Raw genomic sequence first — 72,089 nt, 5'->3', positions numbered from 1 at the left:
CTGGCGTGTTAGGGTTTATTAACAGTGGTTTCAAAGACACTAAAGAAAATATCCAAGAGAAGAAAATCGTTAAAAATAATAGCAAGGAAAAGCCCGTAAAACCTGAGCATTCAATTCCTCGAGGCATGCCTAAATCTGGTCGTATTTGGAAAACACAGAAGGAAAAGTAAGGTGAACCAATTGAAACAAAGCAAAAATTTATGTTCTATTTTTTGTTAGATTTTCTTCTGTAAAGAAATCAGTTCGTGGAAGGAGTATGGCAAAACACTTAGCTTATCGAGAAGAAATAAAGCATATAAAGGAACTATCCCGTTCCATCAAAGAAGAACGCAAACAGCAAAATGAAGAAAAGAAGCAACGACGAGACGAGAACAAGCAACGTCGGTTAGAAAATGAGCGAAAATCTGAAATAGTTCAAATTATAAAAAATCCAGCAAAACTGAAACGAATGCGGAAAAAACAATTGAGACAGATTGAGAAAAGGGATTTAGATAAAATAAAGGTAGTTTAAACGGAAAGTGTAAACTCAACAGTGTACGTTTATTGATTTTCGCAATCATGTAAGGCATCTAACGTGTTAAAAACTGCACTCCATTCGAAGCCAAATAATCTGTTTTGAAGCGTGATTTTACCTGCAGGCGAAACACACTCAATAAGATTTTTAAATGGTGTGTACTTCTCAAGACTTTGATTGTCTCCGATGATGATGAGTTTTTTCTTGGCACGCGTTATTGCTACCGTAAGCCTTCGAGTATCTTGCAGTATTTCATATTCATTCGAAGTATCTCCTTCGTAAGAAGATGGAAGCTCCGGGTTGTTTGATTTCGTGCAGGAGTATAGTATAATCTGAAAAATCGCATCGTTTTGAATACTTTTCAGATTTTAAACATTTTGAAAATTACATCTTTATCCTTTCCTTGGTACTGATCTACAGTATTAACTTCAATATCAATATTTGCGCACGAAGCATCCTTATCATTGGCATACAGCTTCTCCATTAATTGAAGATAGAATCGTAGAAGTTCGACTTGAGCTCTGAATGGAGTAATGATACCTATAGAACTACTCTCAACTCCACACTGTAAAGAAAAAAAGTCTAGAGTATATCCAATCAAGTGTGGATTATCAGTTCAACCTCAAGCAGTGCCATAATTGTATAGAAAACAATTGCAGCTTCACAATAGTTTTCGTAGATAGTTTTAGGCTGTACTGTCACATCATCTTCAATGTTTCCCGCTGTGTAAGAATATTCTCTTTTTCTACCTGCGTCGTACGCTAAACTACTGTTATACGTATTGAGCGTATTTATAAACACAACTGATAGTTCCAACTGGGAAGCGGTCGTACGTAAAAGCCATTTCTCCAGCTTGTGTTTTTGATGCATTATATGAATTTGTGGTAGCTTTATGGTGGCATTTGCTACTGCTTCGTTCGCGCACATGAGTTTTCCCTTGTAAGAAAAATCGTTCGCTAGTTTAGTGATGGTTTTGTTCATGCGATATTGAGTTGGAAGCACACAGCACGATTGCTCAGAATCCAGTCGTAAGAAAAGACTCTCATCGGCACCAAGATCCCTGGGTAATTATTAGGTTGGAAGATATATTACTCTGAATGTTGCCTATCACGTGCAAAACTTACTTAGCTTTACGAGACCTTATCACTGGTGGCAACTGGTCGGGATCTCCAATGAGGACGAATTTATCGGATGATAGCAGAGGTCTGATGACTGCGCTTTGGAATACCTGCGTTGCTTCATCAACGATACAGAAATCGAACTTGCGTTGGACCAACAGCGTATGAGCTGATCCCAGACATGTTACCCCAACGATTTGCTAGCAGAAATGATTTTAAGAATTATAGTTTTTAAGACCTATTTCATGCAATACCTACAAATGAGTTATATACGGCTGCAAGTTCCTCTGGAGTAGAACAATCCTCTGTCAGTGTAGCCTCTGAATAGTTCTTTAGACTCGGGTCAATTCTCGAAGCCGCTCCAAGCCTCAGAAATTTAAGATCATGTAGCAGTAGTCGTTTTAGAACATTATCTACAGCGGAATGTGTGTTGCTAGTGATTAGTACGGTTTTATTTAGAGCTATAAGCAAACGAACAAGAGCGACAACAGTTTTAGTTTTTCCAGTGCCTGGGAGGCCTTTGAATAGGCAATAGCTTTTGGTGCCAATTGCGGTTAGAACTGCTATCTTCTGATGCTTATTGAGATCTCGTAAAATTTCCTTTGCTGCGACGGCAACAGTCGTTGGTACGGTTCGTGTGAAAGCTGGTTTCTCTCGGTCAATTATAATTTTTCTAAGATTAGATGATCTATCTGTATCATCCAGTAATACACCTATATTGGTCAAATTAAATGTGATGCTTGATTGCGATTCGTACTTATCCAAATGAAATAGTTCATCTGAGTAGTTCTGACTTAGATCTCTTTCTAAAGACATTGTGATTTCCCGTTTGCCAACACCAACGACTCGTCCTGCTGCGACGGCTATTCTTTTGGAAGTACTGCAGATAAGGTATTCGTTAATTTCGAAGTACTGAGATAATTGGTTAAAGACTAAAAATTTGATTGTAGGTCAATTTAATAAAATAGAAAATGACAAATGCAAAAACTTACGCTGTGGCTGAGAACCGCATACAACGTCGTTTGAAGTGGAATTTAACGTGAAGGTATGAAAACATTCATCGCCAGTTCTGAAAACTCGTCCAACCAGTTTTAAATTACTGACAGCACGTCCCATCTTCTGGCGCACTTCCGGGCTTTTCGTCCACAGATGCTTTACATGAAAACCTGCAAAAGAGAATAAAATAAACATGTCGCCATTTGTTCAAAATAAGTTTAATCCTCTACTGCACATAACTTAAATTCGATTTGGTAAGACCCATGAGCAGAGCCAATTATTGATTAGCAGATTTGAATCTAATAATATCTGAAAAACCAGAATTTCTTTGGACTCTATCAAAAAAATGGAAATTTCCGAATTATAATTATTCTAAGAGTACGTCATATTTTCATCTTGTATCACGTATTTTATCTTACTCTCAAGAAAAATATAGCAATCCTATCCACCACTCCCTATTACGATGGGACAAAGTTTACTTACCTCTTTTCGCTTCTTCGTTCTCCAAAAAAATTAGACCAGCCCATTGAATAAAATAATCAATGTGATTATTGCTTAGGTGCCTTAAGGCCTCATTAGCAATTAAACTGATGCTGTGGCCATCATGGAACACCCTGTTTTCGTATTTTAGATAGCTGGTGCATATCACATTATACGGGCAGCGCGAACAAACGTGCTGGTTATTGAGCGGTTCCGGTAATTGTAGAGTATCTTTGAAAAGGTCGAAACTATCACGGTCTACATTCGTTAAAGTGCGTGACATATAGTGAGCCACTTCATTTCGTAGCATGATAAGATCACGCCTAATGTTCCGATTACTAGCTACAGGTTCACATTTTCCTTCACGAAGGTACAAGAGAATACCTTTTTGTACTTTGTGCCCTACGAGGTTCATCATCATTTCGTACAAAGCAATCTGACCTTTATGTTCGGCAGAAAAACTAGCCCGACCTGTTTTTAACTCTAGCGGCATTATTTGGCGTTGTTCGTTTGGCCCGTAACTTGCCTCTACAGTCACATCAATTTTTCCTTTTAATCCCAATTGATGGCACCAGATGTTTTCTTCAATATCCCTTATAGCATAGATTTGTAAGTTCGATTTTGTACTGGATCTCTGCAAATGGAACAGTTTAATTTCTTTTGGAAAAATCCTCTGTTTCTAGTAATACCTGATGACTGATATGATTTTTGACAAACTCATAAATTTTAGGATAGAACTTTTCGATTTCATTCGATGCTTCAGTTCCAGTCATGTTACATGCGTAAAGTGTAGACACCATTTCTTTTGAATTGATATACTCTCGTCCCATTTTAATAACGTCATTTAACGTGGACAAATTATCCCGCAGTGCTTTTTGTAATAGAGCATGCACAATTGTTCCGACTGTCATCTGGAATCAGGCACATAATTTACCCACTTTGAAACCAAACATCAAATCATACTTACAATTGTACTATCTGCTTCTATACCACGAAAGCGTTCTTGAAGCACACCGCGTCGCTGACAATACAATGCTCCCACCACGGACGTTCCGGAAACTAGGTGGTCTGGGTCTGTAACAATCATTCCATCATGGTTGTCGATCCGATACGAATGGTTACCGGCATCGTAAGGTCCATATAATGAAACAGTATCGTCCTCCTGAATGTGCAGTGAGGTCCAAGGCGCTTCCAACATAGTCTTAGCTCGCAGACTGTTGACTTTATCTTCGACCACAAGTACTATTGATCGGTCGAGGTTCTGCTTCGATACTACTTTACATCGTTTCCAATTGCTAAGATCAAGTGTGTATTGCTGAAAAGTAATTTTGGAAAAAAAATATTGGGAAAAACCTCTTTTACATAGTCATAATTTGGTAGTTTAACAATGCATACTTTATAATCTAATGCGTAAGATAAAACTTAAAGGAATAAGTGGACAAAAGAGAGAATGAGCGGAGATTGAGAGAGATGGAGGGAAGGAGGCAGAGAGAGAGAGAGGTCCGTTTTTCAAAAAATTGACCGCTAAATCAGGCAAATATGGGTGCAAAATATTCTAACAAGAAATAATAAAGAGTCAATGTTTAAACAAACCACAACAAAAGCGTACACTTAAATCAAGCTGCTTTTTATTCGAAGGATACGTACCGCGTAAATCAAAACGATGTACAAGCGGATAAGAAGCCGGAATTTCCAAAACTACTGTATACCTAATGATTTAGTTGCTGCGCTTGAATAGGATTATATTTATTGAAACTAGCTTAAAATACTTTTAATATATTCCTAGAAATAAAAAAAGGGCTGGTTCCGCCAATGTGCAAAATCCTTTTAATAATCTGGTTCCCCTGGGTTTCCCCAACCATAATGAGTAAACTACAACTCAAGATGATCCCAAGGCTATTAACACGATAGTCTAATGTATCCAATAATCAACCTACACACTTAACAAAAAGCACCGAATCCGGTAAAATTTTACCGAAATCTAAACAGCTGAACGTTCGGTAAAAATTTCGATGGTGCCAATCGACGTTTACAGATCATTAATAATGTTTGGTGCAATAAAAAATTTTACCGAACGTTCTGCTGTTTAGATTTCGGTAAAATTTTACCGAACCGATTAAGTGTGTATATACTTTGAAAACCATTATTTTCGCGTTCAAGGTAAAAGGTATAAACCCAAAATAAAAATCGAAATCGTTTTAAGCGTAGACTGGCACTATTAACGCGGTGTCAGGCGGCCTATCCCTACATAAAATGTAATTTGCGCCACAATGCCAGCTTCCATGGTAACACCTTAGCTACGAAGTCAATCAAACAAATCCAATAGCATGAGAGTAATAATTTTGTTAGCAAAGGTTTCTCTGTTTATAAATTGAACCACTAGCTGTATCGTAAACTTCTACAGAATAATTAATTACTATGTAACTACGGAGCTGGTAAATCATCTAATTTGTAGTGCTGAAAATGGGTAACTGCTGCAAGGGATGTTTGGCACGGTCAAAATCAGAAGAGTAAAAGTTTTATATATTTGCATGAACTTGGTATAACTTTGGTTTGTTCACAGTAACGCCCTGCTATTGCTAATTGTGGGTTTACAAAATACTGGTAAAACTGAAATAGCTCATAAAATAAGCCATCTTGTTAGAAATGATTATCTTCAAACAAAAGGATGCAGAGTATTCAACACCAGCATAGGTAAGGATGATACGTTACTTGAAAGTGCAATGTTCTGATATGTAATTCATGAGATACGAAGTCCTAAAGCTATAATTCAGGAGCAAATAACGCTACTATCGTGAATTTTTTATGACTGAATTATTGTGAATTGGCAAACAATAAAAAAAATTGGCAAATTTTTCATCAGGTAGAACATTCGATATGGTGAGCAAGTAGATACAGACAATACAGGAACTGCCAATGCTTTCAGAAAAATGCACAGTAAGTTGCGGTTTATGGGCCGTCGGCATTGTTAATGCGTTAATGTTACCAATGAGCCCGCTGTCTGTTCATGATTACGGATTTTTACCCCAAAATGCAAGCGAGTCTGGCCAATATGTGATTTCAAGAGGGTGGTGCTACTTGCCACATAGAACGCGAAACAATGGATTTATCTCTCGTGTCGGCTTGTGTGTGTGGCCAATTTACAATGTAAATTGGTGGTCTATAGATCATGCGATTCGGCACCTGCAGATTAGTTTTGTGGCGTTACGTAAATTCTTTTGTCTATATCAATAAACTAACAAGGATTGTCAGTTTGACACCTTGGAAGAAATTATTACATATGAACATGGGTCGTCGGTTAGCGTAGTGGCGATCAACATTTGCATGAAATCTTTAAAAAGTAAATGGAAGGCTCCAATTTATTTTTTCGGTTTTTCTATTGTTCCAGAGGGGAGCAGCGTTCAGATAACGGAAATCGGAGGTGCACCCGAATTCGTAGACATTTGGAAATATTATTTTCTCGATGTTAGTATTATTATTTTTTGTAAGCAAAAAATACACGTTTCATTTCATATTGCAGATGCATGGAATTATTTTTGTAATTGATGCAACCAGCATCGATAACATTTGCCAGTCGTATAAGGTGTTTAAAACTTTGATGGCGCATGACTTTTTAATTGGAAAACCATTCCTCATTATTGCAAATAAACAGGATTTGCCTGGTTCCGTAGACTGCATAGATATTTGTGATTATTTGGACGTAGAATTTTTAGCCAATAAATATCGAAATCCTTGTATGATAGAAGCTTGTGGTAATTGGGATAGCTCGAGTAATGAGTATGATGGCCTTCTTTTCGGAATTACTTGGCTGATAAAAACTATTCAACTGAATAAGCAATTTTTGGAAAATAGAATAAATTTTCATCGTGTCATGCTAGAGGAAAGTCATAAGCTTTTTGAACGTCACCGTCCATACACTGGAGTTCGACGGAAGGTATTAAATATTTTAGTAATAATTTCATCAATCTACTATGATAACATTTCAGAGGTCTAGGTTTAGCATACGTAGTAAAAGGCCGAAGACAGCACCGTCTGCATATCCAACTTGGATTAATACAAACATCTCCGAACATCTATCGGAGCACAGTAGTCTCGTATACGTTAAGAACGAAAAAATGTCTGCCACAGATGTTAAACCCCCAGAACCCATTGGAAGTCTGAACCAAAATGCAATACCAGCAGAAATAAAAGTTGAAGAGCAATGTAACGAAACTAAGGATATCATATCAATTAAGGATGAAAAAAGTATAAAACCATGCAATGTTAGGTTTAATGAAAGCGAAGCATATTTATTTTATATTTACAGGCAATCGAAATGTAATGGTTTTGAATGGTCAAAATAACGAAGACTTGACAGTAGAGGATTTATCACTACATAGCGTTAGTACTAATAAAACTATCAATGGGGTGGGGTGAAAAAACTAAGGTGCCAAACTGTATGTTAAACCAAAATATATGTTTTCACTAATAGAGTCGCTTTTCACAAATAACAGTTGTGAAAAAACACATGTGACGTCTACTTAAATAAATGAAAGAAGATATTGGACTCTAATGTGACGAATCCATGGCTACGTCGCTGTCAGCTTTCGAAACAGTGGTTTTTTAAGTCTTTAAACTTAACCACTTTTGCAACTACAACTTCGCAATGCACTGTAAACAAAAGCTGCAAGTGGTTTTTTGATAAGAGATAATATGTTGAACGATGTTTCAGCCTAGGTCGTGCTGCGCTCAATTTACCTATCTTGTGACAGTGTATGCATAGATACCGAGGAGATGAAAGATGAAATTTGTCCTGATAAGTTAATAACCACTAATGGTCCGAGATTTGTCTTCCTATTGGTTCATTTGTGGTTGTTTGTGTTGGAAAATTGATGACGGATGCGCGGTTGAGGACCGGTGTTAGACAAGGCTGACGAGATCTCCACATCTTCACTATACCACATTTTACAACTCAAGTAGTAAAAAATGTCCAGAGCAAAGCACATTTATAAATTCGATCTATCATCTTTCCTTTCATAATCATCGTCATTTTTTTTTTTTTTTTCATGTGTGGACTCATTACTGCGACCAGTATAGTTGATCTATTGTAATATCGCCCGGGTGTTTGCTGTATGACCTGCACTGCATTTCTTTTTGCTATAATCGCTATTGAGTGAGCGATATGCTTATTAAATTTTATGCGTGCTTGCGTGTATTGGGGTTTACCCTTCCTTCAAAGCTTAATCTACTTTACCCACTTATTCCTCGCTGCCAGCACTATCCCATATTATAGCCGTCCCTGGCGAGGACTCATTCGTACCTCTGACCAGTACACTTAACTATAGGAGGGACATTTGCACTGTTAAGAGGCTTCAGAGGGTAAATATAGAATTCAGCACGAAGGAAGGGTAAATGGAGGGGCCTGAGAATAAACCCATGCTAAAGTCACTTGACATCGAGAATGGCTTGATTCTACTAAGATTCGAACCCACGACCACTCGCTTGTCAAAGCAGACTCGGTAACCTTGCGGCTACGGAGCCCCCCAATTCAGCTTTCCCTCCTTTTTTGGAGGGTAGCAGCAGCGGACTGTAGCAGCAAGAAGCGTGCAATAAAAAGGTTAACAATTAAATTATATCTGCTTTGGCATGTTCCATATTGTTCTTTTGCCTTTTGCCCGAAACTGCAAAACTGATGAACCACTTTTCTCCCACCATGTCACATTTGACATAAAGAGAATCGAGCGAAAAATGAAGACTGGTTCCCGCTTACGAAAAAGTCGGATGCCTGGCAGAAATCGAACAGAACCAGCATCAAAAAGTTAACCCCAGGGTAAGTCGCTTAGAGCACTCTATGAACCTTATTCGTGCCAATTTTGTTTATTGCGTATGGTTTATTGTGCGGGCAAAGCGAGGGCAACGTGCTGATCACGTTAAACTTGATGTGTTAATTTGTTCAGTTTGACAATGTCTAAAATTGACGGAGCTGTCAGATTACAAAATTTTAGTTTGGATACATCACTTGGGTCACAGTGTGCAACAAATTGTGCAATAAATGTACCGCAATTTTGATCAACGAGGTAAACTGTGTAAGACATAGTTCCCTACAGTCGGTGCTTTGCATACAATGTTCACAGCGGCTTTCCGGTGGTTAACCCTATTTTTTCAATTTATTGTGAATTATCATCGTCATCGTCATCATTATAATAAAAATATAACATTCCGGCCTTTGGAGAGAGATCTCAGAATCAGTTCGTGGAGTCTGCGCAGGGCCGGAACGCCTCTACCTGCGGGCATAGGCGTGTCGGCTATGTTTGGGTCTCTACTTGTGTTTTAGTGGGACATATTGTCTGTCTCGTCAGGAAAAACTGATGTTTGAGGTCTCCCTGACATTTTGTTTATGACATCACAAAAGGGCCTGGTGCAGAGTTTTATACGTTATTAGGCGACCAGCTGGATAACGCGAAAAAGAGGGAAAAAAAGAAGATAATCCTCAATATGTTGAACGATGTTCCAGTAAATAAGTTGCGCAGATAATGGTCTATTCGTTGTTCAGCCTAACGATTTATTTTCTTGTTTTCAAGGAAATCGTAGTTCAGAATTAAGTATCTATCACTAAAACCAAAGCTAAATGCTATGGTCTTGTACCGCTTCTCTATTATCAAGCTACTTCATCACTACGCCCGGGATGTTATGGACCATACTGTGTAAGTCATGTCGAGCATCGCTTCGCTCGGCTGCTGGTCTATTTTGCTTTTACAGTACTCGATTATGACAAATAATTTAACTGAGTTAACCGCTTAGCGAATAAAAATGATTTACTCGCCCTATATTCGTTTTTGTCAAAAATATTTGGTTCATTACAAGTGTTCATTATTAGTTCGAATTTGTTATTTCAATAGCCTTTGGATAGCAAGGGCAAAATATTTCTAAAGGCTTTGTTACACCTTTGTTATCTCCAAATCCATATAAGCCATATGCAAACGAGAATAACCATCAGTCAATAAACCATTAGTAAGCACATATCCCCGGGCATTATCACTTGTATAACGCGAAGAGTGGTAAATCGAATAAAATCAGTGATCGAAGTTTTCGAAAGACGAGTGCTAAGAGCGATCTACGGCGGCGTATGGAGGCGAAGCATGAACCTTGAACTCGCGTAGCTCTATGGCGTATTCAGTATTCAAAAGGTAGGTAAAGCTGGACGGATACGATGAGGAAGGCATTAAACAAAAATGCCGGACAACTATCCTGCAAAGATGGGGTTTGCTTCAAATTCAATAGAAACAAGATGACCGCGCAGGGAGCAAGATGGTTAGACAAGGTGGAGCGAGATCTGGCGCAGAGTACGCGGTGTCCAGGGAATTGGAGAGAGATAGCCCACAACCGAGTAAATTGGAGACACTTTGATAGTTTGATTATAAGGATTTGTCTTAGGACGGCAAGCTAACTAAATAAATGTAAATGAAAATTATTTTAAGATTATTATTATTGTTGCATAGAAGGCTGATAAGCTTACTACTATTACGAAAATAATAATTATTGCTGCCCACGGAAAACCAGAGCAACTGAAGAGCCATAAACGTATTATTTTTCGGATATCTAAGAATTCAGACATTCACTCATAGAGTACATCAATTACATTATTATGAGTGATGTACTTACTGTAAAATTTAAATAGAACCAGTTGTAAACAATAGACTAAGCAGCCGATAAATGTTTGACTGCTCTGGAATACGTAAATGAAATCTATACCTCAGCATCTTTTATAGCCTCCAGGTCAAATCCAAACGCATCACTGTCGTCTTCATCGAAAAAACTATCCAGGTTTTCCATTAGAACCTCATTAGTCTGTTGAGCAATTTTCTCCGAGCTTTGACAATTATTGGTCGAATTTAGTTCCATTGCAAGTTTCACTTTTTTCAGTGCCGGTTGTACATTTATCACCTCATCACACTCGTTTTCCACATCAGAAGAAGATGAAATTGCATTATTGCGTTTAGAATTATCGGCTTTATTCATTATTCAACAGTAATACTTAGGAGTTAGGACACTTCATTAAAATTATCCGCAGGTTTCAAATAATGTTCTCGCAGGATCTATTTTGGTGCTTTTTTGGCGCCATTCCCATTAAAAATATTTCCTATCAGAAGGATCACAAGATAAACAAAAGTAGTGATGCCAGATATCCCGCATTTTGCACCTTACTGGACACCGCAGTCTAAAAGTGCGACTGGCACAAAAAGTGCGATACTGCGAATGCTGTGAGTGAGAAAGAGAAAGAGTGACAACTGCAATGTTGCTGTTTTCTTTTGTCATATACATTGGCATTATAGAAAATAATCTGGATTAATCCAGGTACAGCTGCAAAGCACAATATTTAAAAAATTATTAACTGTTCGAAAACTCAAAATAGATTGCTCGAGATTCAAATTAGAGAACAGACGTGCAAGGTAGAAATACTCAGAGGTGAGAGATACGCGGAAGCAGTCATCTTGGGAGCCAATCGAGCAGCGAGAATTGTCAAAAGGGAGCCAATCGAACACGCATACTGTTCGCTTAAATGTTTGATTAACAAGTATTAACACCTTGAATATTATACTCCAACACAGTGTGTATAAAGCTTTGCAATGCATTTTACACTGATTATTGCTGATTGCAAGGAAAATTGTACCATCCAAAGTGCGATATCGCTCATAAAACTGCTATTTTGCATTAAATCGTTTCGGTATCTTCGGCGCACTTTTTCGTTATACTCCAAGCAATAAGTGCGCCGAAGAGACCGAAACGATTTAATGCAAAATAGCACTTTTAGGAGCGATATCGCACTTTGGATGGTACAATTTTCCTTGCAATTGACAATATATTGAAAGATATATCGCTCTATTATGCAAAATTGAATGTAAACAAAATAGAAGCGGATCATATTGAAAACAATCAAGTCACTGCTACAGCGTTTTGCTCCGCAGAAAGTGCTGGCAGTTTTTGTTCACTGATGCCAAATCGTTGGCTTTAGTTTCCGCGTATCTCTTACTGTGAGTATTTCTAGTGCAAGCTATATCCCGCTGAGGCGCGTCTGGCAGAAATCGAACAAAAATCTGGCAGCAAAAAACTTTCTGCCAGACGTTTTGCCGGATTTCTGGCCGCCGTCACACATGAAAACTAGCAGAAACGACACATTCGAATCGGGCAGAAATTTTGCCTTACGGTTTTCTGCTGGATTTCTGTTCGATTTCTGCCAGAGGTTTCGAATAAAAACTTTTGTACCGATTCAGCTTTCCCTCCTTTTTTGGAGGGTAGCAGCAGCGGACTGTAGCAGCAAGAAGCGTGCAATAAAAAGGTTAACAATTAAATTATATCTGCTTTGGCATGTTCCATATTGTTCTTTTGCCTTTTGCCTGAAACTGCAAAACTGATGAACCACTTTTCTCCCACCATGTCACATTTGACATAAAGAGAATCGAGCGAAAAATGAAGACTGGTTCCCGCTTACGAAAAAGTCGGATGCCTGGCAGAAATCGAACAGAACCAGCATCAAAAAGTTAACCCCAGGGTAAGTCGCTTACAACACTCTATGAACCTTATTCGTGCCAATTTTGTTTATTGCGTATGGTTTATTGTGCGGGCAAAGCGAGGGCAACGTGCTGATCACGTTAAACTTGATGTGTTTATTTGTTCAGTTTGACAATGTCTAAAATTGACAGAGCTGTCAGATTACAAAATTTTAGTTTGGATACGTCACTTGGGTCACAGTGTGCAACAAATTGTGCAATAAATGTACCGCAATTTTGATCAACGAGGTAAACTGTGTAAGACATAGTTCCCTACAGTCGGTGCTTTGCATACAATGTTCACAGCGGCTTTCCGGTGATTAACCCTATTTTTTCAATTTATTGTGAATTTTTCAACTGGCCGAAAAAATCATCGCGATACTATACGTTTCGAACATTGCGTATAATACCGCTTTTGATTTGTCGCTAGACGCCATATTTGTGTTGATTGTTGTGCATAAAAGTTGTTTACATTTAAAAAATCGTGAAAGTTGTGTAAAACACTTTATTTTATTTATTACAATATATTGGTTCGCATTGGGAAAATATTAACGAATACATAAAGTTTTTCGGTAATAAGATATACTGGTTTTGAACTAACAAATATACGGTGTGCAGAAGTTCGAAAAGGAAACTGGATTTTTACAATGGAGCTGAATTTGATGAAAAACCTTGAGTTAGATAAAATTTGTCGAATATGTTTAGCAGTAAAGAAAGAGATGCGGCCGCTGTTTGGGGAAATGGTAGCGGAAATGCTGATGGAAATAGCTAAGATACAGGTACGACTGTTTCGGATTCGGATCCCGGCTGTTTCTGACTATTCTTTTTTTCCATAGATTGAGCAAATGGATGGGTGGCCAGACAAAATTTGTATTCAGTGCATCCATCAAGTCAGTCGGTGCCATGCTTTTAAAACACGAGTGGAGAAGTCGGACAGTACCTTGCGGCAGTACATTAAGGGAATAACCGTGGTCGTTGAGGAGCACATGCCGAAAGAGCTACCAATTGATATTTCCAGGTCTCAACTTGCAACGCAAAAGATGCCACAAATCCAACCCGTAAGCTATTTTGTTACATCTAAGTATGTATTTGCCAAACTATATTTCTACTTACTGACAAATTAGATTCAGGAGATTCACATTCAACGAACGGATATTCCATCGATTGCTGAAGCTGCTGCTCCTACAATGATATTGACAAATGCACAACTACTTAACGCCGGGGCTCAGATTATAAATGCAGGTCATTTGTTAACTACTGCCGCCGGTCAACAAATTATACAGGCACCTCAGTATCATGCAGCACAGATTGGACAGTTCATCCAAGGGCCAAACAATACCATTCAGATGATAACACATGGAGCAGCGCATCCAGCTCCATTGTTGCAAATTCAGCGATCGGATGATCGGTGTGAAATAATTGTGCAACCAGAAATGCCAGACCAGCAGTTTTACGACGACAGCAATGGTTAGTACAGATTAGTTATCAGAGCTTTAAACATTGTAACAATTATATCAATTGCAGTTATCTCTGTAAATCCGATGCAATCCGTCCCTATGATGGTAGCGGCTCCTCCACCAGCAGCGATTCATCATCATCATTTGGCCCATACTTTTCAGCAACAGCAGCAGCAGCAGCATCTGCAACAACAGATGCAACAACATCAACTTGAAGAAGAGCTGCCGGAAGATGAAGTCGAAGAATTGCACATTAAAGATGGACAGGAATCCGAATATGGCGAACAAGGGGATAGTCAGATCGATAACGATGAAATGATAGAGGAAGATATACAAGAGGAAGAAGACGTTGAAGCAGAACAGGAGGAATTCTTTATTACCGACTGTGAAACGGATGATGAAGAGAAGCAATTAGGTGGTAGTTCCCAGAGATACATTCATTACCAAATCTATAATTTTATTGTTTTATAGCTGAGTTTATGACCCATCAGACCTCTTGTCCTAGTCCTGGGCGATATATATGCAATTTGTGCCGGAAAGAATTCAATCAGCCAAAGTGTCTGCGAACGCATATGTCTTCCCATTCCAACTGGTTAAAGGTATGCCGAGTCCAGCTTAAATAATTTTGTTTTATCTCTTATAATACTGTGTTGTAGGCAAACTGTAAAAAACAGCCTGAATGCGAGATTTGTCACAAGAGTTTTCGAGGACCAGGAATGCTACGGATGCACATGAAAACGCATGAAGTAAGTAATGCGTTTGTCTCGTATTATACGTTTTTCATTTCGTTTCTTCATATTTACAGAAAGCCGACAAACTACCCACATGCTCAATTTGTCAAAAAGAATTTAAATCTAAATCTATTTTATATCGACACAGGCAAACGCATTTTGAGGTAAAATTAATTGTGTTCAGGGATGGCACAATCACTTTGACTCAATTCACATTCATTTCACAGTACCGTCTCAGTCATGCAGAATTTGAAAAGTTATATATGGAACGTTTGAAGCATTAGTTATTATCTACAACTTTTCTGAATAAAGTATTGCTGTATCTTTTGTATTTACGGTGCTCCAATGCTAGTACCTCTTTAGTGACTAAGTGAACGTTCATTTAGTCATTGACGAGTTACTAGCACTGTAGCGCCGTAACTACAAAAGATAGCATAACTTTATTCAGCAAAATTGTAGATAATAACTAATTCTACAAATGTCCCATACACACCTTTGTCAAGTTTTGCTTGGCTAAGTCGGTACTGTCAAATGAATGTGCATTGAGTCAAAGTGATCGTGCCATCCCTGATTGTGTTTAATGCTCTCTATAACTATTACGGGATTATATCTTTCAGAAAAATTTTGCATGTTCAATGTGTGAGAAACGATTCAGTTCAAATTATCAGTTGAACATCCACATGCAGCGACATAAAAAACAAAAACCGCATAAATGCCCTCACTGCGACAAGTCCTTTTATAATACGTCCGATTTGAAGGTTAGCTCATCTATTATAGAAAATAAATATTTTACATGTTTTACCTCTTTTTCTTCTTTAGGTTCACGTCAATCAGCATCTTGGTATTAAGGTGATCCAGATTAAAAAGGTTGCTACAACTAGCTAATCAAAGTATTTGTAACAACTCTGTACCTAAACAAACCAACCAATCAGTAGTTTTCACCAAAATAATGGTAAAAGAATCTTCTTTTCTTTCTGGCAAAGCAGCTTTCCCTGCGTATAACGGTATTCCCTGGAGTCGTAGAAGGTTGCAAGGGAAACTTTAGTAAATGATGAAAATTTATGTACGTTCAGGGTTAAGCTGACGTACAAATAGTTTGTATATAGTTTACTTTCGCTTAACAAACCTACGCTTCCCAAAAGCAACAGATTTTATTTAGATTAACAACAATCGCTTGTGCAATGCTTTAGTTAGGTTAGTAGTTCGGTACTCGCTGGATTCAAGTGCACAATGTATTTTCGATTCCAGACTATACTTTTTCTCCCTTGCAATATACGTGAACATAACGAGTTTAGCGAACGAAGTTTTGTACTTCTAGTATTTATTTTTTATTTATAAACTTGTTTTCTATCTAAGTGCTTGAATAAAACTAATAGAAATATAGAAACAACGTTTATTTTGCCAAGAGATTCCGGTGAGTTTCGTGAATGTATCTTTTACCGGATTTTTTTTAAATAAGCTTCTGAAGTCTAAAGGAAATTGGTCATCTTATCAGATTTCTTGGATTCCAAAAGCAATTTATTATTTAAAATGATTATCCATGAGACGGTGAGCGTGAAACGGTGTTGCCACCAATCTAAGTCCACCTATGTTCTATTTGTGAAGCAGAATATGGATTTTTAAAAAGTTCAAAAGACAGGCAATACGTTGCACACATTTTCACAATCACTTCATGTAGGCAGCTCTATGAATTTACAAGACAATGAATTTACAAGAGGAAGGCAACTAGGAAGAAGCGCCCAACATCGCCTATCTCTAGCGTCTCTACGGGATCATATCTGAAAAGACTCCAATATTTATAATTGACTAGCCAAGCTATGGTGTGCGGGCTGCGAGGTCGTGTGGTTTTCAATTTCAGATCTTACAACTGTAGTTTTAGGCAACCATTAAAGCACCTGACTTTGTTATCAACTGTTGTTGTCTGCATAATATGCATAACTTATATTTTTGGTAGTTGGTGTCTTTAATCTATTTTTAGAGAGCGAAATAAAGCACTATATCCTGGCCCTATTGCAGTCTGGCTTCTGGTCTAGTTCACCCGCGAGAGTTCGGAGTATCGACTGAAACTATATTAGGCTAGAAGCGTTTGATACAAAAGGTCCACGCTTTCTTCCTTCCCCTTAATTCTAAGGAGTTGAATGGAATTAGGTATTATAATTGATTCCACTGGATTTCAAGGTATTCTCGGTGGTACACGCTGCGCCGCTGGCCATCCAACATCCACTCACCGCAACACATCCCTCCTCTGTTGGGTGCTCTTACCACTGCGTCCAGTATTTTGAACTATTGTGGTGTGGTATGCCCCGTTTTATTATTTTACTATACGCTTCAAACTTACCTATCACTTATTGAGCAAGTGACAGGCTGGTAGCTGGAGCGAGACATGTGCCAATCAGGGATGACTAGGTTTATGAACCTAGTACCCTGATCGGCGACGCCAACCAGATCTCCCATTTTTATGAGATACTGCAGTCTGCGTACTATTTGTGCTCCACGATTGCAGAGCAAGTGTTCCGAGGTTAAATATCATCGTGTATGAAACCGAGATTCCGAAGATGCTATTTACTCAGACAATGTCCTGTCGCAAGACCGGTAAGCTTGCTGAGATCTCTCTTATTGAGACTCAGCGACTTTTGAGTAACTCTCATCCACGACGTTTATACATTTTTAGATTGTTTAAGCGATTGTACAGCCATCCTACTGGCCGTAACTGTTCGGCTCTCCTTTTGTTTCAGCCCACCCTCCAGCACACAGCCAGAGATCAAGCAGAGTGAATCTCGACCCGTGAGTAGAGAGTTGGAGCCACATCTTCGTTTGTCGACTCACAACGAGTCGGCGTGTTGAGGATAGACGAGGATCAGGACTGAACCTCTGCTAGCGCATCGTTCAAGTCCTACTCCTCTCCTATTCTCCTCTCCATCTCATTCGTTTCTTTGTTTTTCGGCAGAGAGAGCATGCATAGCAAGGGCAAATTACTGTGGAGGGCACCCTGGTACTCCACAGGCTCCGTTGCGGCGAGAGAATTTATAGAACCCCTTCCACCATTCATCCCTCGGCACGGGTCGCACCTTGGATTTACATAATAGCCATGGATAACAGCTATTAAAACCATCCTCCTTCAGGGGCTTTGAACCCTCTGCTTTAGTTCTTAGTAGTCTTACCTCCTACAAGAACCGTCTTGCAGGCGGAGAGTTTACACTCAGCCTTCGCATGAGCAACACCTACACGTACACCAACCCTCCCTTCACTCGCTGATTCCATCGCCCAGTTACTCCACCACTCACTAAGCCACCACTTCCTCGTATTCATCTCTGAAATTTCCAAAACGAAACATGAAGAAACAGTCCTTTTTCCTTATTTGGGATTTCCTACCTTGTCGCTAGCCTCAATGGTAATTCCCTTATGTGAATGAACACGTTCGCTAAATTTAGAAGGAAACGGTCCAGCCGTTCCGGAGTTATGGCATACAAACATACTTAAACTTCTGACTACCAGAGTGCTCGATCACCTTGGAAGTACCGATGAATACAAAGGCGAATCTTACTCGCACTTTGAGCGAATACGAGCGCTGATCAGTATTTCACTTGAAACATGAAACAAACACTGATCATAAAGCCTCAGCGCTGGTCAAGACATGATGTCAAAATCATCAATGGGGACTATCGACCTTTTCGCGTGCATAATGGCGGCTAGTGGGCACAACTTTCGGAAAACGTTAGCATGCCTTTGGCAGCTTTATTCACGTCAAGTTGATATTTCCAGCCTTAATTGTTGTGGTAGAACTTTGGTTCAAGCGTACGTGAGCGGAGTTCCCAAAAGCAAATAAACATTGTCGAAAAGTGTACCTACTAGTCGCCATTAGGCGCGCGAAAAGGTGGGTAATGCTCAGGTTGGTTAGGCGGAGAAATTTAAACCGGTGCACAATGGGGATTTTTTTTCGAAAAAAATGCTTTATCCTTTATCTCTATATCTAAAAATGCCGCTGGGCTAGGATCAATCTGTTAATGTCAAAAGAAAGATATTTTTATAAGAATTACCATTGAAATCCTGATACTTGTTTACGATACGGATCTGTTTCTAGCAGCTTTTGCCAAATGAAGAGCCTTTTACGTTCACTTTCGTATCTTCGTGCAACGTAAGAACTATTGAACTACTAACTACCCTACTTGGGGGCTCTGTTGCCGTAAGGTTATCGAGCCTGGTTTGACAAGCGAATGGTCGTAGGTTCGAATATCAGTAGAATCAGGTCATTCGTTGTCAAAGTGACTTTATATGGGTTTATTCTCCGGTCTCTCATCATCCTTCCTTCTTGCTGAATTCTATATTATCCCGATATGGCCTAATGACAGTGCAAAAATGACTCATAGTTAAGTGCATTAGTTTAGCTGCGTCAGGGATGGCTATTGGGGACAGCTCTGTCATGTGGAACGAGGTGGGTAAAGTAGAGAGAGCGTTGAAGGAATGGTACCCAATTACACACAAGCACGCATAAAATTCAATACACATATCGCTCACTCAATAGCGATCATACCAAAAATAAATGCAGTGCGGGTTATACAGCAAACACTCGGGCGATATCACAATAGATCAACGATACTGGATCGCAGTGATGAGGCCATACAGGAAACAAAACTACCCTATTTTTACCCTACTTTTCTCGACATGAAAAGTTGTAATAGTCCATATATCCGGATTCTGTCGGGATAAAATTGTTGCTTTTTTCACCATAAATCTTCAAGAGGAATCCGACGCCGTGGTACTTGTTTACGACACAGGGTTGTTTCCTGCTATTTTGGTCAATTAAGCGGCACGTTACCCTAGTTTTATCAATGATGATCAATAAAAGTCAATATCTCTGGATTCCGCTGGGATAAATTTTTGGAATTTTAGTTGTCACCCGTTAGGCAAATGTAAATAATGAGAAAATTAAAATGACTAATTTTGTCACAATCAAAAAACCTGCCATCGGAATCTATATAAAGTTAGTTTTCTTGTGGCGAAAATAGATCGGTTTTATCCCAGCGAGTTATTGATCAATATATCTATGTACTCCTAGAAAAGTAGGGTAAAATACCCTTCGTTTGGCAAAAATTGCTAGGAACGAACGTGTGCCATAGACAAAGACCGCAGCATTGGAATCCACATCAAAATACACATTGACGTAGCTAGGAAATTTCCCTGGGAGGGCCACAGGGGATGCCTAAGCTTAAATCAATCTTACGCCGAAAAACGTTAAGTCTCCCCGTTCCTGGAACCCGTGGTGTTGTTGAAGAGAACTATTTTCGTCGCATTGTCGTCCGGCATCCTTGCGATGTGTCCGGCCCCTGTAGCCTACCGACTTTCGTTGGATGTACGATTGTAATCTCTCCAAGGATTGCATGTAGCTCGTGATTCATACGCCTTTGACATTCTCCGCCTTCAGTTTGTACTCTGCCAAATATCATCAGCAGTACTTTCCCCTCAAATATGACAAGGGCGCGTATGATCACGGCTTCAAGTCCAAAAACTGGTCTAATAAGGACCTTGTACATCTAGTTCGTAGCGTTTTGCGAAGGGCAAAGTAGGCTCGAATTCCCACGTGAATGCGCCGCTGGATCTCCTTACTAGTGTTATTGTCCGCGGTCACCGGTGATCCCAAACACATGTACTCATGGTACTGTGTAAGGTACGCGTTTGTTTCCTTGGAGCCTCTTCCTTTCATGTATTTGGTCTTCGATGCATGCATTTATGTTTGACCTAATCCTTCTAGACTCCGTTTTCAGTCAGGCGTAGATTGCTTCTGCCGTCACAAAGGTCATGGCTAGTTTATCAAAGTTATCTGCAAAGCCTCAAGAGCGATGTTGGATAGCATGGAGGATAAAACGCCTGTCTCAACCCTCATCGCTTCTCCAAGGGACTTGATCACTCGATCCAATGTAGCTCTGATAAGTCTATCCACTTTATCCAGTATGTGCATGATCTGCCATAGCTAGACTCCATCGACAGTACCGTATGCAGCTTTGAACTCAATAAAGATGTGAAGATGGACACGTTGTACTCCAGACATTTTCGCAAGATCTGACGGATGGTAAAAATTTGGTCCGGAGTTGTGCAAGCCCCCATAAAGTCCACCTGGTAATTCCCTGCGAAACATTATGCTACCCGTGACAGACAGCGTAACAGCCTCTGGAAGAGTATATTGTGAGCGGCGTTTACCAGTGTTATGCTGCAATAGTTGCAGCAGTCGAGCCTATCACCCGATGGGACAAACCACTCTTACCATTCATTCCTCCGGTAGACTACCGGTAGCTTCTGCTCCTCTCAAATCGTGGAAATTTTCCAGTGTAGCTGTAGAGTCAGTTCCAGCGTTCAGTCATGTTCATAAAGTTCTATCGGTAGACTGTCCTTAACAGCGGTTTTGTTGGTTTCGTTTCATTTCTTGGAAATCAAATACAGGAACATTACTATCTTCCATGGGCATTCCTAGGTTGACTTCCGTTTCGTCTCCTATTGCAACTTCGCCATTGATGTGTTTATCGAAGAACTGCTTCCGCATATCGTTTCCCGGTCAACATTGTTACATAACATTAACCAGATTGTTACGTAACTGTGTTATGACGTGACGTTGAAGTTAAGTAACCTGAGAGTAACAGGATGGTTGAAATTTCCCACTTTTTTACATAACATTGTTACATTACAATGTAACATTGCGATAATGTTTATGATGTGACTTTGAAGTTACGTAACCTGAGAGTAACAGGATGGTTGAAATTTCCCACTTTTTTACATAACATTGTTACATTACCATGTAACATTGCGATAATGTTTATGTAACATTGCAATAACATTAAAGCAATGTAACGTTACGTTACATTATTGCCATTGTTATGTAACAATCCTATTATTTCTGTTATGTAACAATATAAATGTTTTTGTAACGTCACAAAAAATACTTAACTGTGACACCTCAATAATACTTGCCACCAGAATGTATGTACAGCCTCGAAAATACTATGCGAATTGACTAACTGCTAGCAAGTGCACTTAAAAGCTGATCATAAACTCACGCAGTTTACGATTAGCTTGCAAGCGCTTTTGCTAGCAGCTACATAGTCAATTCGGCTAGTATTTTCGAGACTTTACATATATTCAGGTCTCCGTCCCCAATCTTTGTTCTTTAAATAATCGACAAATAAAAAGACCATTAGATTCCAAATCATTTATTATTCGATTCCTTTTAACTCATGTAGGGTAGATGCTCGAGTAGTTGTGGTAGTACCTATAATGGTGGAAACTTTAAATATTCCGTTATTTTTGCAGATTTTAGTACAGTTTGACAAGTATCGATATTGACCAAACTCATGTTTTAGTCTTTGACCTTGAAATGCGATCAGGCATTAATATTAATATTTTTTGAAACGATGGTTTTTACAATTGATGGAAGGACGGTAGGGGAAAGTAATGAAAATTTTTTGGGAAAGGAGCGGAAAGAGTGGAAAGGAAGGGGGGGGGGGGGGGGGTAATAGGTAGCTACGCTTAACAAGTTGTCGTTGTCGCTTAACAAGCATTGGACAAAAGATAGGAGTCACAACGACAACTTGATAAGCGTAGCTACCTATTACCCCCCCTTCCTTTCAACTCTTTCCCCTCCTTAACCCAAAAAAAATTTCAAAAAAAAAAAATCACTCCCAGTTTCATTTGGCAAGTATCAAACGTCACACGCAGTGCCTTGTAAGTCGCAAGGGCCTGCATAGTGTCGTCGTCCCGCCAGTAAAAACAAAGTTAGATTAAACTTCTCGGTCGGTGGTTCTACAGTAGACGAAGGAAGAGGCACAATTTGTGTCTAAAAATGACCCAACTCATGTCGCTAGCTTAATAAGGGGGGTTTGCAGTCTCCTTTTGTCCAGCACATCTGTTATGAACACACGGTGTTTAATGCTGAAAGTAACACAATGTTACTGTTAAGTAACACAGAAGTAACATTGTAATGTTACAAAGTTATCAAAATTTGAGGTAACATTTAAATAAAAAAATGGTAGCATTGTTACGTTAAAATGTCACCTGTAGGTTATGTAACAATAACATTAAGTTTGTTACATAAAAAACTTAAAGTTCTTGTTACATAACCTACAGGTAACATTTTAACGTGACAACGCTACCATTTTTTAAATTTAAATGTTACGTCAAATTTTGATAAAAGTTGTAATGTTACACATTTAATGTTATTGTTACATAACCTACAGGTAAAATTTTAACGTAACAATGCTACCATTTTTTTATTTAAATGTTACGTCAAATTTTGATAACTTTGTTACATTACAATGTTGCTTCTGTGTTACATAACAGCAACATTGTGTTACATTCAGTGTTGACCGGGTTGTGATTAGATTTTTTTCCTCGTGTGTAACTACAAAACTGTTCATATTTCATCGGTCTTTGGGCGAGAAAAATAGGGAGAGAACTATTTTTGGGAAAATATACACTAAATTTTATTCTGGTTTTTAAATTTCAATGTTACAAATTTCTGGAGGGGGCCTGCAGAATTTTAAAGGGGGCCTGGTCCTCCGTCCTGCTAGCTACGCCAATGAAAATACCTCAATTTTAATATCAAAATATTGAATGTATCCCAGCGGCATTTGAAGATATTGAGATAAAGGACTTTTTGCAAAAAATCCCCTCTGTGCGGTGATTGAGCAGACCAGTAAACGAACAAAAGGGGCCTAAGACTTCGCCTAAGACCTAAGACTTCACCACCTCCAAGAACATAACCATACGTAGTACCTTTTCCTGCATAACCTCCAGCATCGGTATATCTGGAGATCACCCAACCGGACGGAATCATAAATCGACCACGTTCTGATAGATGGTCAGCACTTTTCAGACATTATTGACGTCATAACCTATCGGGGCGCTAACATTGATTCAGGCCACTACCTACACCTACCACTACACGCTAAAAAAACTGTGGTAAACAAAATACGATACAGGCGACCACTATGGTATATTCTGCTGAAGACAGAACCTTCTATCTCTTCAGCGAAAATAGAAAAATATTATTTCTATATATAAATCGTTAAAATCAGTTTTTCTATTTTAGTTATTTTAGTTGTAGAAATAGTTAAAATACACAACTTTGCTGGATATAGTATAGGGATATAGATTACATCTATGCTATGGTTAGGTGATGCAAGATTATGCTCTTATAAAAGATTCTGAAATTATGAACAAAATACTGCATTTTAAGCTTGTTTATTTTCTGCTCATATGCATGTCGCTTGCTCAATTGAAATGGCACTAACAGACAATTGTCATTCCAATTTCAATTTTGACAGTTTTCCCACTCTTGTATATTTCACTCTATATCTGTCCTACCTTCTACCCACCTCTATCACAACCTTCGACCCCCATACACTCATTACCCTTTTACTCATCCACCAACTTACCACTTAGACCAACCTCGTGTTTTTAGTCTTGACCTTGAAATGCGGTCAAAAAGCCTGGGTGCTAATTCCGTTATCGAAATTTGACCTTCTGTTTTTTTATACGACAGACTTCGCAACCAGCTGTTAGAATATAGGACAGTGCGGGGCCAGTGCTACGATCCTATTGACTCTAACAGCCTCTCCCAGCCGAGATTTGAACATACGACGAGTACAAGTAAGATTAAAACTTCTCGGTCGGTGGTTTCTACAGTAGACGGAGGAAAAGGCACAATTTGTGTCTATAAATAACCCAACCAGGTACGTCGCTACCTTAACACGGGGGTTGCGCAGTCTCCTTTTGTCCAGCGCCTTTGTGGTTCAAAAGTAAATGGGTACCAGCGAGCCACATGCCCTGGCGGGTGTTGTGGGTTCGAATCCAGTTATAATCTCAGATTATAGCTTGTTTCGACCCATGCACCTTCCAGCATTGGAGAAAAGGTAGGAGTCACAACGACAACTTGTTAAGCGTAGTTACTAATAACCACCCCCTCACCTTCCCACTATTTTCCCTCTATTCAAAAAAAAAATCATTGCTTTTCCCTACCGTCCCTCCATCAATTGTAGAATCACCGTTTCAAAAAAAAAATTAACCTACCACTTACCCATCAGCCAACTTCACAACCCACTACCTAATCATCTATTGACTCCACCATCCACTCAACCCATTACTTTCTCTTCTGGTCATTTGGGCAACTTACTTTCGCCTTATCTTTTGCCAAACCTCGTATGTCGTTTCTCTTATGTCAAGAAACACGTATGCCAAGATTTTTTCCTCCGCTCTACGTGAACCCCGCTACGCTAATTCCCTTGCCCTTGCTTATTGTCCTTTGGCCACCCATGATTCCGGATGTCACAGTGGTAGGTTTTTATTCTCTGTGTTTTTTTGTTACTGCCGTCCTCTAGAAGTATCGATTGTACACAAATTGAAATTTTTTTTTCAACATAGACAAAAAAGATTTTTCGAAAATCAAAATATACATAAAAAATGGTAGGTACCCGGTCAACATTGTTACATAACATTAACCAGATTGTTACGTAACTGTGTTATGACGTGACTTTGAAGTTACGTAACCTGAGAGTAACAGGATGGTTGAAATTTCCCACTTTTTTACATAACATTGTTACATTACCATGTAACATTGCGATAATGTTTATGTAACATTGCAATAACATTAAAGCAATGTAACGTTACGTTACATTATTGCCATTGTTATGTAACAAAACAATCCTATTATTTCTGTTATGTAACAATATAAATGTTTTTGTAACGTCACAAAAAATACTTAACTGTGACACCTCAATAATACTTGCCACCAGAATGTATGTACAGCCTCGAAAATACTATGCGAATTGACTAACTGCTAGCAAGTGCACTTAAAAGCTGATCATAAACTCATGCAGTTTACGATTAGCTTGCAAGCGCTTTTGCTAGCAGCTACATAGTCAATTCGCCTAGTATTTTCGAGACTTTACATATATTCAGGTCTCCGTCCCCAATCTTTGTTCTTTAAATAATCGACAAATAAAAAGTACCGCCATCCGGGGTGACATTGGGCCACGGGGGTGAGATTGGGCCAAAAACCAAAAATGTTTATTTGTGAAAATTTATTATATCTGTAGAAACTGGTGACTTAAATTCAAAATGATGATGAACATAACATATTTATTCATAACTTAGAATGGAACACAGATAATATTAGCAAACTATTTAGCCTAAGCAGGGTTTCAAAGTTCGCGATCAAAAATACGCGGAAATAACGCTTGTAAAAAATGTCCCGCATAAACCAACCCAAACAAGAAATCGCATCAACTTGCTATCTTGAAGGTATATAAACTAATCATTTACAATGTTTCGAAAGGTTATTATGTGTTGGATAAGTTTTGATTACGAAAATAATATTTTTCGAAACTTTGTACTTTTCGAGCTTCACGGGGGTGAGATTGTGCCAAGCCATAATGATCGATCCAATTTGTGGATTTCACATACACAATAAAAATACGTCAGTATACACCAGCACACTCACATTCTTTACTATTGAGCACAATATTTTGACATATTAGATTGCATCATCCATTTTGGAGCAAACTGCATCATAGGTCTGCTAAATAATTTAAATTAATTTTTACTTTTTCTCTGGAAATTTCAGATACTTTGAATAAACACTCTAATATAAGACGAATATATTATACCGTGTATAAACTGCCAGTTTTAAGGAGGGGGGAGGGGGGTAGGATAGGCCACATGTTCTGCGGCCGCGGGTTCTTGAACGAAGTAATGGTTACTTTTGTTAAATAATCAAATAGGTATGCTTCCTTAGGATACACCCTTTCATATATCTCCCCCTTGTTAACCCTAGAAATGCTACTGGCTATATAAAGGCTCTCCATTGACTACGAACTCATTTTTAGTTATTTCAGACCACTCCGGGTTATTTTCGTTCATATTTTTTGTATGATGCGTTGTTTTTGGCAGGCCCCCTGCCCCTAATAGTCCACTTAGTTCATGGACAGCCACATATGAACTACTTTATACTGATCTTTATGTGTATTGTTTATAAACATACTAATGTTCACTGTTTAGGTTTTTAGCCTAACTTTATGTTTTGGCACAATGTGGGTATGAAATGGGGAAGGCAAATGAGCGTCCAATATAGCTCTAGCCATCCCAAGCCCCTACCTAGCGCCTCCACGTGGCCATACCTGGCAATGCTCTATTGAGTAGCCAAGCTAGGAGGTGCGTTGCTGGGTGGTTCCCGGCTGCCTGGTCTCAAAACCGCGGTTTTGGGCAGACGGCGGAGCCACACGGCCTAGCTAATAGGTAAGCCTAATAAGTTATTTTAATTATTTTTTTCGTTTTAGCTTATGAAGCATCTCCTGCTATATAGTAAAAACTGGCCAAAACGAGTTTTAATACTGCACATGGATACTAGAATGAAAAATTAAATTAACTTTTAAAAATTAAAATTAAATAAGAAGCATTTATGGAACCCAAAGGACGCTACTCTATTCCATACGAAGGACTGCTGGTGAGATTGTTCTATTTTTATCATTTATACCACATTTCATCTTAATATCATATCATATATTAACAGTATTATTATTGATATCATAAATGTGGAAGGCTGGATGACGGAGTGGATTGCCAACCTGAATCCTTAAGGTCTGAAGCAAATATGGCACTTCTCAATTCAAAACAAACAAATCATCACGTGGGTTAAAGTTGGTATAGCGAAATTGATTATTACATGGAAGGATCCTAATGCTGGAAGGCGACTCTTATAACCCCGGAATGCGCACAAGTGCCTCTGCTTGTGGGTCCGCCCAATCCCTTTTGGCCCTTCTGTAACAGCATTAGTGTGAAATTCATTTGATAATCAAATTTGGATCTACTGTAATTCTACCCACATACATTGGCAAGTCCTTGAAATGATGGTGGCTTTCCCCTACTACTACTACTACTACTAACTTTATGTTTTGGCACAATGTCACCCCCTAGAAGGGGTGAGATTGTGCCAAAGTTGATGCACTTCCAGTAAAATTAGGTTTCATTGTAACTAGACCATCTCTACGGTAGTTGTTAATTGAACAATTTAGTATATATTGACAGCTTCGAAATCAACTTAGTTCCTAAATTGTGTGTATACTGAGCTAAAGAACAAAAATATATACTTTTTTGGCACAATCTCGCCCCGGATGACGGTACATTTAGATTCCAAATCATTTATTATTCGATTCCTTTTAACTCATGTAGGGTAGATGCTCGAGTAGTTGTGGTAGTACCTATAATGGTGGAAACTTTAAATATTCCGTTATTTTTGCAGATTTTAGTACAGTTTGACAAGTATCGATATTGACCAAACTCATGTTTTAGTCTTTGACCTTGAAATGCGATCAGGCATTAATATTAATATTTTTTGAAACGATGGTTTTTACAATTGATGGAAGGACGGTAGGGGAAAGTAATGAAAATTTTTTGGGAAAGGAGCGGAAAGAGTGGAAAGGAAGGGGGGGGGGGGGGTAATAGGTAGCTACGCTTAACAAGTTGTCGTTGTCGCTTAACAAGCATTGGACAAAAGATAGGAGTCACAACGACAACTTGATAAGCGTAGCTACCTATTACCCCCCCCTTCCTTTCAACTCTTTCCCCTCCTTAACCCAAAAAAAATTTCAAAAAAAAAAAATCACTCCCAGTTTCATTTGGCAAGTATCAAACGTCACACGCAGTGCCTTGTAAGTCGCAAGGGCCTGCATAGTGTCGTCGTCCCGCCAGTAAAAACAAAGTTAGATTAAACTTCTCGGTCGGTGGTTCTACAGTAGACGAAGGAAGAGGCACAATTTGTGTCTAAAAATGACCCAACTCATGTCGCTAGCTTAATAAGGGGGGTTTGCAGTCTCCTTTTGTCCAGCACATCTGTTATGAACACACGGTGTTTAATGCTGAAAGTAACACAATGTTACTGTTAAGTAACACAGAAGTAACATTGTAATGTTACAAAGTTATCAAAATTTGAGGTAACATTTAAATAAAAAAATGGTAGCATTGTTACGTTAAAATGTCACCTGTAGGTTATGTAACAATAACATTAAGTTTGTTACATAAAAAACTTAAAGTTCTTGTTACATAACCTACAGGTAACATTTTAACGTGACAACGCTACCATTTTTTAAATTTAAATGTTACGTCAAATTTTGATAAAAGTTGTAATGTTACACATTTAATGTTATTGTTACATAACCTACAGGTAAAATTTTAACGTAACAATGCTACCATTTTTTTATTTAAATGTTACGTCAAATTTTGATAACTTTGTTACATTACAATGTTGCTTCTGTGTTACATAACAGCAACATTGTGTTACATTCAGTGTTGACCGGGTTGTGATTAGATTTTTTTCCTCGTGTGTAACTACAAAACTGTTCATATTTCATCGGTCTTTGGGCGAGAAAAATAGGGAGAGAACTATTTTTGGGAAAATATACACTAAATTTTATTCTGGTTTTTAAATTTCAATGTTACAAATTTCTGGAGGGGGCCTGCAGAATTTTAAAGGGGGCCTGGTCCTCCGTCCTGCTAGCTACGCCAATGAAAATACCTCGATTTTAATATCAAAATATTGAATGTATCCCAGCGGCATTTGAAGATATTGAGATAAAGGACTTTTTGCAAAAAATCCCCTCTGTGCGGTGATTGAGCAGACCAGTAAACGAACAAAAGGGGCCTAAGACTTCGCCTAAGACCTAAGACTTCACCACCTCCAAGAACATAACCATACGTAGTACCTTTTCCTGCATAACCTCCAGCATCGGTATATCTGGAGATCACCCAACCGGACGGAATCATAAATCGACCACGTTCTGATAGATGGTCAGCACTTTTCAGACATTATTGACGTCATAACCTATCGGGGCGCTAACATTGATTCAGGCCACTACCTACACCTACCACTACACGCTAAAAAAACTGTGGTAAACAAAATACGATACAGGCGACCACTATGGTATATTCTGCTGAAGACAGAACCTTCTATCTCTTCAGCGAAAATAGAAAAATATTATTTCTATATATAAATCGTTAAAATCAGTTTTTCTATTTTAGTTATTTTAGTTGTAGAAATAGTTAAAATACACAACTTTGCTGGATATAGTATAGGGATATAGATTACATCTATGCTATGGTTAGGTGATGCAAGATTATGCTCTTATAAAAGATTCTGAAATTATGAACAAAATACTGCATTTTAAGCTTGTTTATTTTCTGCTCATATGCATGTCGCTTGCTCAATTGAAATGGCACTAACAGACAATTGTCATTCCAATTTCAATTTTGACAGTTTTCCCACTCTTGTATATTTCACTCTATATCTGTCCTACCTTCTACCCACCTCTATCACAACCTTCGACCCCCATACACTCATTACCCTTTTACTCATCCACCAACTTACCACTTAGACCAACCTCGTGTTTTTAGTCTTGACCTTGAAATGCGGTCAAAAAGCCTGGGTGCTAATTCCTTTATCGAAATTTGACCTTCTGTTTTTTTATACGACAGACTTCGCAACCAGCTGTTAGAATATAGGACAGTGCGGGGCCAGTGCTACGATCCTATTGACTCTAACAGCCTCTCCCAGCCGAGATTTGAACATACGACGAGTACAAGTAAGATTAAAACTTCTCGGTCGGTGGTTTCTACAGTAGACGGAGGAAAAGGCACAATTTGTGTCTATAAATAACCCAACCAGGTACGTCGCTACCTTAACACGGGGGTTGCGCAGTCTCCTTTTGTCCAGCGCCTTTGTGGTTCAAAAGTAAATGGGTACCAGCGAGCCACATGCCCTGGCGGGTGTTGTGGGTTCGAATCCAGTTATAATCTCAGATTATAGCTTGTTTCGACCCATGCACCTTCCAGCATTGGAGAAAAGGTAGGAGTCACAACGACAACTTGTTAAGCGTAGTTACTAATAACCACCCCCTCACCTTCCCACTATTTTCCCTCTATTCAAAAAAAAAATCATTGCTTTTCCCTACCGTCCCTCCATCAATTGTAGAATCACCGTTTCAAAAAAAAAAATTAACCTACCACTTACCCATCAGCCAACTTCACAACCCACTACCTAATCATCTATTGACTCCACCATCCACTCAACCCATTACTTTCTCTTCTGGTCATTTGGGCAACTTACTTTCGCCTTATCTTTTGCCAAACCTCGTATGTCGTTTCTCTTATGTCAAGAAACACGTATGCCAAGATTTTTTCCTCCGCTCTACGTGAACCCCGCTACGCTAATTCCCTTGCCCTTGCTTATTGTCCTTTGGCCACCCATGATTCCGGATGTCACAGTGGTAGGTTTTTATTCTCTGTGTTTTTTTGTTACTGCCGTCCTCTAGAAGTATCGATTGTACACAAATTGAAATTTTTTTTTCAACATAGACAAAAAAGATTTTTCGAAAATCAAAATATACATAAAAAATGGTAGGTACCCGGTCAACATTGTTACATAACATTAACCAGATTGTTACGTAACTGTGTTATGACGTGACTTTGAAGTTACGTAACCTGAGAGTAACAGGATGGTTGAAATTTCCCACTTTTTTACATAACATTGTTACATTACCATGTAACATTGCGATAATGTTTATGTAACATTGCAATAACATTAAAGCAATGTAACGTTACGTTACATTATTGCCATTGTTATGTAACAAAACAATCCTATTATTTCTGTTATGTAACAATATAAATGTTTTTGTAACGTCACAAAAAATACTTAACTGTGACACCTCAATAATACTTGCCACCAGAATGTATGTACAGCCTCGAAAATACTATGCGAATTGACTAACTGCTAGCAAGTGCACTTAAAAGCTGATCATAAACTCATGCAGTTTACGATTAGCTTGCAAGCGCTTTTGCTAGCAGCTACATAGTCAATTCGCCTAGTATTTTCGAGACTTTACATATATTCAGGTCTCCGTCCCCAATCTTTGTTCTTTAAATAATCGACAAATAAAAAGTACCGCCATCCGGGGTGACATTGGGCCACGGGGGTGAGATTGGGCCAAAAACCAAAAATGTTTATTTGTGAAAATTTATTATATCTGTAGAAACTGGTGACTTAAATTCAAAATGATGATGAACATAACATATTTATTCATAACTTAGAATGGAACACAGATAATATTAGCAAACTATTTAGCCTAAGCAGGGTTTCAAAGTTCGCGATCAAAAATACGCGGAAATAACGCTTGTAAAAAATGTCCCGCATAAACCAACCCAAACAAGAAATCGCATCAACTTGCTATCTTGAAGGTATATAAACTAATCATTTACAATGTTTCGAAAGGTTATTATGTGTTGGATAAGTTTTGATTACGAAAATAATATTTTTCGAAACTTTGTACTTTTCGAGCTTCACGGGGGTGAGATTGTGCCAAGCCATAATGATCGATCCAATTTGTGGATTTCACATACACAATAAAAATACGTCAGTATACACCAGCACACTCACATTCTTTACTATTGAGCACAATATTTTGACATATTAGATTGCATCATCCATTTTGGAGCAAACTGCATCATAGGTCTGCTAAATAATTTAAATTAATTTTTACTTTTTCTCTGGAAATTTCAGATACTTTGAATAAACACTCTAATATAAGACGAATATATTATACCGTGTATAAACTGCCAGTTTTAAGGAGGGGGGAGGGGGGTAGGATAGGCCACATGTTCTGCGGCCGCGGGTTCTTGAACGAAGTAATGGTTACTTTTGTTAAATAATCAAATAGGTATGCTTCCTTAGGATACACCCTTTCATATATCTCCCCCTTGTTAACCCTAGAAATGCTACTGGCTATATAAAGGCTCTCCATTGACTACGAACTCATTTTTAGTTATTTCAGACCACTCCGGGTTATTTTCGTTCATATTTTTTGTATGATGCGTTGTTTTTGGCAGGCCCCCTGCCCCTAATAGTCCACTTAGTTCATGGACAGCCACATATGAACTACTTTATACTGATCTTTATGTGTATTGTTTATAAACATACTAATGTTCACTGTTTAGGTTTTTAGCCTAACTTTATGTTTTGGCACAATGTGGGTATGAAATGGGGAAGGCAAATGAGCGTCCAATATAGCTCTAGCCATCCCAAGCCCCTACCTAGCGCCTCCACGTGGCCATACCTGGTAATGCTCTATTGAGTAGCCAAGCTAGGAGGTGCGTTGCTGGGTGGTTCCCGGCTGCCTGGTCTCAAAACCGCGGTTTTGGGCAGACGGCGGAGCCACACGGCCTAGCTAATAGGTAAGCCTAATAAGTTATTTTAATTATTTTTTTCGTTTTAGCTTATGAAGCATCTCCTGCTATATAGTAAAAACTGGCCAAAACGAGTTTTAATACTGCACATGGATACTAGAATGAAAAATTAAATTAACTTTTAAAAATTAAAATTAAATAAGAAGCATTTATGGAACCCAAAGGACGCTACTCTATTCCATACGAAGGACTGCTGGTGAGATTGTTCTATTTTTATCATTTATACCACATTTCATCTTAATATCATATCATATATTAACAGTATTATTATTGATATCATAAATGTGGAAGGCTGGATGACGGAGTGGATTGCCAACCTGAATCCTTAAGGTCTGAAGCAAATATGGCACTTCTCAATTCAAAACAAACAAATCATCACGTGGGTTAAAGTTGGTATAGCGAAATTGATTATTACATGGAAGGATCCTAATGCTGGAAGGCGACTCTTATAACCCCGGAATGCGCACAAGTGCCTCTGCTTGTGGGTCCGCCCAATCCCTTTTGGCCCTTCTGTAACAGCATTAGTGTGAAATTCATTTGATAATCAAATTTGGATCTACTGTAATTCTACCCACATACATTGGCAAGTCCTTGAAATGATGGTGGCTTTCCCCTACTACTACTACTACTACTAACTTTATGTTTTGGCACAATGTCACCCCCTAGAAGGGGTGAGATTGTGCCAAAGTTGATGCACTTCCAGTAAAATTAGGTTTCATTGTAACTAGACCATCTCTACGGTAGTTGTTAATTGAACAATTTAGTATATATTGACAGCTTCGAAATCAACTTAGTTCCTAAATTGTGTGTATACTGAGCTAAAGAACAAAAATATATACTTTTTTGGCACAATCTCGCCCCGGATGACGGTACATTTAGATTCCAAATCATTTATTATTCGATTCCTTTTAACTCATGTAGGGTAGATGCTCGAGTAGTTGTGGTAGTACCTATAATGGTGGAAACTTTAAATATTCCGTTATTTTTGCAGATTTTAGTACAGTTTGACAAGTATCGATATTGACCAAACTCGTGTTTTAGTCTTTGACCTTGAAATGCGATCAGGCATTAATATTAATATTTTTTGAAACGATGGTTTTTACAATTGATGGAAGGACGGTAGGGGAAAGTAATGAAAATTTTTTGGGAAAGGAGGGGAAAGAGTGGAAAGGGAGGGGGGGGGTAATAGGTAGCTACGCTTAACAAGTTGTCGTTGTCGCTTAACAAGCATTGGACAAAAGATAGGAGTCACAATGACAACTTGATAAGCGTAGCTACCTATTACCCCCCCCCTTCCTTTCAACTCTTTCCCCTCCTTAACCCAAAAAATTTTCAAAAAAAATATTAAGTATCGATATACCACTCCCAGTTTCATTTGGCAAGTATCAAACGTCACACGCAGTGCCTTGTAAGTCGCAAGGGCCTGCATAGTGTCGTCGTCCCGCCAGTAAAAACAAAGTTAGATTAAACTTCTCGGTCGGTGGTTCTACAGTAGACGAAGGAAGAGGCACAATTTGTGTCTAAAAATGACCCAACTCATGTCGCTAGCTTAATAAGGGGGGTTTGCAGTCTCCTTTTGTCCAGCACATCTGTGGTGAACACACGGTGTTTAATACTGAAAGTAACACAATGTTACTGTTAAGTAACACAGAAGTAACATTGTAATGTTACAAAGTTATCAAAATTTGAGGTAACATTTAAATAAAAAAATGGTAGCATTGTTACGTTAAAATGTCACCTGTAGGTTATGTAACAATAACATTAAGTTTGTTACATAAAAAACTTAAAGTTCTTGTTACATAACCTACAGGTAACATTTTAACGTGACAACGCTACCATTTTTTAAATTTAAATGTTACGTCAAATTTTGATAAAAGTTGTAATGTTACACATTTAATGTTATTGTTACATAACCTACAGGTAACATTTTAACGTAACAATGCTACCATTTTTTCATTTAAATGTTACGTCAAATTTTGATAACTTTGTTACATTACAATGTTGCTTCTGTGTTACATAACAGCAACATTGTGTTACATTCAGTGTTGACCGGGGATATATCTTTCAACTTAATCAATGTGAAATGCATCGCAAAGTTTTATACAGTGTCCGAGTATAATATTCAAGGCGCGTGACAATAGCTTAAGTAGATTTCACAACTATTTCAATACTTGTTAATCAAACATTTAAGCAAACAGTATGCGTGTTCGATTGGTTCCCTTTTGACAATTCTCGCTGTTCGATTGGCTCCCAAGATGGCTGCTTCCGCGTATCTCTCACCTCTGAGTATTTCTAGCATACAATCGTTCCAGATACAAAGAAAATCACGTTGCGATTAGAAAATGTTCAGCACATCGCAACGCATCAACCCCACTGCTGTAATCCGACTGATTGAAAGCGTTACAATTTTGAGTAGACCGTATATTGAAGATCTCTGCATCCGGTTTATAGAAGTAATAAAACGAAGCCTTGGCTATACACGTTTTTAAGACTTTAATCTTCTTTATCGAGGCCGGTTATTAAAGTACAGGACAATTACGGAGCTAGTGCAACGATCCAACTGACTGATACTGACTCTAATAACATCGCTAAGCCGGGATTCGAACATACGACTCACTAGTTAGACCAGCATCGTACTTCGAAGGAAACTGGCCTTTTTATAGAAGTAAACGCGTTTCTTATTGCCTAGAATTTATGCTATGAATTGTAATTTGTTTGCACTTCCGTATGTAACTAGTACATAGTTCTAAACGTGTTTGAAACGTGATGTGTTCCTGACACATGTGTTCGAGTAAATTCGACTGTTGCTATTGTAATGTACAGTTTGTTGGTGGTCATGAGCTACCGTAGTAACCGAATAAATAACAGCGCATGACTTTGCGCTGGTGCAGGTGACTGTACCTATGACCACTATTAAAATACTGCCCAGCAGTTTAAAAGTTCGTTTTGTTGCAAGTGGTCAGCATAAATTCAGTCAGCATAGTTTTGTTCCAAAATCTCCAAGGTTAAATGAGTCATCTTATGTGGGAAAGTGTGATATGCAAAGTTCCAAAATAATCAGTGATCCTTTGTTATCTTCCTACTCCGTCGACAATAACAGCAATGGAAAAAAGAAATTAGTTCGTAAAACAAGTGCGGAAATTGTAAGCGAGGCCAAAAGTATGCTTGCGGGAGGTGATTGATTGGTGTTCTGCTGCGATTGCTGTAAATGAGGAATTTATAACTTCGCATTTTTAGGGGGTACGCGGCTGGTTCCTGCGAGAAGGCCAATCACACCGAGAGAACCAAAAAGGCAACTTTACGGTCGTGCAGCACCTGCAGGAAGACCACCCAGTGCTTTTAGCTTAAAATATTTACAGTTTGAATCGCGCGCTCTACCGTCTTTAGAGCCTATACAAAGTGCAACTAATCGGAACACTTTTACGCGCTCGGAATCAGCCGATTCTATTTCATTGGAGGGAAATGATATCGCGAATAATTACAACAACAACAACAACAACAATAATGCATCTAGAAGCAAACTGCCCGCCTTGCTCAAAGTACCCAGTAAACAAGCTGGATCATTGGATAATCGTAAGTATTTTAATATTCATCGATAGATTTAATTGAATGTGTTGGTGACGATTCATAATTTGATTAAACCTGAAAACAAAATATTAAACAAATTTCTACATGCAAAATTATATTAAATACTACAACCCTGAAATAATTATACTTACCTTACTTACCGTTGAATTATACTTACCTATTTGATACTTACTTAATAACGCCTATCTTGAAAATGTTAAATTATATGCAAACGAAAATGTTGTAACGCTAAAGGTACTAAGAAAGCTCAGAATCAAGAGCTAAAACTAGTTAACAATAAATTCTCGAACAGTGAACACACATTTTTTATTTTGTCGAGCGAAATCGTCCACATTCAGTATAATACCGTACGGTCTTCGTCACGAGTACTGTCCGCTCAAGGATTTTCGTTGTCCACCAGATAACTGGCTATTCACCCGGAATCGCACTTGGGCGATCCAACAAATTGGTGCCGAAACCCGGGATTCATCCCGTTGCAGACCACGCAAGGAGCCAGGATTTGTGGAAGCAAGGAGCGGCCATCATCGTCAACCACGTGCTTTGAAAGCGGCCATTCTGATCGGACAGAAGCTGAGGTTCTGGAGCAGAATTTTCTACGTGCTCGTATTCCGAACTAAGGTTAAGTAGCCGCATCAAAGGTAATACATTCGACCAGAGCCAGGTGGGTGAATCTCTTTCAACGTATACACAATGAGTATGATCAAAATGACGCCGCCTAAGAAAAGAGGCGTTCGATCAAGTGCAGCTAAATTGAAAACCCTCCTGCGACAGCGGGCAAATATTCTCGGCTCGGCTATTGTGATTAAAAGGTTCAATGATCAATATCAAGAGAGCCAAATACATCAAGTACAGGTTAGAATCGATTCGCTTAACCAGCTGTGGACAGATTTTGCGTGTGTTCAAAATGAGATCGAGGAAATCGAAAACCGAGGTGATGGTGACGATGACCTTGAATTTACTATGTCGGACGAACGAGTGAAGTTTCAAGATTTATACTACGAACTCAAAGCTTCTCTCACTAGCAAATTACCGGATCGCTTGCCCGCTGCAGCGCCTACCGGTTCTCGTGGATCCGGACAGCCATTTCACTCGGTGAGGCTACCGGAGATTAACATTCCTTTATTTGGCGGAAATCCATCCGAATGGATAGCCTTTCGAGATATTTTCAAATCAATGATTCACTGTAGTGATCATTTGTCGTCAGTGCAGAAAATGCACTATTTAAAGGCAGCTCTTACAGACGAGGCTGCTCGTATTGTCGCAAATTTGGAAGTTAATACAGATAATTACTCGATCGCATGGAAATCGGTTTGTGAGCGATATGATAATCCGAATCTACTCCTCAAACACCATTTCGCAGCTCTCTTTGCCATTCCCAGTGTGAAAAAGCCGTCGGCCTCGACTTTGTATGACCTTGTGGATGAGTTCGATCACCATGTGTGTATGCTAGAAAAACTAGATACAGCAGCTAACCTTTGGAACTCTGTGTTAGTTGAAACCCTCAGTAAGCGGTTAGATTCCTCGACCTTGAAAGAGTGGGAAAATAACTGCGAAGGAACAATCCGTCCTACGTACCAAAGTTTAGTAGATTTTGTGCGAAAAACGTCGAGAGTGCTGCAATCTGTTAAACTTTTGCAGACTCAATCCTTACCATATGAGCAAAAATCTATTAAACCCAAACCGATTTCCACGCATATTGCAGCTGAGGCTGTGAATAAATGTCGACAATGCAAACAAGCACATCCGTTATTTAAGTGTGATCAATTTCTCGCTATGGAAGCAAAGCAGCGTTTTGAGTTGGTGAAGAAGCATGGATTGTGCATAAACTGTCTGAAGGGATCACATCTGGCCAAAAACTGTAGCAATAGTGGTTGTCGATATTGTTCCAAAAAGCACCATACATTGTTACATTTACCTCCGCTCAACGTGGCTGCCAGAACTGCAACACAGTCAGCTTTAGCATGTTCTACAGTATCCAGTGAGGTGATGCCTTCAGTACAATGCCAGTTGTCGTATATGAGTACGCAAAATTCGCAATCGCAAACGTGCCCTTCACCACCTCCGCCGCCTATTGCGTTTCGGTCTACGGTTTCGAAAAGCGCAAATTCGTCGGTCGTCGGTGCCCTCTCCCCGCCGCCGGTTGTTCCGTCCGTGTCGCGTTCGATCGGCAGTAATCTCGAATTGGACTCTTCTCCTGTGGCTTCACTCGTAGCGCCGCAGAGAGATCTCGTTACCAGCGGAGGAGAAGTCTTTCTGTCAACTGTGGTCATAAAAGTGAATAATAATAGAGGCAGCTATCATTTTGTTCGAGGTGTTTTGGATAGTTGCTCGCAGGCCAATTTCATATCAGAATCTATGGCCAGAAGGCTGGAACTTAAGCGCAGCAAAATCGATCTGCAAGTCAGCGGTATTGGACAAGGGATCGTCCATATACGCTCCAAGGTGGTAATCAAATTCTCGTCTCGTTTTGGAAAATTTGAGTATCTACTCGAATGTCTCGTTATACCACAAATCACAGTTACACTCCCAAGCAAGCACATCGATATTTCTCGCTGGAATCTTCCAAAAAATATTCCTTTGGCCGACCCGAAGTTTAATATTAGTTCTGGCGTGGACCTGCTAATTGGAGCGGAGTTATTTTATTCGCTGCTGGAAAGTGATAAAGTGCAATTGTGTGATGGTTTCCCCACCCTTCAGCGGACGGCTTTAGGGTATGTTGTAGCTGGTAAATTGTTGGAGCCCGCTACTACGCCTTCGATATGCATCGTGAGTTCCACAAAAGGTCTAGAAACGATATTGCAACGCTTTTGGGAAACCGAGAGTATTGACGATGGAAAAAAGATGACACCAACCGAACAGGCTTGTGAAGATCATTTTAAAGACACTGTCTCCAGAGCCGAAGATGGACGCTACATAGTACGCCTTCCAGTACGGGAAGAATTGCTTGCATTGTTGGGAGATAGTTTAGCGGTAGCACAGCGTAGATTCTTTGCGATTGAAAGGAAATTCAGAACGAATAGTGATTACAAAAGGGAATACATCACATTCATGGAAGAATATCATGATTTAGGCCACATGGAGTTGAGTCCTCGCGTCGAAAATCCCCAGTTTGTCCTGCCACATCATGCCATACATCGCCCGGAAAGCTCCACCACAAAGACACGCGTGGTGTTTGATGCTACATGCAAGGGCAGTTCTCAATTGTCGTTGAATGATATACTTCTCGTCGGTCCAATAGTCCAGCCACCACTGCTAGCTACCGTGTTAAACTTTCGGGCACCACGGTTCGTTTTTATAGCGGACATTGAAAAAATGTTTCGCCAAGTTTGGGTGCATCCGGCGGACCGAAAGCTGCAACAAATACTTTGGAGATCGGATACTTCGCAACCTATACTACGATACCAATTGAAAACAATAACTTATGGAACTTCTAGCGCTCCATATCTCGCCACTCGGGTGCTCAACCAACTGGCTGAGGATGAAGGTAACCGTTTTCCTCTCGGTGCAGCGGTAGTTCGTGAAGGGTTCTACGTAGATGACGTTCTTACGGGAGGTGACGATCTGCAGGAGGTGATAGAAACAAGTAAGCAGTTGTCGGAGCTTTTAGAAACTGGCGGGTTCCGACTAAGAAAATGGTGTACCAATGAACCAGATGTACTAGCACACATTCCTGATAGCTTGAAGGAATCATTACCGCTAACTGAAATCGATCGTTCCGCCTCGGTGAAAACATTGGGACTTCTATGGCTACACGGTTCTGATCAGTTTGCTTTCAAAATTCCCAACCTTCCGCAGTTGGATAGGCTAACCAAGAGGATCGTAGTCTCAGAAATGGCGCAGTTGTTCGACCCACTTGGATTGGTTGGGTCAGTCGTTGTGAGCGCGAAGATGTTTGTCCAACAATTATGGTTACTGAGTCTTTCCTGGGATGAAGAGTTGCCAGCTAGACAACAAGATTGGTGGCTACAATATCGCGGTGAGATACCTGAGCTGTCAAAACTAAAAATTCCACGGCACGTTTTGGCAAATACAAGCAAGAATTTTTCGTTGCATTGCTTTTGTGACGCTTCGCAAAGAGGATATGGTGCGTGCATATACGTTGTCTCACCTGACGTCGATGGTACGGTTCATAGTCATTTACTTATATCTAAAAGTCGTGTCGCTCCAGTACGGGGACAAACTATACCAAAACTGGAATTGTGTGCCGCCCGCCTTGGTAGCCAATTGGTGGATGAAGTAATAAGAACCACGAAATTCTCTGCAGCGGTGACGTACTGGACCGATTCAAGCATAGTCCTCCACTGGTTAAAATCTCCTCCGACCATGTGGAAGGTATTTGTCTCGAATAAAATTGCTGATATCCAGAATCTAACGAGAACATCAAAGCAGACCCGTACAATCGGTTCTCTTCAGCCAGCGGAAGTGGATACCGCCTTGAAATCGCTTATTCGATCAGTGCAATCCTCGGAATTTAGTGCTGAAATACAATATTTGTCGGAAAACCCTCGTCGTGCACTCACTAGTCGAGATGGAAGAATTAAATCATTGTTAAAAACTTGCAATCCCATATTAGATGCCACCGGACTGTTGAGAATCTCAGGACGGTTAGTGAAAATGCCAGCTGCCTTAGACAGCAGAACTCCAATACTGCTCCCAGCCAATCATCGATTAACCCACATGATAGCTCGATCTGTGCATCTTAGAACCATGCACGGAGGGCCAACGCTACTACTTGCAACTATGAGGCAAAGGTTTTGGCCGGTTCGCGGTCGTGAATTGGCACGTAAAATTGTACGACAGTGTGTAACCTGTTTCAGATGCTCTCCCAAACCAACTGAGCAGTATATGGCACCTCTTCCGTCAGTACGAGTAACTCCGGCACGAGTTTTCTCAAATAGTGGCTTAGACTACTGCGGGCCGTTCAGTATTCGTCCGTTATACGGGAGAGGAGCAAACGTTAAGATGTACGTCGCCGTGTTCGTATGTATGGTGGTGAAGGCGATCCATTTGGAAATCGTGAGCGATCTTTCGTCCGTCGCGTGCATTAATGCGGTAAAACGATTCGTCGCGCGGCGCGGTCGGTTAATCAATCTCTATTGCGACAACTCTACGGCATTTGTCGGTGCAGATCGAGAACTGAAGCAACTTCGTCGCCAATACATCGATCAGTTCGGCACCGAGAAATGGAATAACTATTGTCTGGAGGAAGGAATATCTTTCCATTTCATACCTCCGAGGTCTCCCCACCACGGTGGATTATGGGAGGCTGGGGTCAAATCCTTCAAATACCACCTTCGACGAATACTGGGAAGTAGAGCCTTTACTCTTGAAGAAATGTCTACAGCGGTTGCTCAAATTGAACGCATATTGAACTCCCGCCCACTGTGTCCTCTGTCCAACCATCCTCAAGATCTTTTGAGTTTAACTCCAGGGCACTTTTTGGTTGGGGAACCGCTGTATTCCATCCCTGAACCCGATTACACCGAACAGCAGACTAACAGGCTCAAACGTTTCCAGGAAATGACGCGTGGCATCCAAGACTTCTGGAAGCGTTGGTCGCGCGAATATACTAGTGAACTTCATCAACGCTCTAAGTGGCAAGTCGTCCGTGATGAGGTGAAATTGGGATCCCTGGTCCTACTAAAGCAAGAAAACTTGCCACCACTAGCTTGGAACCTCGGTCGCGTAGTGGCAGTATTTCCCGGTGCAGATCAACATGTACGTGTCGTCGAGGTACGCACAGCGAAGGGGCTGTACAAGCGAGCAATAACGGAAGTCTACTTGCTCCCAATCGAAAACGACTTGGAGAAACCGGATTTACCAATCGAATCTGGATCGAAAACTATGGCTGAGGAAGATGGTTGAAACGCAATGGTTCAACGGGTGGCGGCGTGTTGGTGACGATTCATAATTTGATTAAACCTGAAAACAAAATATTAAACAAATTTCTACATGCAAAATTATATTAAATACTACAACCCTGAAATAATTATACTTACCTTACTTACCGTTGAATTATACTTACCTATTTGATACTTACTTAATAACGCCTATCTTGAAAATGTTAAATTATATGCAAACGAAAATGTTGTAACGCTAAAGGTACTAAGAAAGCTCAGAATCAAGAGCTAAAACTAGTTAACAATAAATTCTCGAACAGTGAACACACATTTTTTATTTTGTCGAGCGAAATCGTCCACATTCAGTATAATACCGTACGGTCTTCGTCACGAGTACTGTCCGCTCAAGGATTTTCGTTGTCCACCAGATAACTGGCTATTCACCCGGAATCGCACTTGGGCGATCCAACAGAATGTTTTGACATGATCTGCTCCATATTCATACGAAAATATCGATCTGCTCTAATTTCATACGTCCGGTTTGCTAGTAGTTTCAGTTCAGTTACCTCTCAGGTAATTGTGCTGTGGCAGACGATGTCCACTTGTTATCGATCCAAATTAATTATTCGTCTTTTGTCTTGTTGATGGTGAAGAAACATGCAAGAAAATAATAGAATCTTCAGAAGTAGCTAAAATTGCGTGACTTTCCAGAATAGTATTTTTGCTTATACACGCAATGACGTCGTAATTTATTTAGGCTGTTTGAATGCGGTTCACCTTTGCAATTACCGGTTTTAAGCAGGCTTTCAGAAACTTCGTACGAGAGGGTAGTTGATTTTTTTTAAAATAATTTTATTATCAGTTTGTTTGTTTATTACCTTAAATTTTCCAAAAAACAAAAAAAAATCGGGTTGTTTTTATTACTTATTATTAAAAGCATAAAGATAAAATTAGGAAATGCCAAATTCGAAATCTCACTCCCGCTCTGTTTGTTCCGTTCCATTGCATAAACGAGCTATACCAAAAATACTCTAGAAAATTCAAGTCTTGAAAATAAATAAAACAACCCGACCGTGTGCAGATGCATCTTTTGCGGGTGAGTTGAGAATGATCGTGGACAAAATGATACCAAAGAAAATTCAAACTAACTTTACAAAAGCGAAAAAAACCAATCTGAATAATGCGGAGATATCCCATTGTGCTTTGGGAAAAAAAGTTGAATATTGCTGATCCTGAGGCAAGCTGGAAAGTGTTGAAAAGGCTAAAGGATCGATCGACATTGGATCACAAACCAGGATCTGGAAGAAAACCCGGAACAGCTTGCAAGAAGAGGGATGGAAAGTTTAAGGATAATTTCACCCGAAATTATACTTTAACTAATACTTTAACACGCGATGTTGCCAAGAAGGTTGGTGTTTCACAAAACTAAGCCCAAGAAGTCAAGGCAAAGCTGGATTACATGCATGCATGGTTCTAAACTTCCTAACTCTAAGCCACGATGAACGCTAGCAAACTGTTGCCAAAAGCCGTGCTAGAAAACTCAACAAGGAGATGTTGACCAAATACAGCAGCAGACAACCTACGACAAAGCTGACTCCCAAGAAATCCTAAGACAGGAGTTTTACACCGTTAGTTCAAAGTGGATTACATTTATTTGGCAAGCTATTTGCATCTGTGAAAAGCGAAATCACACTTTCGTCGTATGCTTTCGTGGGGCTGAATGCCTATGGCGATTTCTGAGTTGCTCATTAACGAATAAAGTTGATTTTTGGTTATTGCTAATATCTGCTATAATCTAGTCAACTACTAAAAACCAACTTTAAAGTTGATTGGTTAAAAAGCAGCTGAGTTATCGCGTTGGGCGTAGAGCACCACCTAACAGCTTTTTCGGGGGATTCCTGTGTCCTAACTAGAAGGGTGCTAGAATGGCGGAGGCTAATTCGATGCATTTTGCTCCCGGGGACATGAACCTACTGCACTGCTCTGAACTATGTCCGATTGAAGACTATTGCGCCATGATGAAACGATAACTCAGAAAGACTAAAGAGAAAATGAACAATGCGAACGACATGCTAAGGAAGTGGAAAAAATGAGGAAAAGGTACCGGATACTACTGATACTCTGATGAATAATGTTAAGCGAAAGTGTAGAGTATTTTACCAAACAACTTCTAATAATTGATCCAATTTTTACGTGAACTTAATACATGCCTAAAACTGCCCTAAAAATTTGGTTTTGATCCAATAAATACAAAAGAATTGATAGTAAATTTACTGTGTTGAAATAATTCCAAGTTCGCCCTTTACTACACAAGGAAGAACAGTAGGTACCGTAAATAAAAATAAGTCGCAGAAGTTCTTTCATTAGAATGTATAGAGTATATACGTACGTACGTTACGTTCATACGTCATACGCTAATTAATTGCTTTTAAATAGAGTGAATCGAATTTGTTTGATTAATGTCTCCCTATTTATTTCGTGTTTGCTCTATCTGTTGCGTGCAAATATTTATCGTTAATTTTCCATGACGAAATGGCCTGAATAAAAAGCGTTCAAATGTCACCCAAATTATTCGCCATTTTCTCTACTGAATGCATGAACTTCATCATCAGTTTCTGCCATAACACATATTTATAGTTTCAGAGTGCATGCCACCGCGGGTGGACTTGAGGCCACCGTTAACGCCGCAATTTTCACTGAATGTTGAACCAAAGCCATTGAGTGAAAAGCGTTCCTCAGAGGCGGGTGCTTCCGGTACAACGACTTCGGCTGAACCGACACCGCCGGGCAGTATCGTCCGCAATCATCCGCTCAAGCGTCGTCCGATTCAATCATTAGACGAGCGCCAGAGTGTTACCGAGGCGGTTAAACCTTCTTCCCCACCGGCAGACCTCATGGGAAGTGTGAAAATGGTAAGGATCTAAAAAAGAATTATGGAAACGTGCTGGTAAAAGCGATGATTTTTCGTTTGTACACCCGCAGGATTATCGAAAGGAAAAAGCTAAACTCAGCAAAAGTAACGACTTGCTCGCTAAATCCTCGACAGAGTCGTTACTGGACATGTTGAAGGCTCATGCTGGGATTAAGGACTGTAACGACGAAACCGTGAGTCACATTAATGGGGTGAGTTATACTTCAAGTTTTTGGATCGAGGGAAAATGTTCGAGGAAAATTGAAATTTGCTGCTTTTCCCTTCTGGTTTAGATTCTAGCAGAGCTTTACTCCAGGGTGAAGGGCGCAAAGGGCAGTTGGCGTGGTGCGGTCCTGGGAGCCTTGTACGGGCTGGTCGAATCAAATTCACCTAGAATTCTACTCTCGGTAGCGCGTGTTGTGCTGGCGGTAAGTTCATTAAGTTTTAAATAAACAGCAAACCACATCGTGATTTGATAGTGATAAATCCGTTTAAAATTGTTGGTCTTACAGATTACCAATTGTTGCTCGTAATTTATTTCAGACAGAGTAAAACTTATTCGATCAAATTGTAGTTATATAATTCCCACTTGATAATGCAATGTTTACGCGGAAAAGTTTATATTCTTAAGATCTAATTGTTCGTAGGCATGCATACAAAAAATCATTGTTAATTGGTAGCATCACGATGCGTACGGCAAAAACTATTTATATTTATCATTTTTATAGCTAGGAAATTTAAAATTGTCTTTAAGGTGAAACGGTACTGAATCCCAACATGACCGGAAAAATAGCGTCCATATGGGTCCCATCGATCCGGCCATGTTGGGATTCAGTACCGTTTCACCTTAAAGACAATTTTAAATTTCCTAGCTATAAAAATGATAAATATAAATAGTTTTTGCCGTACGCATCGTGATGCTACCAATTAACAATGATTTGTTGTATGCATGCCTACGAACAATTAGATCTTAAAAATATAAACTTTTCCGCGTAAACATTGTATCGAATTATGTATTTGCAGTTTTGTTCTTATACTGTTTATATTCTTGGTAGAAACATGAGTTCATCTGCATAACATTTTTGATTTTTGTTGACAAAAACTAATGCACATTATCTTTGGCTGCTCCATTTCAAGGCTAGTTTTTCTTTACTTTTCTTAAGGAGAGCTTAAACGTATTTTTGTGAAGAACGAAAATTAAATGAACTAGGAAAATGATAAGCAAACTATGAAAAATAATTGACTGAACTCACAACTCTCAATCTCGCATCGAGTGCGTTATCCAATTAGCCTATAGGTCAGTGCCCATACGGCCGATGGCACGAAGGAATGTAATAACGACGAATGCAATAGTGTATGTTTGACATAATGTACGATTGTCATAATATAGGCACATTTGCCATAATTTTATATTCGAATTTAAACATTTAAACTAAACATTGGACTGGCATGCTCTTGCATCTCCTTTTTCTCCATGAAAATAAATTCCATTATTACATATACGAATAGCAGTTACATGTGTGTTAGAGGCAAATAAATCATACGCAAACCTCGACTCAGTTTAAGCGAAGCAGAAAATACCACTTTCTATTGTACATAAAGTGAGAATCGAGCGTGAACTAGGGAAAACTATTTGGAGTCAGTAGACCTAGGAAAAAGATAAATCTAGACAGATGCGATTTCTGCGGGACGGCTGCCCCTTGTAGTGGCCGGTGCTTGTGACAGCGGGTCAGCGGCAAAACTCGCGGCCCGTGGCCGTCTCGCACTGAATCATCTAAAAGCGTTTACAACATTTTTCTTGTAAAAGCCCAGTCGCAATGTATACGGTTTCGAATACGTTGCAGAAATTTGACACGGGTTTTGTGTCAAATACAACGTGGCCTTATGTAGTAAATAATCCGTTGAGATTTTTATTTGAATACTAGCTGACCCGACAAACTTCGTATTGCCACAAATTAAACTGTGTTGTATATAAATCGTGAATCTCGGATGACCTTTGTCACAATCTCAAGTTTGCAAGTGTCTCATTTTGGCAAGTTTTGCAAGTGCCTCATTTTGGCAGTTACGTAAATATGAAAGCATAGGTAGTTTAATTTACGAATTTTCAATTTTTCCTCACAGTAAAGTAGAAAACATTGCTTAGTCAAATAAAATAAAGCGGATAGCATTTAAATGTTCGCCGTGATTGTATGACATTTCGCCGAATACCATTTGACGGAACAATAATTCTTGATTGACCATAGCGCGGAATATAGAGTACCATTTCGCGAAAAACCTTACGCGGGATGTACCATTCACGGAAAACCTTTTCGTGGAAAGTACCATTTTGCAGGCGTGATCCTCTCCTTACTCGCTGTCGCTCGTTCGGACCCAACAGAAGGAAAGTAATAGAGGTCAGTAAACTTAGAAAAACAAATAAACCTAGACAGAGGGTAGTCTCCCCGCAGTGGCTGGCGCATCCGACGGGGGGTCGTCGGCAACACTCGCGGCATGCGGCAGTCTCGCCCTGAATAATCTGGTTACTAGAGGTAGTTTTTGATAACATCAATTTGATCAAAAACAAGACCATTGACTAATATTTTATGGAAGAGTCTGAAGATTTTCGAGTTCGATTAGTTTTTGAGTTACAAAAAAAATCCTGCCTCCTAAAACCCCTACATGCCAAATTTAGTTCCATTTACTTGATTAGTTCTCGAGTTATGCAGAAATTAGTGTTTCATTTGTATGGAAGCCCCCCTCTTAGGAAGAGAGGGGTCTCTAACTATCATAAGAACCTTCCCCGTCCCCAAAAACCCCTGCATGCAAATTTTCACGCCGATCGGTTCAGTAGTTCCCGATTCTATCCGGAGAGACAGAATCCATTTTTATACAAAAGATGATTTTCAACATATAAATACCTCGACTGGTACGTAGGAAACACAATTTACGAGCAATTTTTGAGCAATCAAGGCCGTATATTATTGATCAACAATATGACAGAGTGTATAATCTGAAGCAATGAAGCAATAACGTGACGAATGTTGTCTTCCATGGCTTCAATCGTATTCGGATTAGTTACGTAAACCAGAGACCTTAAATTGCATGATCGTGAACTTGGAAGCTAAACTTGCGGGTCCATTACGCGAAATTTTTCGATCGCCAAACATTTCAATAAATTAATTGTTGCATGCGCGGTGTGGCATGTAGCGCCGTCCTGCTGAAACACATTAATAGCCCTCAATTGTTGAACAAAAAAGTCGGTGATCATGGAACTGTAGCGGTCATCATTAATTGTTACGTTATGGCTTTCAAGAACATTTTTGTTGTGTAACAGCTTATCAAACGATTATTCCACCGGCTCATGCAGTTCACCAAACAGGGACATTTTCAGACTGTAACGGTGCTTCGACAATGGCAGAAGGATTCTCTTCACTCCGATACGAAACGACTAGCAAAACTGTTATTTATATGCACATTTGTATAAAATATTTGTAAGTACAGTTTTAGTTTAATGTAACTACCACATATAAACTATAAAAATGTGCATATAAATACTGTCAGTCAAAATACCCTCTGAAGGGGGGTGGCTGACCTCTACTGGCTATGTGCCTACCATTGTGTTTGCTTCTTAAAACGATGAGCCACTTTGCTTGTGTTTGTTACAAGCGTGAAGTATCGACAAACATTTCTATAAATGAATATGGCAAATGGAGATTATGGTTGTCGTACATTATGGCACACAAATTATGGTATCCGTCGTGGCATCGTATGGCACGTATGGCAAACGTATTTATGGTTATCGTCCGATTACCGTTTGAGTTACCACTGTTTGTATGAATATTCAATGTGTTTAGTTATTACCATTGGCTTAGTTTGTTCGTCTGATTTATTTCGTGAGCATATTAAAGTTAAAAACCAACTAATGCATGAAATCTTATCAAAATGATGCAAATATAAATTGTATTAGAGTTTTTATTAGGTATATTTGCTACTTGCAGTTTTTTCAACTTAGATTAACAATCATATTTTCTTTAAAAGCTTAATGTGACTGGCAGCAACCTGACGGGAGCTTGTAAATTGGTATTCAAAATCGCTCGCAATGAAAATAACGATTCACTCTTCGCGGAGAGTGATGTACCAGGTAAGATCCGATGAACAGAAATAGAAACATATTATTCACGACTTACAATTTAAACTACAATGATATGTTGAATCTCGGCAGAGCTACTTGTCGATGGCTTGGGACGTGCTTCTCCGGTCGACGAACCAGAGGCGTGCATTTACGGATATGGGGCCATACGATTTCTAGCAGGCTCAGCTGCTTCAAGCATGCAGAAAAGCAAAGCGGATAACCTCTCCCGGGAAACTAAGCAAAAGTCCTTGGCCTTTCGCCTTGCTCGTCACGGCTTAGTGCAGTTGATTATACTTCACCTCAAAATGTTGAACGAACTGGGTTCAGCAAAGAAACTATCGGGAACTCCTTTGCATGCCTTGTTTCAACTTTCTGGTGCCCTGAGAACTCTTGCAGGAGTTCCTACATTTGGTAATGGTTTAACGGCAACGCGTTCGTTATTGAATAGTACTAATCCACAAATTAAAGAAACTCAAGAAACTGAAATGATTCAGTTAGAATTGGCAGGACCGCTACTAGTACGTGCAGCCGAGATGTGCTTGGATGAACCTGAAGTACAGGCCAATGTAATTCGGACACTGAGTATTCTTTCGGAAAGACCCGACTGCTGCGAACAACTGACGGATGCTGCACCACGACTAGGAATTTTACTGGGGTCGATCAGTGAAACTAGCCCTACTGTCGAAAAGGGATTGGCAGCCGTAAACCGACTTGGATACATTTTGGGTAACATAATGACCCGATGGGATACGGCCCGTTTATTGTTTTATTCTAACGATGTGTCTATGGAAGCGATCATGAAGACACTAGAATACTACTCCAACAAACGTTTCTCAATAAAGAATCATATGGGTGATTCGGTAGTTGACGTTCTTACCAAGCTTGTTCGAGTGGTGGCTAATATATGCGTTAATGCGGACGTTGGCTACGGGTTGAGTAATAGACCATCGCTCGGCGAGATCCTTCTGAGCATTCTTCTAAAAGTTAAAGATGCCAAGGTAAGTCGTTTAGTGACATTGATTGATATTGATTTTGGGGTTTAATTAAACTAGTACTAGCGCAATTTAATTTGGTGGCAATACATAGTTACAACTTGTTGCTTTAATTATTTATTGAAATTCCACTTTTAAAATAATAAGAATAAGACAATAAATAATATTTTTGCCAATTATAGGATACCGAAACAGAGGAACTGCTCTTCGCTACCTTGGGTGCATTGCACAACCTGTCCTACTATTATGAACAACCGGATAACTCACTTCAGTATCATCATTCGGGTAGTTTAGCCGACCGTCTTAAGGACATCTGTGGAGTTCTTTGCAGAATCCTTAACACGGAGTCCAGTTCTGCTCGCTCGGAGGTTGCACGTGTTCTTGGTAATATGACTAGAAATGAGGAAGCACGTGAAGCATTCTGTTCAGAAAATGGATTACACATTTTGATACGCTGTTTGGAATCGGATAATGTTGAGCTGTTGGTTACTTCGTGTGGCGTTTTGGTTAACGTTTTAGGGGATTGGGAACGACGTGCTCCATTTCGGGAAATGCAGGGACCAGTATTGCTACGGAAACTGTTGCAGCAAGGTGCATCGACACAGGATTGGATTTTGGCCGGTATAGCATGTCAAGCGTTGTGGAATTATCTGATTGATAGCGGCAACGTAATTAATGCTTTGGGCGAATTTGAGGTTGATTACATCTGCGGAGATTTGGCTGAGTGTTTGGGTAAGGTTTAATTATAGTAGAAAACCTGTAATGTGTATTGAGTTGAGGTTTTTAGATGAAGCTAAATTGTTTAACGGGCAAGAACCAGACATGCTTTGGGAAGAATTTGCCCCAGTCGCTACGGATCTACTAGAGAGATTGCAGTCTTGTATGTCGATAGGAAACTCGCCGTGTCTTTCGTCGGATGACGAATCTGACATGATTATTGGACAAGCTGGAGATTCTTGGGGAGAATGTTATAAGCAGTGGTTGAAACAATAATTATGTCGTTTGTGTATAAAGCGGAACTTAGCCGATTTGATAGATTTCCATTAAATGAATTTTATTTTAAAGTGCAATAAAATATTTAACACATTTCTTGTCATTAGTAATAGATAAATGTTTTATAATTCTTTTTATTTCATTGAACTGACCGTTAATTAGACTTCGTATTTTTTGTATTGACTTATTAATTAAAGTCGTCGTCGTCGTCGTCGTCGTCGTCAGAAGCCTAGAGCCAGGGTAGTTCGTGCTGTTTCAAGCAGTCGTCTCCATTAAACTCGATCTTGGGCCAACCGTCGCCAATCACTTTCGACCTGGTCGAGTCATCTTGCACGTTGAGCCGCTGGGTTTCTGCTGCCGGTGGAGTTACAACGTGTCCGGCCTGCCGACTTTCGCCAAATGTACGATGGGAATCTCTCTAGGCAGTGCATGATTCATACGCCTCCGCCACTCTTCGCTTTCAGGTTGTACTTCGCCCAATATCGTTCGCAGTACCTTCAGGTCGAACACGGCAAGGGGGCGTATGTCCTCCGTGAGCATCGTCACAGCTTCAAGTCCACAAAGAACTACTGATCTAATAAGGGTTTTGTACATCGTCAGCTACGAGTACGGCAAATGCTTCTTGATCGCTACGATTTACGTTTTGCGGGCAAGTATACCTGATTTCCCGCTTGGATGCGCCGCTGGAACTCCTTACTAGTGTTTTGTCTGCGGGTACCAGCAATCCCAAATAAACGAACCCATCTACCACTTCTAGACACGCGTTTGTTTCCTTTGACTCTCTTCCTTTTATGTATTTGGTCTTGGTAGGTTGCCACCGCCGCCGCAAGGTTCTTGGCGGTTGATATCAAACTCGTCTGCAAAGTCTGAGAACCCTTGGTGAAAATCGTGCCTCTTTTTCCTATGCCCGCTCGTCGGATCATCCCCTAAAGAGCGATGTTGAAGAGTATGCAGGATATGCCATCACCTTGTCTCAACCCTCGTCGCGTTTCGAAGGGACTTCAGAGTGTCCCCGAAATGCACGCGACATACCTCACTCGATCCAATGTAGCTCAGTCCCATCGGTTTGTCCGGAAAACTGTGTTCGTGCATTATCTGTTCATATCGATCGACTGCATCGTATGCGGTGTTGAAATCAATAAAGATGCATGGGCACGTTGTATTCTCGGTATTTACCAGCGATTTTGTAGTCTTCAGCAACTTGACTTCTCGTTTGGCCTCTTAGAGATCCGGTGCTGAGACATTACTATCTTCCATGGGCACTCCTAGGCTAACTTCCTTTCCGTCTCCTTTTGTCACTTCGCCATTGAGGTGTTCATCGAAGAGTTACTTCCACTTGCCGACGAATTCGGTGTGTTGCCGTTACGAGTTTGGTTCACCTTCTCGTAAACTTTGCGCGTATTATGAGTTCAGAATAGCTGTTCCTTTTGGCACTTTTTACTCCTCAAGATCATGGTCAACTAATTCCCTAGTCGTCGTCATTTAGCCAAGTTCTCCCTAGTGGCATTGCTCAGATAATTTTTCCAGGCGTTTTTCTCTCTCCACCGCTTGTTGGCATTCCCCATCACACCAACTATTTTGTATACTCTGGGGACCTTTACCTAGTGCTACGGTTGCGACCTCTCCGATGGACGAGCGTATTGTGCCCCAACTGTTTTCGAAGTTGAATCACTTAACCATTTTACCCGGTGAATTCGCCAATATCTGCCATCCACAGAGCCGAAGTTGGATTCGTATCCGATTATAATTGGTTTCTATTAGAGTTTGGTCAATCCGATCTTACAGCTTGGGAAATGTGTAACGTTATACAAATTTAATAATCGTTGCTTCAAAGACTCTCCCTTCGTTAGTTTTCCGTGCTTTCCCCTTCGCGTCTTGTCTCCCCTGAGATACTATCAACCAGGGAAGCAAAATATCATTCTTCATACCCAGAAATAAACGACAAAAATCAGTTATTCTCTATCGAGAGAACGAAAGACAAATCAGTTATTCTCTGTCTATAAAACAAACATACGTAGCAAGCAGAATGTACCACGACAACAAAGTAAAGAGACAAACAAATGTTGCCTTACGGGGGTGAGCAAGATAACTTTCGGTGAGAATATATTTTGATACACAATCGCTCTCACAAGCGCTTGGTTTGGTGTTACAGGTATACAATAAAATATGTGTTTGTCGCAAGTCGGCTGGTTAATGACAATACTTTATCAGCAACTTAAACAAAAGGGACCAACAGCAAAAAACTTAAAAGATTAGCTTATTTTAACCCGAAGTCTGGCGTACAATGGTTACCACTGCTAAGTTATCAACGTTACACTGCTGCTACCGACACAGTGTGACATGATTAGAATTGCTTTTGTTGCGCACAATACGTATTGTATTCAGCAATGTGTCTCTTTCGCAAGCGACACCATGGTTGTCATGAAATATTTGTATCCACGATAAACAGTTACGATATCATGTTGTTGTCCTCACTTTCATGCAGTAGTCACAAACTTTCCCAACATGTTGAAGTAGAGACAATATAGATAATAGAGCCTGTTGTGTGTTCGTGATTTTTGATTCCCGACTATCAACTTCTTTATTTCACTACTAGAATCTTCGTATGGAACGAATGCAAAAATCTTGCGCTACAAGACCTACCTTGGCGAGATCCAGCAAATCCACCACCGTATTCTGATCGTTGTAATTTTCTGGATCTTCAATTACACTGCTGTTCACTGCTGTGGCCGAGTTTCCATCATACAACCTTTGGATGTAATGAATCTATAACTGCCTGCATTCATACTTTCTCCGCAGTTGAAAACCTCTATAAGGGGACATAAACGACTAATTTTTTGTAAAAAGCCATAGATGTTTTATTTCAAATTTTGATTCTGCAGTCTTTTCCGTTTATTTTGATACTAATTTTGTAATGATCCGACCACAGGAAGTGGCCGAAAAACGATCGACCACATAATCATTCCAGTGCGATGTGGAACAATCTCGTCGGAATAAAACGCTGCTCCTGTAAGACTACGATTTTCAAACTTTATGTACCTTTTTCTCAGAAACTACTCAACGTATCGGAACAAATTTTGTTTTGTTTTGTTGGTAAAAGCTTGGCAAAGACTTTTATAACTTTTAGGCTTTGTAAACGAAACACAGCCAGAGAAAAAGAAAAAATAAGACAAATTTTAATTTTTTCAGACATCTGATATGATATCAATCAAATTTCAATGGAAGCATTAGGACAAATGCACATAAAGGAAACTTTATTTCTGTATCTGCTAAGTGAAAATAAATGCCACGAGTTGCTATTCAAATTCAAATAAGTTTTTATTTTTCAAAAGTAGTTTCTACGCGCAAAAAATAAAATTCTGTTCATGAAAATAAATTCGTAGCATTTTTTTTTGTCAACTTGTTTTCCAAGTTGAGTTCAAAATCACTTTTTTAACAAAAAGCGCCTCCATCTCAAGTGAACAAATGGAGGCGCATGGTACACAAATAAAAGCGGCTCCTCCAGTTGAACCAGGAAGCACTAACGATGAAGGTGAATTATTTCAAAAAGCTGTGAAAAAATTAATTATTGCGATTTCAAAACACATATACAGTAGCATTTCGAATTTGTCAACAAATCGCATGCACATACTGACATCATCATTTTTACATCAATTAGAACATGTACGCGTAAAAAGATTGAAAATTAATCATATTTCTAGAAATGGAATATTTTATGTTGTAAAAACAAATGCTTCTTTTGTCAAAATCTGTCCGTGCCAATATCTAAATCACACTGTACTAGCAATAACGTCAAAGTTGTTACAACTAATCAAGGGCTGATGGACTTATCGGGACTGTAATAGTTCTGCAGACGAAAGGTATCACCTAATTATTTTTATTTATAATTATTTGTCCATAGGCTTAATCCAGGACATAAGACTAAATGTCAATTTAACTGATAATAATTAGGAGCAGGTCATTTTACAAGTAAGTTTTTAAATCTGTAATTGCAAAAATAGTGGCGCTTTGATATCTGCCCTATATACTACAGATATAGCAAAGCAGATGAAAAATGTGTTCCGCTTGGTCAGCTGTAGTATTAAGTGTCGCTTTGATAGTTTTCCATTAACAGCTTATAGAGATTGGTTTGCCACTATACCAGCCACGTAAACAAGCCACTTATTTCACACAAGAGTAACGGAAGTGTCTGATGCAGGAGCTTATAAATATGTCATATTGGATATACGGTCTAGCATTCCGCTCCATATACCTAGTACAAACTGGAAGACTGTTTGTGACAACAAAGCAAACAATTTTGAAGTGGAAATGAAAAACGAAATCAGCACAACGATATATCAAATTCTAGATTGCATCTAATCCTATAAAAGACAGCAAGGGTTTTCAACCATACGGCATTCTACAAAAACACCTGCTATGTACGGATGTGCGATTAATGGAACCGAAATCTTCTCCGACGCCTACTGAAAACCAATTCAATCGGTTCAAACATTTGATAACCAAACTGAACTTACCAGTGTTAAATCACATCACTTCTAAGTGGTGGCTTACTTTATGTGTAGAAAGGAAAATGACGATACGGTTTTTCGAGTATCCTTGGTCGGTGCTAATACGTGTGATGGGAATTGAATACATAATAAAAGAGATGCTGTGAGTACTGAAGAAAAAGACGGTGTCAGGACCACAGTGGAGTCACATTAGTGTGAAATAATCTATTAAAGTAACCATCCAATGATGTGGCAATAAGGATTTTTACAATCTCGTTTTATGCTGGTTACTTCCCTTGCATGCCATTATCCTCTCGATAGAAAACGGCGAGGCACAATGGAGATATCTGAGTCGACGAAAGTTGTGTTTTTTGTTAGCCGCGTTTTCGGGCTGGCTCCGTATGTGGTGAAACGAACAACCAAGGGACAAATTGTGGATTACAAACGAAATCTGCTCCTGGTGATTTACGGCTTGTGTGTCGTGTTTTGCTTAGGTAGCTATAAAATTACGCAAACATAATGAGTGTTATCTGAGACCGGTCAAATTCAATGATATTGTGGTTTATATTTTCCCAACGCTTGACACGCTCTAATAGCTGGATTAACATTCAAAGGGATCTTTTTCGACATTAACTCGAAAAAGCCGATACGGTAAGTTGTAATGTGTGGGAAAATAGACTATATATAGCACGCATGCCATGCTACAAAGCCGGTTTGTCTGTTTATATCCGATTGAAAGAACATTATTTATGAAACGATGATCATAAAGTTCGACATGAATGAAATTTATTTTTTGTTGAAAATTGAGCAGAATGTTTGTGTGTTTCCAGTTTTATTTTGAACTACTACAATGACATTTTTGATTTTTATTTAATAACGAAGGTTACCGAGCAATTCCAGCTCAACTAGCAAAACGGTTTGACTCGACTATTTTTAATCGGACTGAAATTTTCCTGATATGTTGGATACCACGCAAGAATTCATTGTCCACTAAACTTGATTTTTTCGTCAAGAGTAAAAGGGCGTATTTAGAAACGAGATTATTATTTTTTTAAAGAAATCATACCAACAAAATCAAAGTTGTAAGAAATTAAGTGTATCTTCATGACAAAATTACACTGAAAGAAAAAAACTTTTCAGAACCATGATAAAAATCATATCTCAAAACCTTCCTCCCCGACTTGCCTAATTTTTTTTATAGTTCGCTTAAATTATGCCCTAAAATCTTGTGGATATTTATCGATGGACACTTTTTCGGATTTTTTTTTAATTTTGAAGTTTAGACAAATTTTTCAGAAGTACCCAAATTTTATTTTTTTGTAAAATTGAAACAAAATTAAATTCTACGCATAATTTTGAACAAATTTTCACATATAAACTTTTTTCTTAAACTCGGTCGTTTATTACAAATTTTAATGTTTCCCTCTGGGTAAATTTTAAATTTGCAATACCTTGAGAACGGCTGGGAGATTATTCTGTAAGGTAATCCTTAACCGGACCCAGGAGATATCCCGTGCTGGCCAACCATTTGTCAAACCTTGTTCCAAAAGTTAGTCTAGACCAATTTTGGAAAAACCGAGCATGCAAAGTTGCTTATTCATATGAACTCTTTACACATTCAAAATTTCTTTGAACTCTGAGAGGGTAGGGTCGATTGGGGTGATTTGGACACCTGGGGTAAAATGGACAGGTGCTTTATCTCGGAAAGTAGCAGTTTCTCTGCATTCACATTATTCTCAACTTCTTCCTTATCTTCTTACACGGCTTCATTCTCGGTTTTTTGCTCAGTAGATGCTCATTTGACTGCAGCGCCTCAACGAAACAGAATTCGAAAAAGTAGTGTAAACGAAAATTGTAGATTTAGTTATTATCTGTATTATTGTTGAAGAAAGTTTAGTTCTATCTTTTGTATTTGCGGCGCTATGGGACTGCTACCCCGTTGGTAGCAAAAAGAGCGCTCATTTGGCTACCAACGGGGTAGCAATCGCATAGCACCGTAAATACAAAGATTGAAGCTATACTTTCTTCGACAATAATATAGATAATAATTAGGTCTACAATTGCCGTTTACACTACTTTTTCGAATTCTATTTCGTTGAGGCGTTGCAGTCCAATGAGCATCTACTGAGCAAAAAACCGAGAATGAAGCCTTTACACCATTATTAACGTAAAAAAATTGGGCTTAACTTTGACCGGTGTTGCCAAATGTAAATGTAAACAAAACAACTGCCTAAAACGACACCAAATGTAATTTTGATGCTCTAGGTTTTAAGGTTTTTCCAGTGATTTAACAAACTTTTCAAATTATTGTACAGTTCAGTTCTGTTTGGCTACATAAGAGAAACTGTTTGATAGAAAATTATAGCTAGATTGTATAAAAATAAATCCAATTTTTTAAACTCATATTGTTGTAAACAGAAAACAAGTAAATCTCAGTATACGATTCAACTTTTTTGAGTTTTGATGCATAGATTTTGGGATAATAGGTGATTTGCTTAGGGTGTCCAAATTCCCTCAAATTACCCTACCGCCAACCCCATAGACGAGTTGGCGTTAAATCCGTCATAATTGTAAAAATACTCACTTTTAAATGCGTTTTTCTACAGAACAGGAGAAGTGTGGAAAAATGGCATTACATGGATTTTGTACATTCAGATACGTACTTTTAGACCATGTATTCTGATTTTGAAAATATGTGCCAAAGGAAGTGTGAGATGTCGTGGAAAACTGTAATATTTTGGAACAAAAACTTCTATAAGTTCCTTTAGGCAATAGATATCAACTACCTAATAACTTAAAACAATGCATCCAGAAAAATCTTTATATAGCGTAAAACAAACGAGATACAATTTTTGTTTCTTCAGCAAAGTTTCTGCAAAATACATTGTTTACAACTTTGTACTACGAGATATTGCTCTATATCACAAGAATAAAAAGTTAAACATTTTATAACGACCAAGCTAAACCACCCTAGTGACTAATTATACCAAAAGATAGGTCTCTTTTTGTAAACAAAATCTTCTGAATGCATGAAATCCGTAGAGTCTTGAATTTTTGCCTTTCCGACCATAGTGCCGTGCCTACATTTCTTAAACCGAGACGTCCAAACAACGTTCTGCGAGTGAGAATCTAAAACTGCTTCAGTAGACTCAAAAGTAATGTTTTCTCCTGTTTCTAGATAGTTATGATCGAAGGAAATTGAAAAATTGTTCAGTCATAGTGAACCAGGTTCAGAACTTCAGAATTACTTAGAGTATTATTACCTTTTGAATTTCTGCCGTCTATAATGAAGTCATTCTCGCTAACCGAACACTGCCTTTCATATTAAGTTAATATATAGTCGACAATTTCGGATTCTGAATCTTAAAGGGAATGAAATCCTATAAATATTTTCCGTTCAACCACGCCACACTTTATTTTCTGTTCAGCTAGGGCGTACCAAAAAAGCCTTGGGCTTAAAGGTCTTTCTAAGACTTGACTCTTCTTCATCGACAGACTTCACAGAGTACAGGACAGTTACGGAGCTAGTGCAACAATTCTTCTGACTCTATTTAGCAGCACCGCCTAGCCGAGATTCGAACATACGACGACTGGTTTGATAGGCCCGCATCGTTCCTCCAAACCAACTAAGCGGTGCACCAAGTGTATGCTAATTATCAACACGGTATCATTATGCAACGCAATGGTATTTTGTAACAGCTATTTATTAATTTCATAAATTGTATATGTATATTGACTCACTTTTGATATTTTTCGTAGCATATTTTATTCATGAAAATAAATCTATGTTAAAACAAATTGTACCTGTTAATATTTTTTGAAACGATGGTTTTTTCAATTGATGGAGGGACGATAGGGGAAAGTAATTAAAATTTTTTTGGGAAAGGAGGGGAAAGAGTGGAAAGGAAGGGGGGGGGGTAATAGGTAGCTACGCTTAACAAGTTGTCATTGTGACTCCTATCTTTTGTCCAACGCTGGAAGGTGCATGGGTCGAACCAAGCTATAATCAGAGATTATAACCGGATTTGAACCCACAACACCTGCCAGGGCGTGTGGCTCGCTGGTACCCCCCCCCCTTCCTTTCCACTCTTTCTCCTCCTTTCCCAAAAAAAAATAATTACTTTTCCCTACCGTCCCTCCATCAATTGTAAAAACCATCGTTTCAAAAAATATGAATGTTAATGTCTGACCGCATTTCAAGGTCAAAGACTAAAAACACGAGTTTGGTCAAATTGTACCTGGTTCCTTTTGGCTGAACGCAAACTTAAAAATTACAATACAGCTCTACCAACGCTGTTTAATACTTCAGGGCAGCCGGAGAGCTGTATTCTAGGTTCCTATTGTTGGTTTTCGGTTCGCTCTGGTTGGCTGCAATTTGGTTTTTTCTATAGTCTGCTACACAAAATTCATGTTCTAGAACTTTTGTTCGTTCGGACAAGTGAACGGCACGATTTTATGGTCAAAAGATTATCAGTTTGTGCATCCAATGGTGTAAATACCTCAATTTTGGCAGAACCCCGACCATATATTGTTGAAAAGCTGATGCATCATTTGGGCTGCCAAAAATGGACCAGCTATGAGCATCTCAGCTGAAATACAGTCTATCCGTGGCGGTCTGTTGAATTTCATACTTCAATTTCATCAAATGATGGCACCTCAGATGCCCCTTAGACTTTTGGTATTTTATTCATAGACGTCAAAATATTTTCACACACGGATTTTCCTCTAGATGCTTGCTTCAAATTGTAATTGACAATGGCTTCTTCAATTCCATCACCAGTTGATTTGCGGTCGTTATCAAGTAAATTTCCGTTTCGTTCCCATTTAGTTCTAAATAAACGAATCCAGCAGTAAAAAGGAAACAAAAATCAACAAATGCCTCTCATTTCTAATTGGAAATCGAATTACAGAAAACGCTCGCTACATGGAACCAATCTTATATATAAAAATGGATTTCTGTCTGTCTGTCTGTCGGGATGTTCCTTATAGAATCGAAAACTACTAAACCAATCGGCGTGAAAATTTGCATGTAGAGGTTTTTGGGGTCAGGGAAGGTTCTTATGATGGTTAGAGATCCCTCCTCCCACTAAGAGGGGGGGGGGCTCCCATACAAATGAAACACAAATTTCTGCATAACTCGAGAACTAATCAAGCAAATGGAACAAAATTTGGCATGTGGGTGTTTTTGATGACAAGAATTTTTTCTATGGTGAATTGAGACCCCTTCCCTTTTTAGGAGGGGAATTATGACCCCTCTTCCCTATAAGGGGGGGGGGGGGGCTTTCATACAAATGAAAAACAAATTTCTTCATAACTCGAGAACTAATCAAACAAATGGAACCAAATTTGGCATGTGAAGGTTTTTGGAGGCAAGAATTTTTTCGATGGTGAATTAGGACCCCTCCTCACTTTGAATACTACGACGTCCCCGGGCATTCTATATCCAAAAAATCGAACACACTCAATGTTCAATATTCAATTTTTGATCGAATTCTGATGTTCACATTGAGGTTCTGTTCGTGATAAAATTCAAAGCTGATGCGTGCATTATCGGCGAGGAAGGCGAATAGTGTATGTTCATGAGGGATGTTCATCGATTCAAATGATCACTTTTTCGCGAATTCTCCAACCACTGCCGAACATAAAATATAAGTTTAAACAGGAGTTTGAACAGAAAGTGATGCTGTACATTGGCATTTCCGAGAGGTATTTCTAAGCCATGGTTCAAGCCCTCTGGTTTGGTTATCAATCAAGATGTTTACCAGAACGAATGTTTGAAGAAAATTTTGATCCCGATTCTACAAAAGCAACATGCAGATGGACAATACGTTTTTTGGCCGGATAATGCATCATCTCATTACGCCAAAAAAACACAATGGTTCCCATTCGATCCCATTTGTACCCAAAAACCACAACCCAACAAATCTGCCTCAATGTCGTCCAATCGAAGGTTTCTTCGGGATTTTGAACTCTTTGGTGTACAAAAATAACTGGAGAACCACAAATTGCAACACACAGTTGATTGGTAGAATCAAGAGATGCATTCGCAAAGTTGACATGACGGTCGTACAACGCTTCTGTTCCGGCATCAAACGGAAGCTCCGCCGAACAGCCGATCACGGACCGTTTCCAAATGTTCACCAATTACTTTTCAACAATGGACAATGTATCTTTAATTTCAGTAAATCAGATCTTCTTCATGTATCGTTGTCTTTTTTTAACAGCTTAAGAAATAAATTCCAAAATTTTAGTTGCCACCCGTTAGACGGCGATTTCATAATAACTCTATCGTTTATTTTATAGCACTTAATTTTAAATTTTTATTGCTGCATTTCTAAAAAACAAGAAAATTGCGTTATTAAATTTTTAAATTTTTTAAATTTTAATTTTGTCACATAATAGAGAAGTGTTATTTTTAATTTTATCATTATTATTGAATTTATATCAATCTTTAAGCCATTTTCGAGATATAATATTGAAAACGTTACTATTTTAAATTTTAATTTTGTATCTAAGCATTCTAAAAGATAATGCTCAGTTCAAAATTGTAACGTTTATTTGAAATTATTTGTTTACTATACATATATACCTAATTTGGAATTTTAAATTTGAAAATTAGAATCAAGAGCGGTCGTTCTGGAACGATTTATAACTATGACTATACATGTTTTGATGTTCGCTGTATTCAAGTGACATATCATTTGGAAGTTTCGTTTTCAGGATGAAAACGGCAACCTCGAAAGTGGTCACCACGTTGGATGTTTCCGTAGTAGTTTCGGCGTGCATATGCGGGGTCTTCTGTGGCATTTATGGACTTCCGTTTGTTAGAGAATTAAACCAGCGCTTGAATGAGGTATGTTATCAAATTTGTGTCTGATACGAGGTACGTCCTTTTAAAAAATAACTTTCTACTGTTTGTTTGTTTCACATGATAGGGGAAAAAGAAAAATGATCGTCCTTCGACTTGTAAAAATTGAAAATAAATATTTCATTCACTGTATAGGCTCTTATTGGCAAGTTGAAATCTACCCCTTTCCGTATCCCAGTCGTAAAGTTAGATTTGAATTCTCACTCTGTGACATTCGTCTGTATTTTTTTCCGTTGACATACCAAATGAAATTTGGTCTATTTTTAGGCAGACGATATGCTGTCAATATACATTGCTGCTGGTAAGCATGAGAAGAAGAAATGGAGAGGTCTAACGATGATGGCTTTTGTCGGTGTCACTATAACAGGCGCACTGGGTAAGAGAGATGCTCACCTTATACATTATGAAAAAGCAAACCGGCTTTCGATTTAACGAACTGCCTTCGTGAAACATTTAGAAAAGAACATAAAATAATGGGATAAGTTGGTTAATCTTACAGCTCTCGACATTTGGGTTTGGTATCGGATAGCGGACAAAATAAAGAAGGAAAATCAGGACTCGGGTAAGCTAATTTTATTCGATATTCACGACAAAAGGTATATGTCCAAAAGTAAAATTTTGCAAACTAGCTGGTTGTAAAAGAAAAACTTTAGATAGTTTGGCAAAATAGTGAGAGAGTGGCAAACGTGGCTCGGGGCACAAATTTCAAACTGTTTTGCAGGCAAATTTTACTACCTCCATGTTTTATAAATTCATTTTACAGATGCATGCCTTGTGCAGATATGTAATATGTATCATCATTACTTAAACTAAGCTGAGCTAAAGATATAACTGATAGATGTGTTCGTATATCGAACTACCTGTTTTTTAACATCTGCGGTTAATCGAGTCAATATTAGTATCGTTGAAATTTGCAAAAGCATCGATTCTTGATTCGTTAATACTAGTATTAAAGAAGATCGATATTTTTATAACATCGTTTATCGTTTAAGAATTTCAATCGGCCAAACTTGGTCGTTTTTTAGAATTTTGCAAAAAAAAAATCGAACAATAATACCTTTGATTTATTTTACGATTATTGAAAGCAGTTGAGTAGTTATTTTAAAGATTTGTATTGATATTTTTGCGCATGACTCTTAAATTAAATGTTCAGAATAATAGTCTTAAAGGGATATATTAAGCTGGATCTCATAAACAAGATTAAATTTCCGTTTGCAAATATATTATTTGCTTCGCAACGTAAGTTTTATAATTAACAAACGAAGAAACCATGAATAGTAATGAACAAACATTGTGATCAAAAACATTAGACACTATCGGGAGTCAAAAATATCGAAATTTTCCTCTTTTTCATAGGTGCCAATGTGTTGGGATATTGCCCATTCTACGCGCTCTATTATATTCTGATGATGTTTCATATTTTATTTGCACAATCTGCACTGGGAATAAGCAACCGGTTTCGTCGCCTGAACGTGGCTCTCTATCACGTTTTTCCGGAATGTGAGTTACTTGAGTAATTGTTGATACTTTCTGGCATTCATTTGGTTTCTTGTCCACTCTGTTTCGTTATGCAATCCGACGGCGGCATTTAATTTCAGTCAACAAAACTCCCATAATTGAAATAACATCGGTGTCTTCCACCAACAATGCTTCGGAACGACTGGATAATATCACCGAGCACAAGCTGGGGTTAACCACCGTTTCCCATGGTAAGTGGGTATTTCCGAATAGGTAGATAGTGCGACACCAAACAGGAACCGGGTATTTTCCGTGTTGCTTTTCACACCACCTATTTGAAAGGGGCATACAGCCTCGCAAAGCACCAGGACTGGATGATACTCTCGTATAAATCATCTCAATGTTTATTTTAACTGTCAACATCATCATAATAATTAATTTCATTTTTCATTTGCCGGGGAGCAAAAGTACGGTTCATAAATCACACTGCTAATTATTCGCTTATTTAAATGAAGCTGTCCTTTGTACGTGATCGTCATTCAACATCATAGATCGTTTGTATGAACTGCAAGGATATTATTTAGGATGTATCTTCTCTTTGGTAACATAATTGTTACTCTATTTAGGTTTCGACGATGATAAATTTCTAGTAGTATACTTCATTTCAAATTGTATGTATAATTTAATTTACAATTTCTCTTTATCTACTTCTTTCTCAATTCTCAGCAATTTCTCATCCTGGGGCGGCAAAACCTATCAATAGAGTTATTGAGGATTTAGCCTACATTCATGCATCTTTGTCAACCGGAGTAATACTAGTTTCCAAGTGAGTATCCACATAATTGTTTTTGGTGTCAAATTGAGATGAATTATTAGTTAATTAGGCATGTTTATTTGTTTTAATGTTTTAATGTTATCTATAAGATTGTTTCTTGAAATTTGCTTAGAAAACATAAGCTAAAAAGCATAAATAAAATTAATTATTAAGCCCATTCACATAGAGGTAAAAGCCTATTATAATTTAATCTATCTATTTAGTGTACCGTCATCAGCGCAAATTATATTCCCTCTCTGTAATTTCAAATCATAGAAATAATTACCTTTCACTCTTTCAGCACATTTGGTGTTGCACTGTTGGCTATTTTGGGATCATGTTTGCTCCATTTGGTAGCGACATCTTATTTTCTGATGGTGGAGCTCGTTGGTGATAAGGTAAGTCCCTAATGAATGGTTTTGTTTTGCGAAAAATACTGATATATCACCCTTTTGCAAAGGATGCTGTATTTTCCTGGATCCAGGCGCTGTGGTTGTTCATTCACATTTTCCGCTTTTTACTTACTGTTGAACCATGCCACATCACCAATGTAGAGGTAAACTATAAAAAAAGTACATTTGTCAATAGCTGCCTAGCAGAATATATGTACTGGATTCAATACTCATTGCTTATTTCAGTCTAGACGAACCATGACCATCGTCTGTAATTTGATGCGAACCTGCAAGGATTCGTCTGCAAAGGCCCGGGTATGTATCTATTTACAGAGCGTAATATTGTTGGCAAAATCGTATAGCCTTAAACCATTATTTTTCCCTTTCTATATCCTGCCATATTATTGCAATCTGCTCTGCCGGTTTGGTCCCTCCGTCAAAGTTGGAAACTTTTTGGCGCCAGCTTGTTGGTAATAATTCCACTTTCACGGCATGCGGTTTATGCTCAATCGATAGACACATTATAACGTCGGTGAGTTTCAATGATGGAGCTTCGTGGGTGCTAGTTCATTTAATGATTTTGATTTTTTATAGTACTGTGGAGCCATTACGACCTATCTCGTTATTCTGATACAATTCAAAGAGGCTGATGATAAACCTAATCGAACTGTTCAACGATCGCTATAAATTGAAAAAAGTGATTGGTTTAATTAAATAATTTTCGCAGTTAACTCGTAATATAAATGAAATAATAGAAAAAGCCGGTCTTTAAATTGTCGTTGAGAAGTTTAGTAATTATCCTTAACGGCTTCAGATTATATATCCTTAATATGTATAATTAAATCACGTAGGTACTTCCATGACAATATGGTACAAAGCCATTGTCCCGCAAATGGAAATTTTATTGATAGAGCAAAATTTGGTTTGGCCCCGTCACTCCAGACCGGCAACCGCAATAACCAAAGTGCACACACACATTGCACACGCAGTCAGCAACCCACTCGGCCATAAAACGAACGACATTACGTACAGAGCATAAGAACCGGCGTGGCGGTACGATGGTGTCTTTTGACTAGCTTTTCCATTTCCTTGTGTCGGCTTTCATTGCAACGGAAGTGGTTATGGAAAAGCCAAGTTTTAATCCCTGCAGATAAGTGTGATATATGAAAGACTGTCTGGTACAGAACAAAATTATAGCCCTCCTTACACGCTAGGTGTGGTAGACACTTCATTTGAGGAAGGTCACTGATGCCCGTATCGGGTTTAATAATTTTCCACAACCTGCTTCCCTCGACCAAAGATTTAGTTTGAGCCAAGGATGCCGCCCGGGTGTAATTGGGGCGAAGAGTGTGATAGGTGTGAGCTGAACACAAAAGTGTCCACACCATTTTCGTGTTGGGGAAGGCTCTCTGGAGAGTAGTTTATTACACAATTAATAGGATCTATTACGTTAATTAATCTTCTCTGTAATGTTTTATGGACGGTTGTGTGAAATAGCTTCAGACGTAGATTGCGCAAGTGATAATTCAATCTCATAGACCGGTAGCAATAATGAAATGTGTCTGGCCACTGGCCGTAATTGGTAAAGTAAGCAAACTAATACTTTGATTGATTCGTGTTTTCTTTGAAAGTGATGAGATTGAGGCAGTTTCATTGATTATTAGGAGCTTCTAGAAATAAATATTGCAAAACAATGTGTTCGCTAGCTAGCAAACCATTATTTTAACTCGTTTAGTATTCTATTCTCACCAACTGCCAGAAAACCGATATTTTTGGTAAGGAAAAAAACATGAATATCCTTCGCTATTTTTTTTTGGCGAAGGGAGGAATTTCTGTTGCGAAAAATGATTAATTAAGGAAAATTTCAATATAGACCAAAAATATGTCGGTTTGAGCAATGCCAAGTGGGGTTCGCACCCATGGTCTTTCGATTGGTACTCGACTGTTTTACTAACTAAACTACCGACATCCGTTATATCAGGTAGTCTAATACCTAATTTTGTTACTATTCGCTCGATTCTATCATGCCGCGTCCCACCGAGATAGACTGACACTCTGTTAGTGCGATTGATAGTCAGTGCTGCGGGTTCATAGAATCAAAAGAATAGTAACAAAATTAGGTATTAGTGACAAAGTCTTTTTTACATTTTTGAACCTTTCCCTTGACAATGGTCACCACATCATTTTTGGATCCCTCTCTTGTATCTCAGCCATTTGTACACTTCATATAATGTAATACAAACAAAGCCCTTTTTCCTTATTTGGACATTCTCTCCATGTTGAGGACTAAAAAAACAAAGCCTTGGACTTAAACGTCTTTTCTAAGACTTGACCCATTTTTATGGACAGACTTCACAGCCGGCTATTAAAAGTTTAAAGTTTAACCCCCCCCCCTCTCCCCACCACCGGTTGAAATTGGCTTAAAACATCGAGGGGGAAAAATAATTTGCAGAAAGTAAGTAAATTTTTTTTATAAAATCAATTGTCTGTGGGCTCTACAGCCTAAAGAACTCAAAAACTGAGTTCGAGCTGAGTTAACGCTTCTAGCATGAAACAGAAATGGAAATTCAAACAATGGAATTTCCGAAATTCGGCAAAAAATTTTGCTTTCGTTTTTGTCGTTCTTTTCGCAGGCATGGAAAATAATAGCGTGTATATGAAAAGCAAGAATAAATTTGATTTTCACGTTTAAACTTTAAACAAAAATGCTTAAAACGCATATTTTTTTGCCCGATTAACAACCCAACACCGGAAGGACAAAAACTTTATAAAATATTTGTAATGGCCCAACTATCTATCTCTTACTGGTTGTGAAATATAATGATTTGTTTAAATAAACCACTTTAAAATCAATTTTGCTCAAAAACTTTCCGTAAATCATAAGGAGGACCATTCAGCACTAAATTTAGGAGTTTTGCTCTCTAACCTCTAACCTTGCCTCCCAGTTGGCCCCGAGGTAAGATGCTGGCCTAGTAAGCCAGTCGTCGTATGTTCGAATTCCGACTGGGAGAGGCTGTTAAAGTAAATAGGATCATAGCAACTGACCCTGCAATTATCCTGCACTCTAACAGTTGGCTGCGAAGTCTGTCGTATAAAAACAGAAGGTCAAGTTTCGATAATGGAATGTAGCACGTAGGCTTTGCTTTGCTTTGCTTTGCTCTCTAACCTAAAACGAACAATCTGACAAAATTTGGTTCAAATCCGTTAAGGTCGGTTACACGGTTATCGGATACTGAGGCTTATCCCGTTGCTCTGCGTTTACTGGAAATTATGTGCGTTTTACTAGCAAAGCGCAAAAGACGAATTAATTTTCTCTCTCTCTCTCTCTCTATCTCTCTCTCTCTCTCTCTCTCTCTCTCTCTCTCTCTCTCTCTCTCTCTCTCTCTCTGTCGGATGTTACCTTCTCCGAAAAGCAGAGAATTTTTTTCTTTTGCATTGCTTTCTTGCTTCGCTCTACCCCTGAATGAGCATTAGTTTCGTTTCATCTTTCTTTTTTGGCGGGACACCACCGAATGCATGCTCTCAAGGTTACGGAGCGAACCATTACAGTCCCTAGAATTGCCAGTCCGATATTCTCTTTGACATACGGAGCAAATGGTCGCTAGTTTCTAATGTGCGAAAAAAAGATTAGCTCTGCACTCTGCTTGCGTTGTGCTCTTTCTGCGCACTCTTCATGAGTGGTTACAAGGGAAAACAGTATTCATGCACTCCACTGTCACAAATGTCATTCCCATACATTTTTCGTGTAGCCAACATCTCATCTAGCCCACAACAAACTTTGCCTCGAACAAAATGTATTTGTGAGTAGCCCGCTCTAACTTCAGCCTCGAACAAAGTTCTTTTTTTGCTTTTTTTCTTTTTTTGTCGGACGTGTAGGAAGCGTAAAAAGATGTTAGCCGCTTCTTTACCCTTCAGTTTCATACGCCTGTATTCAAGCATAATTTTGAAGGCAGAGCAAACGGTTTAGTAGAAAACAAAAGCACATGGTCGTTTTGCAAGTCTGTAAGTCTGTCTGTGCAAGATGAGCAAAATCCAGCCTTCGGATACTTCGCCTGAATTGACTCTAATACATAATATCATGACAAATAAAGGTAACTCCCCGTTATGATTCAAAATTTAGCGATTTTTGAGTGCCTGGTCGCCTCTGTAATCTAGTTTCTGTAGAATAGAGACCTTAGGCTAATAACCTGCTGAGCTCAATAATTAAAAATCTGGATTAATGGCAACGATCTTTAGCATGAAAGCATAGACATGAAACAGAAAATGGAATGTATTGTTCCTTGCCCAGCAGAGCAAGCTGGTTCAACTTGAGGGAAGCTAGGCGCCTGAAGTTTGAAATCTTGGGACTGAGAGAGGTTCGTTGGCTGGATATTGGCGAACACAAGTCATCGTCCGGGCTAATCTAGCTCTACTCTGGCATACGAGGTGAAAATGCTACTCGAGAGAGAGGAGTTGGATTCCTACTGAGGGCAAGGGCACATGGGACACTGTTGAAGTGGGATCCGATAAACGAAATAATAATCAACGCCAGAGTCAGAACACTTGTTAGAAACCTTACAATCCAGTGCTATGCGCCAGCAGATGCTTTCAATTCAAAACCACTAGGGCGACTTCACTGCGATGTTTGTCTCCAACCATGCAGATCTTGGACGTGTTATGAGACGCCATGGCTTAGGAGAGATGAGCGAAAACGGGGAACTGTTTACGAAATTTTGAGCGATTGCCGGACAGAAAACCAAAATGATTACTTTTGCATCAGCCGAAAGTGAAGAAAGCGCATTCCTGATTTACGAAATAGGCGCAGTATCGATATTGAATCCGATCAATACCTTGTTATCGCTAAGCTACGCTTACGAGTCGCACGAGAGGAGGAAAAGGTTGGGCGTCGTTGCGACGTCCGCTGATAGGAGAATCTCGAGATGAAAAGGACCTTTATCGGGCTACTTGAATCCAGAATCTCGGAGTTACCACCTGGTGGTACCGTCTTAGAGCAATGTACCACGGCAAAGTGCCTTTGAATCCTCTAATGATGAACAGGTAAATGACCTAGACCTAGTCAACGACATTGTCTTCCTCGCACAATTAAAATTAAAAAATTATTAATACTATTAATACTATTAAAATACTATAATACTATTAAAAAAATCTTAACCTTATTGGCAATTGGATTATTGCCAACAATCTTTTGTATGAAAACATGGAAACTAAACGAAACATGAGATATGCTGGCCCTTGCTCAGGAGGATAAACTGGCTAAACTTGCAAGGGGAGCTAACCGCCTGCAGTTCGAAATCCTGGGGCTGAGCGAGGTCCGTTAGTCGGATACTGGCGACACAAGACATTGTCCGGGCAGGTCTTGCTCTATTCTGTCATACGACTCGAGAGAGAAGAGTTGGATTTCTATTGAGCCCAGGAGCACATATGTGGCTCTGATTTAGTGGGAACCGATAAACGAAAGAATAATCAAGGCCAGTTTTATAACACGGGTCGGATACCTTACAGCAATCCAGTGCTATGCGCCAACAGATTCTGGGGGATATTCAAATGCACTTGGGCGACTTCAACGCGAAGATTGGCAAACAACGTGGACCATGAACTCGTAGTAGGACGCCATGGCATAGGAGAGATGTGCGAAAACGGGGAGTTGTTTACTAAGTTTTGTCCGACGCCCGAACAGAAAATCAATTGTATTGGCCGAAAGTGGAGAAGGCGCCTTCCTGCTAACTTGTTATCGCTGAGATACGCTTATGAGTAACACGGGAGGAGAAACTTGGGTGTCGTTACAACGTCCGCTGGTAAGAAAAAAAAAAGGACTTTGTCGAGCTACTTAAATCCTGAATTTCAGAGTTTCCATCTGGTGGTACCGTCAAAAAGCAATGGACTCGCATCAAGAACGCCTTCATCACGACCAGTGACGAAAATCTCGGCAAAGTGCACAGCGGGCGGCGGAAGTTGACTTCGGATGAAACTTGGAGGACGATCGATGAACGGAGACAGGTCAAAGCCGGTATTGAGCGAGAGCGAACCGGAGCCAAGACTGCCGCCCGCCAATGAAACTCCGAACTGGAGAAGGCTGTTGAATAAGCACATAGGCGGGATAAGAAAGGCTGGACTAACTCGTTAGTCGAAGAAGGAGAAACCTCTGTTCTGTATTACTGTTAATGGTAATCCTCAACCGGATCCAAGAGAAGCGTTTGACAGACTCAACCACAACCAACCAATCAACCAACATCTGATGCGCGAATTAGCTATTTCTATCTCATCGAGGCTCAGAACAAAGCCTACTTGAGCAAAGTGTTACACAATTGTGTCTGGTCCGACTCTATAAGAGTTACTGCTGGTGTGAGACAGCGCTGCATTTTATCATCGCTACTGTTGCCTCTCATAGTTATGGATAAGATGCTAGTCGGAACAAGCGTTGAATCCGTACGCCTGCGAAACGTGGACTGTCTCAGTGGAGATAACGCTAAAATTACAGGTATTTATATATCGCCTGTAAAACATCATTCGTGCCTAGTGGCCTGACAATTGGATATCCA

At 39.2% G+C, this 72,089-nt stretch overlaps 4 protein-coding genes across 4 annotated transcripts; 3 read left to right on the top strand and 1 right to left on the bottom strand.

Annotated features, from left to right (window-relative positions):
• Positions 1-540: 540 nt before the first annotated feature.
• Positions 541-11,608, bottom strand: LOC128735792 (DNA replication ATP-dependent helicase/nuclease DNA2; the record flags this gene model as incomplete). Its single annotated transcript, XM_053830278.1, has 10 exons — positions 541-846; positions 903-1,079; positions 1,136-1,574; positions 1,639-1,832; positions 1,891-2,564; positions 2,640-2,798; positions 3,112-3,742; positions 3,798-4,019; positions 4,076-4,225; positions 11,579-11,608. Coding segments are annotated over 10 exons (2,982 nt in total), but the record flags the coding sequence as incomplete, so codon positions are not given.
• Positions 11,609-13,186: 1,578 nt separating this feature from the next.
• LOC128737474 (chorion transcription factor Cf2) lies at positions 13,187-16,087 on the top strand. The gene is made up of 9 exons (XM_053832115.1): positions 13,187-13,414; positions 13,472-13,693; positions 13,760-14,102; positions 14,160-14,507; positions 14,564-14,691; positions 14,749-14,838; positions 14,898-14,987; positions 15,441-15,581; positions 15,643-16,087. Exons 1-9 carry the CDS (start codon positions 13,283-13,285, stop codon positions 15,706-15,708), a joined length of 1,560 nt encoding a protein of 519 aa, XP_053688090.1. The 5' UTR covers positions 13,187-13,282; the 3' UTR covers positions 15,709-16,087.
• Positions 16,088-36,134: 20,047 nt separating this feature from the next.
• On the top strand, positions 36,135-51,531 carry LOC128735790 (armadillo repeat-containing protein 2). The gene is made up of 9 exons (XM_053830277.1): positions 36,135-36,270; positions 36,334-36,669; positions 45,162-45,436; positions 45,507-45,647; positions 45,729-45,863; positions 49,453-49,555; positions 49,637-50,544; positions 50,721-51,270; positions 51,326-51,531. The coding sequence occupies exons 1-9, from the start codon at positions 36,135-36,137 to the stop codon at positions 51,529-51,531; spliced, it is 2,790 nt and encodes a 929-aa protein (XP_053686252.1).
• A 4,824-nt stretch (positions 51,532-56,355) lies between these two features.
• Positions 56,356-66,237, top strand: LOC128735789 (gustatory receptor for sugar taste 43a). Its single transcript, XM_053830276.1, has 13 exons — positions 56,356-56,512; positions 56,615-56,669; positions 62,739-62,871; positions 63,154-63,262; positions 63,386-63,448; positions 64,243-64,386; positions 64,485-64,617; positions 65,108-65,170; positions 65,460-65,556; positions 65,619-65,714; positions 65,797-65,865; positions 65,993-66,082; positions 66,145-66,237. Exons 1-13 carry the CDS (start codon positions 56,356-56,358, stop codon positions 66,235-66,237), a joined length of 1,302 nt encoding a protein of 433 aa, XP_053686251.1.
• Positions 66,238-72,089: the final 5,852 nt, after the last annotated feature.

The sequence above is a fragment of the Sabethes cyaneus genome, chromosome 2, assembly GCF_943734655.1.
Source record: "Sabethes cyaneus chromosome 2, idSabCyanKW18_F2, whole genome shotgun sequence".
NCBI lineage: Eukaryota > Metazoa > Arthropoda > Insecta > Diptera > Culicidae > Sabethes > Sabethes cyaneus.
Note: the sequence above shows the minus strand (reverse complement) of the source record. Positions and strands in the feature narration are given on the sequence as shown.

Bases quoted from the DNA above. Each gene is read 5' to 3' on its own strand.
- LOC128735789 (XM_053830276.1), top strand. From the start codon at position 56,356: ATGGAGATATCTGAGTCGACGAAAGTTGTGTTTTTTGTTAGCCGCGTT. The intron at 64,618-65,107 runs GTAGATAGTGCG...ACCTATCAATAG, and splicing joins AAGTGGGTATTTCCGAATAG to AGTTATTGAGGATTTAGCCT. The intron at 65,557-65,618 runs GTAAGTCCCTAA...CCTTTTGCAAAG, and splicing joins TGGAGCTCGTTGGTGATAAG to GATGCTGTATTTTCCTGGAT.
- LOC128735790 (XM_053830277.1), top strand. From the start codon at position 36,135: ATGCAAAGTTCCAAAATAATCAGTGATCCTTTGTTATCTTCCTACTCC. The intron at 45,864-49,452 runs GTAAGTTCATTA...TTTCTTTAAAAG, and splicing joins TAGCGCGTGTTGTGCTGGCG to CTTAATGTGACTGGCAGCAA. The intron at 51,271-51,325 runs GTAAGGTTTAAT...TGAGGTTTTTAG, and splicing joins AGATTTGGCTGAGTGTTTGG to ATGAAGCTAAATTGTTTAAC.
- LOC128737474 (XM_053832115.1), top strand. From the start codon at position 13,283: ATGGAGCTGAATTTGATGAAAAACCTTGAGTTAGATAAAATTTGTCGA. The intron at 14,839-14,897 runs GTAAGTAATGCG...TCATATTTACAG, and splicing joins TGCACATGAAAACGCATGAA to AAAGCCGACAAACTACCCAC. The intron at 15,582-15,642 runs GTTAGCTCATCT...TTTCTTCTTTAG, and splicing joins ATAATACGTCCGATTTGAAG to GTTCACGTCAATCAGCATCT.